This window comes from Mercenaria mercenaria, unplaced genomic scaffold, assembly GCF_021730395.1.
Source record: "Mercenaria mercenaria strain notata unplaced genomic scaffold, MADL_Memer_1 contig_4535, whole genome shotgun sequence".
Lineage (NCBI taxonomy): Eukaryota > Metazoa > Mollusca > Bivalvia > Venerida > Veneridae > Mercenaria > Mercenaria mercenaria.
Genome location: NW_026462771.1, coordinates 1 through 67,483, shown reverse-complemented (window position 1 = coordinate 67,483; position 67,483 = coordinate 1). Strand labels below are relative to the sequence as shown.

At 36.3% G+C, this 67,483-nt stretch overlaps 2 protein-coding genes across 2 annotated transcripts; both read left to right on the top strand.

Moving 5' to 3' along the window:
* Positions 1 to 835: 835 nt before the first annotated feature.
* Positions 836 to 3,879, top strand: LOC128553947 (gastrula zinc finger protein XlCGF44.2-like). The gene is made up of 2 exons (XM_053535147.1): positions 836 to 912; positions 1,795 to 3,879. Exons 1-2 carry the CDS (start codon positions 862 to 864, stop codon positions 2,527 to 2,529), a joined length of 786 nt encoding a protein of 261 aa, XP_053391122.1. The 5' UTR covers positions 836 to 861; the 3' UTR covers positions 2,530 to 3,879.
* Positions 3,880 to 21,261: 17,382 nt separating this feature from the next.
* LOC123533888 (nonsense-mediated mRNA decay factor SMG9-like) lies at positions 21,262 to 66,972 on the top strand (the record flags this gene model as incomplete). Its single annotated transcript, XM_053535148.1, is given in 11 exon segments — positions 21,262 to 21,417; positions 27,278 to 27,367; positions 32,214 to 32,418; positions 32,909 to 32,997; positions 34,995 to 35,107; positions 37,468 to 37,579; positions 58,070 to 58,165; positions 63,515 to 63,704; positions 65,297 to 65,404; positions 65,993 to 66,106; positions 66,840 to 66,972. Coding segments are annotated over 11 exon segments (1,334 nt in total), but the record flags the coding sequence as incomplete, so codon positions are not given.
* Positions 66,973 to 67,483: the final 511 nt, after the last annotated feature.

The window sequence follows — 67,483 nt, the reverse complement described above, 5'->3', positions numbered from 1 at the left end:
TCCACTGTTAATAACTTATTGCTGAAAAAGAAGGGCTTAGATCTTGGAATGAAAGCTATAGGCCAGTCTCAAATCTATCATTTCTATCTAAAATACTGGAGAAAGCACCATTGTATCAAATTATTGATCATTTGGAAAACAACATCCTTCTTCCACCATATCAAAGCGCTTATCGCAAAAAGCATGGAGTTGAAACAGCATAATAAAGATGCATGGAGACTTGTAAGATGCCATTGACAATAAACAAGTCACCCTTGTTGTCTTAATAGACCTAAGTGCAGCTTTTGACACAGTGGACATTCCAATTGTACTTAGAATTTTACAGAATGATTTTGGACTAAGGGACCTTTGAGTTCGATTGAATAATATAGTCAGAGAACAATGCAGGTTGTAGTGAATCATAAATTTTCCAGAGTAGGCAATCTTCAGTTTCGGGTTCCTCAGGGTCCTGCGCTGGTCCAGTTATTTTTACAATGTATATTGCTGCACTAAACAAGGTAGTGCGTAATTAAACCTGTTGAATTGTATGGATATGCAGATGATCACAAACTTGCTATAAGGTTCTGTGCTGGAGATGTTGACAGTGAGAGCTCCACATTAAATAATCTAAATGAGTTTCTTCAGGATGTTATAATCTGGATGAAAAATCATAAATTGAAAATGAACAGTTCTAAAACAGAAGTTAAAGTCTATGGAACCAAAAATCAACTTTGAAAGCTAAATATCTCATCTGTTGAGGTTGGTGGAGTTCTGGTAAAATGTGTTGATCATGTAAGAGATTTGGGTGTTCTGATTGAAAATGACTTAAACTTTGATCGTCACATTAGAAACACACCCTGGTACCGGCGCTCCCAAGTACAGATGGCACTCACACATACAGCGCTCGATAAGCGATTTTGGAGGAGCGGTGGTGTAAGTATTTCTTATTGTATCTCCGGTAATTCAAAACTTTTTTTAAAATGAAAGATATCTGCGCCCTGATGAATAATTGATAACTATGTTCTGTGAGTGTCACATCATTTCATCTTGAAATAAAGAAAATACGGCGAGTTAAACGTGAACGTTTGACTTAAAAATGTCAAATGTCCAAAAAACACGTAAAATACTCAGTAAATACTCCAAAAGTATTCATTTTTGATACAGTGTCGTTTAGTCATGTCTTCCTACAATAACCAGTTCAAATTCCAAGCCTTAATTTGTTATATTTAAAGAATGACTCGTTTTTAAAGATGGTAAGGGGTTTCAAAACGGCACTCACATAGCACAGGTGTGTATTTTTTTGACGCTCAACAAGTACAGCTAGAGAAAAGTCTTCAGAAATGCGGAGAAATCGTCAGTAATTTGGTTTTAGTATATTTAGGAGGCCAAATTACTCAAAGAAAATCTAAATAATTATTATGTGTCTCAATTGCCTATTATTTAAACAATTTTCTACCAAAACTGGAACGATACAGAGAAGATTAGCATGTAAAATTGCAACGATTTTGTTCAGTCGTCAATGTATAACTTTTTAAAACACAACAAGACTTGATGTGTCAACTAAAATATGTCAACCTGAGTAATTGCCCTTGGGTGTATCTGACTATAGAATATTTTTGTTTAAAGAAGAGTCTGTTACATGTAGCAGGATGTGATTAAAACTATTATATTTTTTTATAAAAATGAATACTACCGGTAACAGAAATGCGAAACTCTGAGTATGTTTGTACATGTAGAATATATTAAAGCGATTTTTGTTTTATTCCTATGTTTACAAGTGTTCCGATACAGTGATCATTTCTTTTATCATTTCAGACTACGGACATAATGAGCGAAACAGAGCCTCTTGATGAATCCTTTGTTGACTGTAGTTTACTCGACGGATCTCTCCTAGATGTGTCTACAGAAGAAACGGTAACTACAGTAACTGATGTAACAGAACAGCACTTAACCGTCAATCACCACCAGTGTCAAATATGTGAAAAGGTTTATAAACGTAAAGCCAGTCTTACCAGACATATGAAGATTCACAAAGAACATGTATTTTTTTGCTCTAAATGTACCGCGTTCTTTGACAATGAAACAGCCTTGGCTACACATAGAAGTCAAAAGCATGCTGGCAATTATTTATGTGTCCAGTGCGGTAAATGCTATTCGTCCAAACAGGTTATGGAACGCCACGCAGCAACACATGACGATTCGTCAAAGGCTAATCAATGCCCTATTTGTGACAAAACACTTTCCGACAAAATAAGACTTAAGGCACATATGAATATGCATGAAGGAATAAAGCCATTCTCTTGTCCGACCTGCAACCGGAAGTATAGGTGCAAGTACGAGAAAAATAGACACCAGCTCGTATGCAGTGGACAAAGAAAGTTAACATGTTCTATCTGCGATGCACACTTTTCAGTCTTGAGGGCATTAAATGACCACATGAAAGCACAACATGAACTTAGGCGATATACCTGTAAATTTGGCTGTGGAAGAAGTTATGCATACATGTCGTCACTCCGCAAACATGTCAATAAATGTAAGGGGAAAATGTAAACGTTTCTTTCTTTTTTAATTAGAACTGCACAGTAATTGTAACAGACAGGTTTAATATCTAATCATAAACTGTTCTGTTTCAAATGTTTCATGTTAAGCATATTGTTCCGCTGAAATTAAGATTTGGTTTGGTAATGATATTTGACATGTTAAATTAAAGGTCAAGTTTGAGACTTGGTGACTAGTTTGTGAATAGTAGGTCAATAGTGTAGAAAGAATTTTTTTTTTTTTGATATCCGACAAAAGTTTTGATATAAAAAATTCGATTTTTCTGATTATCAAAAACTGATTTACCAAGAAATCAATTTCTAACTTCAGAATATAAAAAGCCTAATTTAATATCAAGAAGTCATTTCCTGTTATTCTGGATATCAAGAATTCGATTTCTTGATATAAAAAATCTTGAGAAGCTTTTTATTTTCGGATGTCAGAAAATTATTTCTTGATATCTAATAATCTATATTTTGATATCAAGAATTCGGTTTCCTTATACCAGGAAATCTAGTTTTGATATCAGAAAATCTAATTCTAGATACTATCAAGATTGTTTTTATGATATCAATAAATATGTATTGATTTCAAGAAATATGAGGCGCCGTTTTACTATTAATACCCCATTTCTTTGAGATCAGAAAGTCATTTTTTGATATCGAAAATCGATTTCTTGATATCTTATAATATTTCTTGACATCATAAAATATTTTATTGACATCAATAGGCATAAGAAAATCGAACTCTTGATATCCAAAACTGAAATCTGATTATCAAGGAATCATTTTCTGATATCAGAAAAGAAAAAACATTTCTTGATATAAAAATAATCCATTTTCTGATATCAAGACTTCATTTTCTGATATCAAAACTTGCATTTTCTGGTATTAAGAAATTGATTTTTTCCGAATTTTTTTCTTTAGAAAATAGGCAATAAATAATAAAACTGCGTCCCATAAAGTTGTACTCCATGTGCGGCTGATTATGTTCGTAGATTTTTAAGAGAAAAACAGCAATTTTATTTATGTTCATTCCTTTTTATTTTCTATAGAAATAGGCGATGATTTATAATGTTTTATATTTAGTTCTCAAACATATTACTTCGTCGATTGTGTAAGAAACACAGAGTTAGAATTCGACTGTTAGCTTTTGTAAAATTATACAATAGTAAAATAATGTACATTGTATGTGCAACATTTCAAAAGCAATCATATTACCAGCAAACTTCAGCTTCATCTAGACTGTACAAGGAGTTCAAAGCCAGACTTAAACAATAAATTTCACAATACATATATAAACAATGAAAAGGAGCAGAAAGTGCAGACAATTCTTATATTCTAACATGGTTAAATTTTAGATAGGCACATTGAAAGTTTAAATGATTGTTTCAGATATATGTGGATACATATTTTACATATTTTTGTTATGTGATTTGTGCAATGATTGACTGTGATTTATGCATTTATGTTAATTAGTAGTTAATTTGGACAGTGAATAATTCTTTCAAGTTCTACGCATACTTGTATATTTTAACCGTCGCACTATCTATTCAACACATAAAACTACCGATAATTTGCAGGTTAGACTTTTTAATTTGGAATTCCTCACTGTCCAGTTTTCATGCGATACTCAGGTAATCATCAAATGATAAGAAAATAAATGTGATAATTGTATACAAATGAATAATAAACATTTACGTTTTACTGTACAGTTATGTCTTTTAATTATCTCAAAAGTTCAAAATGTATGTTATTTCTGATAACTTGTCATTTCCTATAAGGAACACATTATATGTCCGATAGGCCTTTTCGTACATGAGCCAATATCTTTGATTCATCTGATGCGTGATACTGCCTTACGCGCCTCTGTCGTTTAGACGGACACTCTGGACCGCTTATGGTCCCGCTTTTTCTCTTGCTTTTTACACGAACTCGGTCACAGGAGTCGAAAAAGTTATCCCTGTCAAATGTAAGAATATAACAATAAAATGTAAGACATGGGGAAAATATCGATTATGTAATTGACATGCAAAGATTTTTTTTTATAAACTTACATTCTTTATACAACAAGTATATCAAATATGCATGGCTATTCCAGTATCAAATTAGGAAATAGATTTTACTTTTGAGTGATATACCGGTTAATATATCACGCTCTGAAGTTCAGATGCGTAGTAATCTAATCACGAAGACCGAAGGCCCGAGTGATTAATTACAACGTATCTGAACGACAAAGAATGATATATTCACCTGTACATCTCGAAGAAATAAAATCTATTTCCATTCTAACACGATCATTTAAACTAAATTATAAAAGTGTGCAGACTTATTTGATACGCAATACTAATCGAACGCCATTAACTGCCGTTGACGCCATAACACGCGCAAATTACGTCATTTGTACGTCAGCGTGATCTAACGTAGGATTTAGCACCCGAAATATTTCTTTGTCTATATGGGCAATATACGGATCGTGTTAGAATGTGCATTGAGTCTCTAAGAAAATAAGTGAATATAATAAGATAGCGCAATGACCATTTATTATTATTTTTTATTTAATAATATATTTTTTGAGGCAACGTGATGTAGGGATATAGAGTCGAATTCGGAGGTCGCGGGTTCGAATCCCGTCCCCGGAATTTGACCATGATATTCACAATATCTTCTTTCGGTGCGATTACTGGTAGAATTCCAGGAAGCAGTTGTCGAGAGAATTTAATATAAGTTGTCAGACTTTTACTGTACAATGGATGTGAAATATATAAGCTTAAACTAAGTGACCATTTTTACAACCTCAGCAATTTTCTTCTTCAGTACCTGATAAATATGCAGTCTTCGGCAATACTTATATTGGACACGTCACCAAGGGTATTGTTGCTGCTGCTGCTGCTATAATCTGGTTCGGGGTACACAGTTGAAGTTGCAGTTGCCATATGGAATCCCCTGCAAATATTTCAAATTATTTTATATTAGCATCAGACCGTCTAAGAAAGTAAGAAATAAAGAATCGGAAACCATATTTTAATTTGCGTTAAATCACAGTAAAGACATGTTTAATGACATGTTGATACAGTTCCTATTAATGATTTCTATACTATTAAGATCCAATAAGTATTTCAACGATTTGTATTACTAGCACATATTTACTACGTGCAGGTTAACATATTGTTTCAGTCAAATTGACGTCAGCAGGCCTAAATGTATTCTATAAAATATCGTTCTTATTATCTGATTAACGCTTGTTTAAAACAAACAATGCATATGATATAATATCTATGATCTAATACTGGTTAATTGGCGGCAGGCCTATACAAGGGTTCATACCTTTTGAGACGTGGTGGAAGTAGAAAGTAACCGCAACACGTACGTATAGCTTAACAGCTCCACTGCACTATCTTTAACCAAACTTATGAAAAATAATTTACAACATATAACTAACCTTTCTGGATTTAGTCGAATATTATCTAAATATGCAGCCTTTGCAATCATCATCGGTATGTCATCTGGTTTCGGTGTTCCTAGACCTGAAGGATCCAAGTCACGCAGTGTACTAAAAAACTGTTCAACTTCCTGAGTGCCAAGAGCTCTTGCGTTGTATCCGTTTCCTGTAGGAAGATATCTATATATTTGTAGTTTCCGTTCTAAATGGACCAAGAGAGCTTCAAATGTTATGACGGGAATACCAGCAATGTATTGAGTTTTGTATGGAAAGGAACTGAAAGTGAGATTTGACTTGTCTAATAGATACTGTCTAAGCTCAAACCTCCTTTTGCAACGATCCACCGCGGATAATCCTGTATTATCTTCTGCTTCATACCACTGCCTAATGACGTGTACGAATTTTGCCTCGTTAACATAGTTGTTTTCAAGCATAAATGTTTCAACGTCCTCTCCAAAAACGCGTTTGGCGAAAGCAACACTTTGTTTATCAATACATTCGTCAACTATTCCAATATTTAGGTTTGTTTCCTTACTAGTAGCAGCATCAATCCATGCCTTTTTTCGAAAACCTGTTATCCCTGTCGTGCATATTTTTGTTCTTAAGCATGTCAGTATATGTGAACAGTCTGTATAATGGAACCGGACTTTTTCATTTCCGTCCTTATGAGGCTTTGAAAACCAGTTCACTTCCGTTGCCTCATCGAACTGGCTTGTTTTTATAAATTGTAATGGGGCATCAGTCCGCCATTGGGTTACCTCATTTTCCCATTTATCTTCGCACATAACAGATATTAAAGTATCTTTTGAAAATGTCTTAATTTTATCAAAAGCAATTTTTTTTTAAACTTTGGTGTGACCGAGGTTTCTTTTTAGGATATGAAGTAGTACTTTCAGTGCTGTCATTAAAGACATATTTTCTTATTGTATCAGAAAGCTTCTGTTTTGTCCATGACTTCTTAACATCAATTTCTACGTTACATTTGTCTTTGAGAGTATTGACAAATAATAACAACTCATTCTTTGTCATTTCCTTACACAGCTTATCCGAATTTCTTAATATTTCTGCTAATGTTCCTGAAGTCATGTCCTTCCATTTCTTTCTTGATGAATTTTCAGTCCGTAAATTACTTAACAACAAATCACTTATTTTGTCAACATCTGTTAATACATTGACTGTGTTTTGTTCTTCATGACGTATTTCTGAAAATGTGTCTTGTAACGGATCTGAAATTGTACTTTGTTCATTTTCGGGCTCGAGTGTATTTTCAGAGGCCATTTCCATTAACGATGCCTTTTCTGCAACGTATTGTTGATCTTCCGGTACAGTCAACAATTCGTTTCCATGGATATCGTCAGATATTATGCCATTGTTAGTGTATAAAATTGAATACGCATTCTCTATACCCCAATGAGTATATTCATGTTCACCAAATTCTTGTACTTGAACTTCATCATAATTGCCATCAAGCATAGCGGTAAATTGTTGATAGACTCCAACTGGTTCCGTGTTTTGGAAGTAGTCTGTATGTGTTTCATTGCTGTACTCAACACTGGTAACATTAGGTAGGCCTTCTCCTTCTAAGTGATTATCATGTATAGGTGAAAGTGTTAAATCTGTTTCATACTGAAGAGTTTGGTAATGTTCTTTGATCAAACATTCATTTTCAACAGACGATGCCGGTTCTATTACAGGTTCGTTTGTTTCACCAACATTGATATTATTCTTGTTCTTATCACTTTCATCGTCCTGTTGTCTGGGGCTTATAGATTCAGTACACAGCTCTTGTTCGGTTTTTGTCTCTTCTTCGGCTACAGAATATCTTCTTGGATTATTAAATATCCGTAAACTTCTGTCTCTAACATGACCGCAAACAACTACAGATGCACCTTTCTTTTCCATTCTGATTTCATTTAGATTTTTAACAACATACCTATGCTTCAGCTCGGAAAGTATTACATTCTTTGGCTTTGACTTCTCGCCTGCCCAGACGTCTTTCTGCAATTGGTAAATAGTCAGAGGCTTACTATTCTGGTCTCGTACACCAAATTTGTGCCACTGACCATCACTAGAGGTAGCCAAGATATTCAGTCCATTGTCTTCGCAAACGCGTACAACATGCCATACCATTTCACCAAAACTTTCATTTGCCATACTGGGCCCTTTCAGTGCATATGCTACTGGGTGAGCGTTTGTTATTTCTACGTGGTACTTCCTATCAAGATCATTTGCCATGAAAACTAAAATTTCAGACGCGGTAGTACGGAATAAATTGTATGTACTTTGTTGCCAGTTCTGTATTTGGTGATAACAGGATAGAACATCTTCTCTCTTCACATTTGACTCACCATGACAAACAGCAATTTCTTTATGGATTATATACGGGCTATTGTTTGCTGAAGTGTCCCCTTTTAAATCATCTTCAGGAACGTTAATCGCTTCACAGGACGGAACCTCTGCCAATAACTACACATGGCTTGACTGGAAATCTTCTATCACATTTCTGAGATCCTTGATTTCATCAGGAAAACGTGTTGGTCGTTTCATTGATTTTCCACCGTATGTTTTACAGAGAATACTCCAAATGGTTTCCCATATGTCATTACTAAATTCAACTTTGAAAACTGTGGTTGACTGTTGAGACCAGCATGTAAAGAGGAGTTCTGAGCATGAATATGCCTTCATCTCACAAAGAAGTTGTGGCATGTAATATGATGGTATTTTATAGAATACATCAGTAGTGAATTTATTATGTGTCTTACATTTATTTTCAAACATCAAAGTAGGTTCAGCATCTGTAGCCTCTCTTAAACTTCCATCTGGACTTACAACTAGGAAGTAAGGTTTATTTTCATATGCAACTGGTGAACACCCTTCTTCGAAGTAATTAGGTGTTGGGTAGTATGCTGGTAGAAATCTACCTACAAGAGTCGCAATACCATCGACTTCATGTTTTGTTCCATACTGCATATTTTTCATTTGTTGTTCAGATGGAATGTCGCGTTCTTTTCCATTAATTACACGATCATAATGCGACTGCTGATCTTTAAGTTTTCCTAACCCTGTAGCAGCATTACAAGTGCTCCCTGTTACTAAAGCTTTATTCCGTACTTCGTGCCATTGTTCTGTACGTTGTTTTATATATTTAGTATCACTGGTATCGTTGTTTGAATTAAGTTGGTGGTAATTATTTTGTCGACAAAGATCAACCGACCCCGAATCAGAAAATGTACTGCTCTTTCTGTTCATTGCAGCCATGAAATACAGTAATCTCGCAATCAGTCTGAGTGCATCATCTGTGGCTTTTTCAATATCATATTTGTTTACTTCATGCTGCTTATGACAGGTGCGTATTTGGAATTTCTCCAATTATTTTCTCCCTCTCGCCAAGTTGTATAAACTTTTCAATTCCTTGATTCAGTTTAACCATTTGCTCTCTTAGGTCCTTTATTCTTCCGCTTATCATGGAAACTGTTTTCTTCATTTCTACAATAACTAGTGTGTATTCCGTTTGAGGCATGTATTCATTATCCATGCTATCAATTTCACAGTATACATTGGCAGTGTGTTCATGCTCTTCGTTAAATCTTTTTTGTCGATCTTTTAAGGTCGGCGGTGACTCAAAGCCCCAGCAATCAATGTCTCCCATATCTTTACCTTTCCCTCTGGCAATTTTTTTCCCGTCTATTCCTAATTTCATTGGTATCGATCCTATATGTTTAGCCAAGCCCTTAATAGTGTCTAAAAGAACTCCTGGATATATTGGCTCAATGGAATCTTTTGATATGAGTTTCCTTGAAGGAACCGCAAAGTTTATCTCTGAATCTAGTGTAGAACAATAACCAGTATCATGCATTCCACTTATTACTTGACCAGAGTTCCGAGGGCCGCTCATAAATCTTAAAAATTTCCCATGAAACAATCTGTATCCAACTCTCCAGAAATCAATGGTTTTTTCGTGTACATACCTCATTTGCGAAGAACTAGAGCGGGAAAACCATTCAACAACGTCAAGAAATAACAAGTAGCAAATATTCTGCATAGGAAACTTCTCTTCGGCCACAAGGTTACACCATTTTTTATATAATTCTAGCTGGCCATGTTCTTTTAAACTTTCTATCACAGCAGGTATCGCATTGTTTATTTCATTTATATCATTACTGTCGTCAAAAACTTCAGTGTTTATCATTTCACAATCTGGAATATCGTTTGTGAGTGGTTGGGTGATTTCAGCGGCATTCGTTTTGTCTATATTTTTTTCTAAGTCTTGATTTTCACGACACATTTCATTCTCATGTTCAAATTCATTGTTTTCATCAACAGACCTGCATTTGGTTTCAATTTTGTTCTTACTCACGCGCAGTCGATTATCATCTGTTACCAATAAAGCATGAGTGGCTGGTCTGACATTCTCTAATGATTTTGTTCTGTATCCTGTCTTACCGGTACAGCAGTCCAGTTCTATTTGCTTATATTTCACAGTTTCATGTTCATGTTTGTCCGATAAGTGCTCAATAATACTATTATAAGTATCTACTTTTTCCTCGCAGTAATAGCACGAGTAGGGTAACATCTGTCTGCAAAGTAAAAAAGAACATTACCTAGCTGCTTCCGTAATTTCTAAAATTGGCCAAAGCCTATATTGTTTCACTTACATTGCGAAAATGTCACTCAGCTCTAAGGCAACTACAACGGAAAAAAGTTATGAATCGGACTGGTTAGTTATATGTGTGGTAGAGATAACACCATCAAAAATAGTCTGATGTTGGATTAAACAGTAGTTAACAGAACTAGTCATTACGTCTCATGTCTACTCTTAAATCGGAATGACTCACATCAATTCCTGAGAGAGCCAAGCAAGAACTCACTAATTGATAAATTCATTGAATTAATAAGATATTAAAATATGAGCGTCTTTTGAACCTAACAGACATTTTAACAAAATTCTATGGTGGCTGATATATGCCATTCCGTCTTTCCGCCAATTTTGGGCGCCGATTTATAACGTAAATATCGACTTTTCGCTCAGCGCCCCCGCTAATTATCATGTTTTCAATCTGCGCCCCTGCCCTTTCTTATTCCTAGTATTTTCTCTATGGAGAATCGCAGACCAAAGTTTAGATTTAATAAGTAAATCGTCGGTGGAAAACTGGCTGATCAGCGGGCGCCGAGCAAGAAGTTGAAGTTTGAAAGGCATAATGGTGGGATCGCCGAACGAAACGACGATGATTAGCCTTCTTAATTATTGGCACAGCCCTTTTACATATTGAATCTTGCTCAACGCCCCCCCCCCCCCCCCCCCCCCGCTAATAATCGTGTTTTCGCTCCGCGTCGGCACATGTTAGCGCATTTTTGCTCGCTAACCACTCAGCGTTTAATTTTTTTAATTCTCCGTGTTTTCGCTCGACGGGGTCGAATTGACGAAATGGTATAAATCAGCCACCGTAAAAATCTTCTATTTGTCTGTTATAAGTGTTTACTGAATCTGAATCTTATATCTAATAAAACAAGTAAAATATTATTCGTAAGAAGTTCAACATTTATTATACATTCAGTGTAGACGTATGGTAAGTTAAAATTAAAATTAAAAAAAGAACAGAAAACTTGTCAGTCCGTTATAAATGAGTAATCAAACACTTATTCCACACCCCCACTAAAAAAAATAGCGCACGCAAAAACTTGCTAAAGTGAAAACATTTTATGCTAAATCAAGGAATTTTAACTGCTTATACTGTTCAGGTATTTATCAGATATTTAAATCCAGCTACAGAAAGTTAGATGTTGCTTAATTTTACAAAATGATTGGCATTTATGCAGTGTGGTGAACTTTAATCTGTTTCTTGCCAGACCGCCCCGTAGTCTTGTTGTTAAGATTTCAGTATCGACCTGGCTCTATATACTAGTATATATTTCGTACGGATGTTCATAGCATTATACTGGTACTCAAAAACGTTGAGATTGAACTGAAATATTGTTTATTAACGGCGTTTAACCAAACGCACAAACGCATACGCACGCACAAACGCAAGCAAGCACACACATATCTTCTTGCAAACCTTACCGTCCACTGATCTTTCTGAGTCCTATGAATGTTTTGAAGCACGTTTTTCATTTTTCAACGAAATCCCAGGACATATTAAATTTTAGCATTGATCAGTTTTCAAGAACCTTTTTAATAAAAAATAATGTTAAAATATAGTCGCCGTAAGTTTTAACATAAAAAGATCGACTTCTGGGAGTCATTTTTTAACGGTATGAAGATTTATAATCATACAGGCACCACACTGAGAGTAAACAACCACAAGGTCTACATTTCTGAAGACTTTTCTCTAGCTGTACTTGTTGAGCGTCAAAAAAATACACACCTGTGCTATGTGAGTGCCGTTTTGAAACCCCTTACCATCTTTAAAAACGAGTCATTCTTTAAATAAAACAAATTAAGGCTTGGAATTTGAACTGGTTATTGTAGGAAGACATGACTAAACGACACTGTATCAAAAATGAATACTTTTGGAGTATTTACTGAGTATTTTACGTGTTTTTTGGACATTTGACATTTTTTAAGTCAAACGTTCACGTTTAACTCGCCGTATTTTCTTTATTTCAAGATGAAATGATGTGACACTCACAGAACATAGTTATCAATTATTCATCAGGGCGCAGATACCTTTCATTTTAAAAAAAGTTTTGAATTACCGGAGATACAATAAGAAATACTTACACCACCGCTCCTCCAAAATCGCTTATCGAGCGCTGTATGTGTGAGTGCCATCTGTACTTGGGAGCGCCGGTACCAGGGTGTGAGAAATAAATGCCAAATTGCCCGTTACCAACTGAAACAACTGAATGGTATTAGAGGCTATTTAACAAAGAAAAATACAGAAACTTTGGTACATGGATTAATACATTCATATCTAGATTTTTGTAATGGCCTGTTCACGGTGATTCCAGAATATCAGTTAGACAGATTGCAGAAGGTACAAAAACATGCGGCAAGACTAGTAATGCAAACTCCGTATTATGAGCATATTACACCGGTTCTCAAAGCTTTACACTGGTTTCTTCTGCGAGCAAGAATTATGTTAAAAGTTATTGCGCTTGTTTTTAGATGTGTTGTTAGAACTGCCCCAATTTATGTGCAGAACATGATTAAAACTGTTCAATGTGGATATGGTTTAAGATCTAAAAATAAATCATCACTTCTGTCAGTGCCAAGAACAAGAACTTGTTTAGCAAATAGGTCATTTGCGGTGAAAGGACCAAAACGGTGGAATAGGGTACCTGACAAACTTAATTAAAGAGGAAGATGAATTTAGACGTTGTTTTAAGACACATTTATTCTCAAAGTTTTATTATACTTAAATTATCCTTAGATTGATGTACATATGATCAGACTTCGTAAAGCGCATTAGAAGCTTATTCTAGGCATATTTTGCGCTATATAAGTGTTATTTGTATTGTATTGTAATAAATTTATGAATAGCTATGTATTTAGAACCTAATATTATATTACACCACTTTTGAAAAAGATAATGCTTTCCACATGTATTTTCCTCGAGCCTCGGGTGTTTTAACTGTAAGCCTCAGGAACTCAAACCGCAAGACTCGGGAGGATAAACCGCCAGCCTCGGGAAGTTAAACCTCGGCAACTTCAAAGCAAATACTCATTTTAAACTCCATTTAGTTACAACTGAACATCAAATGTCAATATTTTTCCGATTTGAAGTTCGTTGTTTTCATGGATGCCGCTGTGTTAAAATGTACGTTCAAGAGAACAAACTAATAATTATATAGTACAGATGCGCATGTGATAAGAAATTGTTTAATTTTCATCGTTTTTTTTTTCGCGCAATACCGGTATTTCCGCTGCAGAACTCGTGATACATAGCTAACCTATAAAATTTATTTCTGTATCTATATGAAGGTAAGTGAGTACGTTTTTCATATCCTTGAAAGCATAATAAAACTTTAGCGCAAAACGCACACATATATCTTATTTCAAATTGATGTGCACAAGCAAACCCGCAGACTATAAACTATCTGTACTGTCATATACTAGTAAACGCATGCGGTATACGAGTGAAAATAGAACAAAAATAGCATTCTTAAATTTTCATCGGCAACTGATACACAACCGGCAAAATTTATTTTATATTAAATTGTTGCACATAGGAACTTTTATGAAAGGCCGACTGCCAATAGGCTTTGCTGTTCTCTTGTATACAAGTACATACATGTATTATCAATCTGCAATTCGTTTCAGTCGTGTAACATTTGTCTAAAATAATTTAAAAAAATAACAAAATCATTTGGAAGCAAATAATATCACCAAGCAAAGTAAAAGCATACTCGGTTTCATGAGAGCTCCCCGGCAACAACATTAGTACAATTCCTTTAAGGAAAGTTGAATATTCTTATTTGTAGCATGACTGTACATGCAAATTATGTCTGTTCTGCACATGAGACTACCGATATCTCCACATGAATCAGAGGCGGAGGACGAAATGACTTTTTTTATCAAATCGTCACGGAGAATATACTCCGCGCACGGTCGTGTGTCGTAGATCAACGCACTCCCTTTGAGGCGCAACGCAGGTCCAACAGTATTTATAGATATGTAAACAAATCTTATTACTCATGTGTTCATACTCACATTTTAGCTGTCAGTTTGGAAGATATTCCATAGTGTTAACCAGTCAGACAAACAATCTCTTTTAGAAGATACATGACCCCTACTTTTCTTGATGTTTTTGGTGGTTTATAGGTCATTTAAGAACTTAAGGCTAGTAATTCATTTTTAAAATGGGCCTGGCTATGTGTTACAGCTCTGAGAAGATTGTTAATTTTGTATAGAACAAATAGCAAACTTATTTACTACTGTATAGCCTACATAAAATCAACTTTAGCAAAAATTGAGTTTTGTCCAGATAAGGGTATAAGTCGGCTATTTTGGTCAGATTTTGATAGAAAATAAACATTTCATTGTAATTTGCTGCAAAAATTGTGATTATTTTTAAATCACATTTTCACTGTTTTGTGTGTATGTCTTTTAAAACAAAAGTGCATATTCAGAGCCTACATATTACTCGTTCATAGCTACCAGAGCAGAGAGTATGTATTATTTAACAGTGTTATATGTTATTTGCTTGCAAATTGTTATATGTTATTTGCTTGCAAATTTGAGTACAAAACAAAAGAACAGGGCAAACATAAGCTCCAACTAGGAGAAATGGTTCAAAGTTATGTCGTGACACGTATTTTTGAGGAAAATTGCCTCAGTGTCACGCATTACTGAAAATGCCATTAAACCTTAAAAAATGATTTTATCAAGCTGAAACTTCGTATTTTTCATGTAAATAAGCTACTGTTACTATATAAATGAAACTGGCACTATTGCAGAAAGCCACTTTTTCTTAAAGGTCCAGTAGTACTAAATACGTAAATAAGCAGCACTTCCGGGCTAGTCGGATAATGGCGGAATGAAAAACTCCTCCTTTTTCCCAGTTAAAGTGGTTTTTTTCATGTTTTATATGTCAGTTCCTATTTTTATTTCATTGTGGACCTATACTTGACATTTAAGTAGCATTTTCAAGGAGATTTTTTGCATTTATAGAATTGTAAACAAACCTTATTACTCATGTGTTCATACTCACATTTTAGCTGTCAGTTTGGAAGATATTCCATACTAAGTGTTGACCTGCTGTCAGACAAAAAAAAAATCTCTCTTAGGAGATACATGACCCCTACTTTTCTTGGTGTTTTTATAGTGGTTTATAGGTCATTTAAAAACACAAAACTAGTAATTTTTATCTAAAATGGGACTGGCTATGTGTTTTAGCGATGTTGAAGAATCATGCAAAAATGACCAAAACGAAATTTTCCTAATTATTGGATAACCTTTTATGCTTCTTACATCAGAGTTAGTTGCAAGGAAAATACATATGTTGATTACTTGCTTGATCACAACTTTAAAACGTTGAAAAAATGTTCGGACTTTGGTTAGAAAACAGTTTGGTTTACGTTAGAAAATGACCATCTATCCAACGTCTAAACGGTTCGCAAATCAAATCTTCACTGAGATAAGAGTCTCGTGTATGGGTTCTTTACATCTTGCATGCAAAAGAACTATGGAAGCTTCTGGGGAGCACCTTCTATATCTTACAATATCCTCCAACTAAATTTGAACAAAACAGTAAGAAAGTATTTGAAAACATTTGAAAAATATGTAAAAACAGCAATCTTTTGAATTTTTTGGCATTGGAATCAACAAAGGAGATTAATCTGACTCAGGACTATTGCATACAAATAATTTGTTTTGAAAGAGGTGATAGACTTGTTTGGCACCATTAAATCTATACGAACTAATACATTAAGTCAAGTTATAGAACAATGGCATCTGATCTATCAACATATTCGACGGATTAAGTGATAGCGAAATCTGTATTATGATTACACATATTATATAGGCAGCAATAAAGAACCACTTTATGAAACTAAAGAATCAGAGCGTTGTAACTGCATAACAGTCACATTTAAGAAATAATTTATAGCACGATGGTGGTTATACGTCAGGCGTAATAATTTGTACGACGTATTACCGCCCGAGTGTATAAATAGTGTTAAAACACGGTTTTGCTATAAATTATTCCGATTCTAATATGCCCTTAATCTAAAACAGTAGATAAAATATAGTAGCGCTCTTTCTTGGTCGCAATAAAAACATTGACGTCAGCGCACGTTAACGTGACGTCATTCTAACGTAAGAGTGTTTTAACAGAGAGAAGCATATTAGAATCTTAAATAAACAAGCAAAGAAAGTGTTGCCGTGAAATAGAAAGTCCCCTGTTGTAAGACAACTATTTTTCTCTATCTGCCAATGTATATGTTATAACACAACGTTTTGATTAAATTTGCATATATAAAAAATCTCCAACTGGTGATTACTTATAACATCTAAAAATATAAAAAAACGTATTTGATTTCAAATTTGATAACGTTTCATTTTGGAATTGGTGGGAAAATATAATAAAAAATGTAAGAAATCATCATACTGAAGGGAAGCAATTATGAAGAAAATACACCAGCAAAATTTAATTAGGTTCATATGAAACGAGCTTATATTAAAATATTTTACAGACTGTACAGGAAAAGATCAATGTTGACTTTAGACATTCAACTGTGACTATGATCTTTGAACTAGGGTTTCGGGTATTGCGCATGACACATTGTCTCATTATGGGGAACATTTCTGTCAAGTGATATTAAAATCCCTTCATAGATGACAGAGTTATTGACCGGACATGAAAATACCTTCTTGACCTTTGACCTCTAAGTGTGACATTGACCTTTGAGATAGGATAGGAGTCTGGGTGTTGCGCATAACACATCATCTTTTATGGGGAACATTTGTGCCAAGTGATATTAAAATCTGTGTTTGGATTGTTGAGTTACAGACCGGGCAGGAAAACCCCTTCTTGACCTTTGACCTCACAGTGAGACCTTGACCTTTGAGCTACGGGTCTGGGTTTTGCGCATGACACGTCGTCTCATTCAGGGTATATATGTGCCAACTAATATTTAAATCCTGTTTCGCATGACAAAGTTATAGACCGGACGGGTAAAAAACCTATTGACCTTTGATCTCCATGTGTGACCTTGCCCTTTGAGGTAGGGTTCTGCGTGTCTTTTGGGCATGACATGTCATCTCATCATAGGGAACATTTGCGCCAAGTAATATTAAAATCCCTTGATGAATGGCCGAGTTATGGACCGGAAATTGCGAAATTGCGGACGTAAGGTCGGACTGACAGAATGACGAAGGGACAGACGGAAAGATGGAAAAGCGCAATCCTATAATCCCCGAAACCGGTTTTCAACCAGTACGGGACTGACAAGCTTATGTGGAATTTATGGAACTTTTACAAAAAGGTAAAGGACTCCACCCAAACAAAGAATAACAGGCGTTGTAACCTCTGAAATTATTGGTGATAAAAAGGTTACAAACTTACAATTACTGATACAAGACACAAACAATTGTTGTACAAAGAAGCACTACAAAACCTGAATGAACACAGTCTTCAGGCCTTTGTCAAAAAAACTCACAGGATAAACTGATCAAACTACAACATCAAAACAACAAACAAAGCGATGAAACTGCCTTAAAGATCCCAAAATAAAACAAAGTCAAATTCAAATATAATTTTAAGCTCCAATACAGTTAAATTTAAAGGAGAATAAAAAAAATACGTCTCACTTTCAGAACTTACACAATTTTGAAAGTAAAGAAAGCACAAAAATTATGAAAGAAAGGAAATCATCATATTTCAAAAGAAAGAAACACTGCCACATCACAGATTTAAGACATAATTAATTATTTTGACCATTTCCACGGGATCAATGGACATAGCTAGACTTAAATAGAGAAGACACAACCCTAGCATTTTATTGACTGAATTTTTGTTCCTTCTCGTGAGGAATAAATTATCAATCCCATAACCAAAGAGAGTCAACGGGAGCCAAAAGAACAAATTCATAAATTAACATTTAGGCTTTGCTATCCGCATTGCCATAGTATAACATTCAACATCAGTCATATAAACTATCAGTCCATTAATTTCTACGTTATGAATATACTTTCCGGGTCATTATGCTGTGAGGCACCTACTCAACCCTACTTCACTCCGTCGTAGGAAGGGGGAGTATAGAGAAACCAAGTTTCAACACCAGTCACCTTCTTCTTATGCCCTGACACCCATTTCCCAAAATTTATTGCCGAAAAAATAAATCAATCAAAATTATTTAACGCATGAAATAATTATACATTCTACACCTCAGTACCTTTGAAATACGGTAATACCTCGATTTCTTTAAACCTAGGGTACACATAATATATCGAGGGTTCAACGCAATAAGGGCGTATCTACTTATAGTTATTATATGCAGATACGCCTTATTGCGTTGAACCCTCGATATGTAATATTAAAATGCTCATAACCAGCATTTACGGTAAATTCTCTTTTAAATATTGCAGTTAAAGAAAAATGTTGTAAGCATTATATTGATTTATAGACCAAGGTTATTTTAGCCATCTGTTGCATGTTTACAAGTTGCATGTTGCATGTTGCATGTTGCATGTTGCACTTCAATATAACAATTGTCCTTGCAATGAACATTGATTTTCGAAACGTACAATTTCCGTGGAATGTATCTCTACATTCTTGGAAATCAAGTAAATAAAGATACAGAGAAAAAAGTCTTGTGACAGATTGCAGATGTTTAGGCTGAAATATAAAATCTAAGTTCACGAAACGATAATAAAAGAAATGTGTGAATATTGTGTTCAAAACTGAGGAAGCATAATTTTGGTGAGAATAGTCACCAGAAGCCAACCTTTCTCTTGGTTTGCTCTAAAATTTCCACGGGGGAGGCTCCCCCGGACCCCGCCGGAGGAGGGGATTCCTCTCCCCCACACTCTTCCCATGAGTAACATCTAAACTGATCACGCTACGCCCCTGTCTTTGGTTTATATAATTACAAAAAGTGAAGAAGTTTATGAAATAAAATGGAGGGAAATTTATAAAAACTTGACAGCCTTGACAAATAAGCATGGACAACAAGATCTTTAGTTTCAACAGGGACACAAAGAACAATATGTTCTATGAATTGCAGCATGGTTTCCGAGAAAAGAGGTCTTGTCAAACTCAGTTACTAATGTTAGTAGATGATATCCTTCAATTCTTGAACCTGAAAAGTCAAGTTGACCTCATACTCCTTGACTTTTCAAAGGCGTTTGATATGGTCAACCATGAAAAATTATACTCTGCAAGCTGCATTTCTATGGTGTAAGGGGCCAAACTCTTAAATGGATTAAAGCTTTCCTTGATAACAGGTCACAGTCAGTTGTAGTTAATGGGTCCACATCAGGCACCATACCAGTCTCCTCAGGTGTTCCCCAGGGTTCGGTCCTCGGGCCCCTCTTATTTCTTATCTATATCATTGATCTACCTGACTTTGTTAAACACTCTAAAGTTCGACTCTTTGACGATGACACGGCTATCTATCTTTCTGTCTCTTCTCATTCAAGCCTACTACAACAAGACTTACAACAACTGAAAATCAGGGAAACAAAATGGGACATGAAATTCAATCCATCCAAATGCTATTACAGATCACTAAGCGCAAAACACCAATACCAACACAGAACCTTTTACACAATACCATCTTACAAACAGTACCATCTGCAAAATACCTTGGCATAACAATATCACACAACCTTACATGGAATGACCACATTGACAACATCACCAAAAAAAAAACAAATCAAACATTGGTTTTCTAAGACGTAACATCAAAGTGCACTCAGAAGGGTTAAAATCACAAGCATACAAAACACTTGTACGGCCCCAGCTGGAGTACAGTTCCACACTGTGTGGTCCCCCCTCCCCCCCCCCCCCCCCCCCCGACACACACTGATACTCTCATTGATCACCTTGAATCTGTGCAGCGCATGCAGGGCAAGCGTGATTACGGCCGTACTTCCAGTGTAGTCAACATGTTGACCTCCCTAAATTGGCGACGCCTTGCACTCCGTCGCATTGACCAGCGCCTGGTTATGTTCTATAACATCTTGCATAACCAGGTCGCCATCCCACTATCGGACTTCCTAACACTCAATACTAGATCTTCCAGATCCAGAACCACTCATTCCCAGGCATTCGTTCAAGTACCACCCTCATCTAACTATCACAAATTTTCATTCTTCCCTCGTACAGTACATCATTGGAACGCCTTGCCTTCAGATGTTGTCAACTCGTCTGGGCCAGTGTTCAGTCAGGCTGTAAGCCAGATTGAGCACATCTCACCTTAAATACACCTGTCCTGTTTTTAACCCTTCTTTTTCTTGCTTTTTACCTTTACCTTTACTCTTTTAACATTCTCGCTAGTTGACGCGCAAAGTCTAGGTCCCCAGCAGGGGCTTGACTAAATAGCAGATGGATAGAGAGATAGATAGGGACATACATAGATATCTACTTACGTCCCTGGTTTCAATACGTTCACCTGAAAAACAGCAAAAGCAAGCACTTGTCTATATGGGTGTGGAATCGGATAACAATGAAAACGTTCCAACAGGGGCAGCCAAGTTTGAAAAAAACGCAGCTTCTCTAAACGCAACCCTGCAGTAACCCGTTAAATATATGTAGATAAACGATTGAATGTATGGACGTAGTAGACAACAATAAAGGAACACATTTTCTTTGTGGCGAACCTGTTCCGGTATTATACCGTGTACAGTACGTACTTTATCCTTGTTTTTTTTTTTAATGAGAAAAAGCGAGCGAAACCAACCACATGCAACCTCTTTTAATAATTTAAATAATGACAGATTCCAGTGAGCGAGATAGGGGAAGAGGAGGTCCACGCCGGCGCCGTCCACGAGGAGGCGGACCACCTGTGCGAAAGGTAAATTCTACTGAGTCAAAATGATTACATTCGTACCATAGCCAGTTCGTACCCAAATTTTATGATTAATGTGTGTTTGTATGGAATATAAACTGAAAGTTTGGAGCAGATTAAATGCTTCATATGAAGTACCTGAATCTTGAAAAATTATAAGCGAAAGTAGACTTAAAATATAGTCCAACTATAGGTATTTCAGTGACTTTTTAAGATAAAGACTTTTCATTTCAAAAAGGCAGTGGCTACGATTACGGTACCGTAATCCTAGCCTCCGATTCTAGGATTACGGAAGTTCCGTATTCCTTGACAACCCTATGAGGATAGGCTAGGATTACGGAAGTATTTAAGAGGCATCAAATGTCTGTTATGACATGCATAACTCTTATTGTAAACTTACTTATTTCACATAAAATAGCGTTTTTTTTCATGCCTGCCCTATTATCTCGTGTTATCGATCAGCCATTTTACTAAATATTTTGTTTTGAAAATTGGCAGACAAATGAAGAATTATATTCTTAATAATGGCTCAAAAGGATTATAAAAAGTTTCTATATTTTAAATGATTTGTTTTTGCCTGTCACTTAAATTTAGATTTCCGCGCATATAGAATCGGGCGAAATCAACACCCGAATACGTTTTTGTTTAAGTGAAATAAGTAAGTATACAATAAGAGTTATGCATGTCATAACAGACATTTGATGCCTCTTAAATACTTCCGTAATCCAAGCCTATCCTCATAGGGTTGTCTAGGAATACGGAACTTCCGTAATCCTAGAATCGGAGGCTAGGATTACGGTACCGTAATCGTAGCCACTGCCTTTCAAAAATGATGCAGATGTGTTCATTAACATCATATCTTTCATAATAATACAGTATTTTACCATATAAGTTGTTTTACAAAAAATTACAGCACTTTTAACTTTCGCCTCCTATATTTTGTAGGTCACTATTTTTCATAAAAAATCGTGTAACTGTTACGCGCATATAGCCAATCTGCGCATTTGGTAAATCGCGCAGCGCAAATAACCAATTAGTTATTTGCGCAACAATTTGTAAATCGGGCAACCTTATTTACATTTGTTATATGCGCAGGGTAACTGTCTTGGACGTTTGGTAAATGAGTCTGCGCTTTTAACATACGGATGATATCTCCCGATAAAATTGAATAGTAAGAGGGCTAGACTTGTTGGCCTACATAAAATTGTTTAATTTTAAAACTGACGGCGATCAGGCACGCGTAAAGGTGTGAATTGACTTGGTCCCTGGGCTTAATTTGTAAAGAACAAGAAATACATAGATCTACTTTTTTTAAATAAATCAGCTTATTTATGCGGTTATTTCAATATTTCAATGAGATGTTTCATGTCCCTGGTAGCTTTCAGACTATAAATTTCTGTTGAAGACGGTATTAACAGTCATTTGTCATAGGTGCTAGAAAACTTTAAAATAACACCAAATATCCAAAGTATATTTTATAACAAAAGTTTTTTGTTTTTTTAATTAACGCCGTAGCCTGTGCGGAATGTCGATCCAGCGCTTATAGCAAATCCTGAAATGACACCGATATTTCAAATATATATCATTTCTTACAGATCGGATCGTATTGATTTTTTTTAATGTTTTATAGTTCAAAAGAGTAATTTTCGCCAGAACGTGAACACATTTTTGTTGCTGCGCAAGATGTGCGTGCTGCGCTAATAGAAAAGCTGGAAATTACTCTGATAGCTTGTATATCTGCCATAAACCATGTTAACTTTCACATTGTTTAACAATTACAGACTAAAATTGTAATTCTTGGTTTTAAAAATATGTGTCATAAATTTGTTTCAACATCAGTAAATTCATAGCAGTCGGTCACCAGGTTTCAATATCTACAATATGATACAACATGCAATAAAACATGCGTGAAGGTGTGATTTCCTTCGGATGGCACACATTGTCCTCTTTCTTTTTTATATCTAAAGTATTTTTACTTCATTCGATCACACACAGTCATTTTATACTGGATATTTAACATAAAGAAGACGTACTTAAAAGATTGAATTGCAACACACTTAGCACATTTCACCATATCGCTATTATTACATTGAAAAAGCACAATTCTTTTACCAACGTGAGCATATCTCTTGACATGGCTAAGATTAAAAATAAAATAAAAAATAAGCAGAATTTAAAAAACGATTCTTACAGATCTTTCATACTTATATCCTCTTTTAATGTTTTATAGTGAGATAGATAGAATAACTAGTAATTTTTGTCAAAATGTGAACGAAATTTTACATTTTGTAGCTGCGCAAGATATGTGTCCTGCGCTAATAGAAAATCTGAAAATTACTCCAATAACTTGAATATCTTTTATAAATCATGTTACCTTTTACTGTGTTTTTCCAATTACAATCTAAAATTTAGGCTTTGCAAATCTGAATATAATGTTTAATTGTTACATCTGTAGCCTGCGCGGGATGTTGTTCCTGCGCTAATAGCAAATCCTGAACTGACGCCGATATTTCAAACATATTTCAATTGCAAAAGATACTTTTATGTAACTTCTTAAAAAATGTTTTCAGAGTAGAAAATAATTAGAAAGAAAAGTGATTTTCGTCATAACGAGAACGAAATATTACATTTGTTATCTGCGCAAGATGTGTGTCCTGCGCTACCGTACATAACCGCTTATAAGACACATTTTAGTAGTCATACTTCCAGTCCAAAGAGTGGGACGCGTCTTATAATCGCGTTCTACAAGAAAATAAAAAGAAAATCTTCAAATTACAGCTCAGTACATCTCTATTTCTGTCACTGCAAACCGCTACTTTCGTTTCTCGGCAGGCATTTGTATAGCGGTGATATTGGCTTATCTGGAGAAAAAAAAGTGAGGAACGTAAGGTATTTCCATATAAATTTTTTGCATAGATTTTATTTTTAGTTTTTAGGTAATAAATTGCCAAAACTACGCAGCACAGTGTAACAAAATAAAAACAAATAAAAAAAAAAAGATAATAAATTCAAGGTCAGCCTAGGACAAATTAAAGACGGAAATTATGTTCGGAGGATTTTGATGTTCAAGAATGTTCTGTTATGTAAATAAAATATCTGATTTAAAACAAAATTGACTTCCCACCACATAACTTTCAGAAAACTTTTGCAACAATAATGACGGTTTTTAATGAAAACTAAAAATATATCATGATAACAGATAAATTTTCCATGAATGCAAGATAAATATAAAAATATCATAAAAATATTCTTAGTTAGTGCTTTAAACTGCCACAGCAAAACGTATATTTGCTTAATATCAACTAACTTTTTATGAAATTATAAAAAAAAATGATCATGATCAATGATCTTTTTTTTTTGCGTCATTATTTACTTTACCTCATTATGAAACTTTCATAATTGATTGTACCTGTTCAATTTAAAATGATTTCACATGAATGTTATTTCTATACTGTAATCTTAATGAATGAAAGCTGATAGAAATTGTATATCCATCACGCATTTATATCCGTTCGATTGGCCCCCAATTAAGGAGTGTTAAAACAACACAAACATATACAACACTGATAAGGCTATAAATGCGGTTTTGTTTAGAATGTAATTATAATGCCATTTTTAGCTCAACTATTCGAAGAATAGGGGAGCTATCCTACTCGCGTCGGCGTGAGCGTCACACAAACTACTACCCCAAATATTTTCAAAGTCCATTGAGATATTGCTTTGATATGTTGCATACTTGTTTACCATCATGACCCCAGTCTGTAGAAAGGAGGAGGCAACTCTATCAAGCATTTTGACTGAATTATGGCCCCTTTTTGACTTAAAATAAATGTTAAAGTTTGCGTACCACCCCAAATATTTTCAAAGGCCATTGAGATATTGCTTTGATATTTTGCATACTTGTTTACCATCATGACCCCAGTCTGTAAAAAGGAGGAGGCAACTCTTTCAAGCATTTTGACTGAATTATGGCTCCTTTTTGACTTAGAATAAATGTTAAAGTTTGCGTACCACCCAAAATATTTTCAAAGTCCATTGAGATATTGCTTTGATATTTTGCATACTGTCTTGTTTACCATCATGACCCCAGTCTGTAAAAAGGAGGAGGCAACTCTATCAAGCATTTTGACTGAATTATGGCCCCTTTTCGACTTAGAATATGCTTATTGTAATGTTAAAGTTTTACTCATTGCTTATATTATATGTGCCCCCCCATGAGTGGTGCGGGCATATAGATTTGCTCTGTGCATCCGTCCGTCCATCCGAAGTTCGTGATGCACCTAGCTCAAAAAGTATTTTATATAAATTGATGAAACCTTGCATGAGTCTTTATCATGATATGAACTTGCGCACCTTCTATTTTTCGTCTGGCTCCGCCCCCTATTTTTAGAGTTATGGCCCCTGAAATAGTCAAAAATGCACATTTTCACCTTGTGACACGCCTAGCTCATAAAGTATTTGATATAAATTGATGAAACCTTGCATGAGTCTTTATCATGATATGAACTTATGCACCTTCTATTTTTCACCTGGCTCCGCCCCCTATTTTTAGAGTTACGGCCCCTGAAATAGTCAAAAATGCACATTTCACCTTATGACACGCCTAGCTCAAAAAGTATTGATGGGGGGTCCATTTTAAGTGACAGAAAACAGAAATTTTATATAAAAAAGAAGTTTATATCCTTTAATCCTGAGAAAAACTTCATCGCGAATTTCAGTGTTTTATATTTATTGGTCCTTTGGGATCATTCATGAGTCTATTCAATAGATGTGTAATAGAGTTCCACTTAAGCCGGTGCTAGGGGGCGTGAAAGGTGTTGCACATTTTATTACTTCTCATGAACAGACTCAATCAAACCAAGTCTTGTATTATTCTTTTTTGGTTGCATATTATGCTTCCAAGGGATCTGTTTACAGATTTTCAGCTCGACTTTTCAAAGAAAATGCTATTGCGCTCTCATCTCACCCCAGGGTCGCTGTCGGTTAAAGTTTTTGATAAAGTCAAATATCTCTGTTACTATCAAAGCTGTTGACTTGAAACTTGAAATAGTTATTTACTGTCATAGTCTACACCAGGAGAAACAATCCCCATAACTCTGTTTGAATTTTGACAGAGTTATGCCCTATTTTTAACTTAGAATATTTTGGTTAAAGTTTTATATAACGTACAATATCTCTGTTACTATCAACTTAAGATAACTTGAACTTAAAATTATTATTTACTATCAAAGACTACCCCATAAGTAACAATCCCCATAAATCTGATTAGAATTTTGAAATACTTATGCTCCTTTTACTTGCAAAGCTCTAATTCAGAGCAGGCACTGAGAAAAGTCAAGCGTGCTGTCTTACGGACAGTTCTTGTATTGATGAATTATTAATTGTAATCAGCACTTCGTTTGCCATAATGGAAGTTTTAATCAAATTTATGTTTTTCTCATGATTGAAAGATTAAAATAGTAAACTAGACAACTTAACTTCTCAATATGTTAAGTATTTTAAAGGTCTAATGTTATTTGCTGTGACAGGCATATATTATGACAGTTTACCTTGACATTGACAATGGGTTTTGAATTACAGAACAATGCTTGGTCTTACAGTCTTCAAACTTCAAACAAGATTTTCACCTGTAATTAGTAGATGAACCATGTTGTTTTTTAGGTCAAAGGTCAAGGTTACAATACTTAGTTGCCCCTGGCAGTGCACCTTAAGGGGCATATGTGTTTTACAAACAGCTCGTGTGTTGTCAGCCAACAGCCATTCAGGCCAGCCATCTGTTAGACACAAATGGTGTATCCTGCAATGACTTTAAAAATACTGGTGAGAGATGATAATATACTTTTATCAACTTACTTGTTCATTTCAGGAGAGAGATTACGATGGTGATACTAGTAGTAGTCAGCCAACATCTAGACCCATTATACTGGCAAAACACCCGGAAAATGAGTCTTCACAGGTACTGCTTCAATCATAGAAATCTTAAGTAAATATACTGCAATATATTGTTTGCTGCAAAGTTCTGAAGCTGTCCCCACTTGAAACAGTGTTCAACATGTAGCTCCAAGTTCTCAAACTGTCCCAACAAGTGTCCCCCAAAACAGCAATTCGCAGCTTCCTGTCCCCCAAAACAATAGCATACTCCTCCCAGTCCTCAAGCTTTTCCAGGGATGATGTTTAGTGTGCATCTCCAAGCCCTGTCCTAGCAACAGTATGCAGCTTCCAGTTCACAGAAAGCTGCTGAAAACAAAAGCATGCAGAGCTCTCCAAGTCTTGAAACTGTCACTAAAAACAATGGAATACAGCTCCTAATATACACACTTTCCTACAGAAACATACAGTATGGAGCTCCCAGTCTTCAAGCTGTACCAACTACCAAGTAGTTAAGTATGCCGCTCCTCATTCTTAGTCTGTCCCCGCAGAAAGAACAGCGTGCAGATCCCAGTCCACAAGATGTCTACAAAAACAACATGCAGTTCTGAGTCCTTGAGCTCTTTCCCATAAACAATGTTGAGTTTGCATCACCCAATCCTTAGTCTGTCCTGGAACAACCATACGTAGCTCCCAGTCCTTACGTTGTCTCCAGAAAAAAACAGAATATTGCTCCCAGTCCTCAAGCTGTCTGGCAAAAATATGTATGCGAATTCCAGGCCTCACACTGTCACCACAAAACAGCAGCATACCTTTAAACTGTATCATGCAGCTCAAAGTCCTCACATACCTTCAAAACAGCATACAAGTCCATAGTCCTCAAGCTGTTTATCAAAACAACAGAATGCAGCTCCCAGTTCTTAAACTGTCACCCTAAAACAATAGAATGTAGCTTCCAATTTACAGGCCATACTAAAAGTTCATGGTCCTCAAGCTGACCCCAAAAGAACATCAGGCAACTCCAAATACTTAGCTGTCACCCTTAAACAACATAATCTTTCAGTCTAAAAGCTGTCTCTAAGAAGCAATAATTCTGCCATAACTTTGCTCTTAAAGAAATGTTCAAATTAATGTATGATTATAGGGGTGTCATGATACGCCTGAAGCATACCACGATATAATATATCAATGCATTATCATCTCATTGCAGTACGTACCGCAGTATACTGCTTCATCAACTAGTTTTGTGACTTTAGATTCTTTTACTATTGTAAAACCTTTATACGCCTCCATACTCTTCAAATAGGTTGTAGAAAGAAAACAGAAGCTAAAACAAATATCACTCCAAGGTTTTGAATAGAAATATTAGTGTTTCATGACTAGAAATAGAAATTAGAATTATTTAGAAAATAATTAACATAAGGAATGTAGATGTCTGTAAGTCAATTACATTCTGGAAGTTATTGCATGTACTATACTGCACTGTTTCAACATGATTAGTTCTTCTTAAAAAGCTTATAATTACTTTCTACAACTTATTTTTAGAGCATGGACATGTGTCAAACTTCCAGTTTCACTCTCGGATGATGCCGGTCAATATGCGTTAAGTTAAATGTCCCGCCACTGTATTTTACGATACCATTGCTGAACTGACAGATTGCAATACCATTGACAATTTTCTTTGTCTGCGGGTCGTATTTCAACCCAAAATGAGATCTGAGATTTTCTCTCTTTGCCTTTTTAGCTCGACTATTCGAAGAATAGTCTAGCTATTCTACTCACCCTGGCGTCGGCGTCGGCGTCGGCGTCACACCTTGGTTAAGTTTTTGCATGCAAGTACATACAATCATTTAAAGGCATATAGCTTTGAAACTTATTTATTCTTTTTCTAGGTCAATTACCAACCTCACTGGGTCAAGTTCCATAACTCTAACATGTATTTTGAGCAAATTATGCCCCCTTTTGGACTTAGAAAATTCTGGTTAAAGTTTTACATGCAAGTTACTATCTCCAAAACTAATGCAGATATTGAATTGAAACTTCACATGTGTCTTCAGGGTTATAAAACTAGTTGATAGCACCAAGTCCCATAACTCTGACCTTCATTTTGGCAAATTTATGCCCCCTTTTGTACTTAGAAAATTTTGGTTAAAGTTTTGCGTGCAAGTACATACAGCTATTACTAAAAGGCATATAGATTTGAAACTTATTTTTTCTTTTTCTAGATCAATTACCTACCTCACTGGGTCAAGTCCCATAACTCTGACATGTATTTTGGCCAAATTATGCCCCCTTTTGGACTTAGAAAATTCTGGTTAAAGTTTTGCATGCAAGTACATACAGCTATTACTAAAAGGCATATTGATTTGAAACTTATTTTTTCTTTTTCTAGATCAATTACCTACCTCACTGGGTCAAGTCCCATAACTCTGACATGTATTTTGAGCAAATTATGCCCCCTTTTGGACTTGGAAAATCCTGGTTAAAGTTTTGCGTGCAAGTACATACAGCTATTTCTAAAAGGCATATTGATTTGAAACTTATTTTTTCTTTTTCTAGATCAATTACCTACCTCACTGGGTCAAGTCCCATAACTCTGACATGTATTTTGAGCAAATAATGCCCCCTTTTGGACTCAGAAAATCCTGGTTACAGTTTTACATGCAAGTTACTATCTCCAAAACTAATGCAGATACTAAATTGAAACTTCACATGTGTCTTCGGGGTTATAAAACTAGTTGATAGAATCAAGTCCCATAACTCTGACATGTATTTTGGGCAAATTATGCCCCTTTTTGGACTTAGAAAATCCTGGTTAAAGTTTTGCGTGCAAGTACATACAGCTATTACCAAAAGGCATATAGCTTTGAAACTTATTTATTCTTTTTCTAGGTCAGTTACCAACCTCACTGGGTCAAGTTCCATAACTCTTAACAGATATGGAATTGAAACTTAACATGTTTCTTTGGGGTTATTAAACTAGTTGATAGCATCAAGTCCCATAACTCTGATATGCATTTTGGTCAAATTATGTCCCGTTTCAAACTTAAAACTCTTTTGATATTTAACATTTTGGGTAATAATTTCCTGCTTCTGTGACAATATTTCGAATAGTCGAGCTTGGCTGTCTTACGGACAGCTGTTGTTGTTCACAACAGTTTTAAAGCTTCCATGTTGTTAATATTTAATCATTGTCATAGAAAGATGGATTCATGCGGTAATCAAATGCTGTAAGCACCTGCATGACCTGGAACACTTAATTATGTCTCCCCCAGGAGACATATTGTTTTTGCCCTGTCCGTCCGTCCGTACGTCACACTTCATTTCCGAGCAATACCTGGAGAACCATTTGACCTAGAACCTTCAAACTTCATAGGGTTGTAGGGCTGCTGGAGTAGACGACCCCTATGTGTTTTTGGGGTCACTCGTCAAAGGTCAAGGTCACAGGGCCTGAACATTGAAAACCATTTCCGATCAATAACTAGAGAACCACTTGACCCAGAATGTTGAAACTTCATAGGATGATTGCCATGAAGAGTAGATGACCCCTATTGATTTTGGGGTCACTCCGTCAAAGGTCAAGGTCACAGGGGCCTGAACATTGAAAACCATTTCCGATCAATAACTAGAGAACCACTTGACCCAGAATGTTGAAACTTCATAGGATGATTGGTCATGAAGAGTAGATGACCCCTATTGATTTTGGGGTCACTCCATAAAAGGTCAAGGTCACAGCGGCCTGAACATGGAAAACCATTTCCGATCAATAACTAGAGAACCACTTGGCCCAGAATGTTGAAACTTCATAGGATGATTGTACATGCAAAGTAGATGACCCCTATCGATTTTGGGGTCACTCCATTTAAGGTCAAGGTCACAGGGGCCTGAACATTGAAAACCATTCCGGTCAGTAACTTGAGAACCACTTGACCCAGAATGTTGAAACTTAATAGGATAATTGGTAATGCAGAGTAGATGACCCCTATTGATTTTGGGGTCACTCTGTGAAAGATCAAGGTCACAGGGGCCTGAACATTGAAAACCATTTCCGGTCAGTAACTTGAGAACCACTTGACCCAGAATGATGAAACTTCATAGGATGATTGGTCATGCAGAGTAGATGACCCCTAACGATTTTAGGGTCACTCTGTTAAAGGTCAAGGCCACAGGGGCCTGAACATGGAAAACCATTTCCAATCAATAACTTGAGAACCTCTCGACCCAGAATGTTGAAATTTCATAGGATGATTGTTCATGCAGAGTAAATGACCCCTATTGTTTTTGGGGTCACTCCGTTAAAGGTCAAGGTCACAGAGGCCTGAACATTGATAACCAGTTCCGATCAATAACTTGAGAACCACTTGACCCAGAATGTTGAAACTTCATAGGATGATTGAACATGCAGAGTAGATGACCCCTATCTATTTTGAGGTCACTTGATCAAAGGTCAAGGTCAAAGGAGCCTGAAAAGTGACTTGAGAACCACTAGGCCAAGAGTGTTGAAATTTAGCGGGATGACTGGACATGCCAAGTAGATGATCCCTATTGCAGCCAACCATCAGTGTCTCTTTGACTTTCGCTCCTGACCCCTATTGACTTCTTGCCTATAGGACTTTGCATTGCGGGAGACATGCGCTTTTTTACAAAAGCATTTTCTAGTTAATCCATTAAATTTATGGAACTAATATTCCGAATAAACCATGAAAAAATTGCAGTTCGCGAAACACATTTGATAAAGAAAAAATGCGAGGAAATAACGTAGAAAACCGGTATGTTGGTTGCGTATCGTGGTGCAAAACAGTTTTGGCAACATATTGCAATATGCCAGTTTATCGTGACACCCCTATATGATTATATCAAAAGCTTTTTACTTAACAAATTATTTGTACTTCAAGTAAGTTTCTGTTGACCAATTTTAGTTTTGCTTTATTTAGGTATCCTCGTCAGGCCGTGGTTCAACATCAACTTCTCCCACACCATCAAATCGCCAGTCAGAAAAGCCAGTGACGGTACTGAAACCACGAGGCGAAGATTCACGTAGAACCCTGTCATCCTCTTTGTCATTACCTAGTATACCTGTAAGTACTGTACAGGGAGAAACTCCACTGCAGCAGACATTCTTACAGAGAACTATTGAAGGTAAATAAATACCAAGTACAAGATCATAGCATCTTACTTTGGTGGTTTAGCCTTCCAATTTTGTGTTCAAATAAGAATCTTAAAGTTGATCTTTCAGTAGGTTCTTTATCTAGTCTTGCAGTCTGAAGAACTGACAGATTTTAAGTACAAGATCGTAGCTTCTTATTTTGGTGGTTTAGCTTTTCAGATTTATGTTTAAATAAGGATACGAAAGTTAATCTTTCAGTACGTTGTTTATTTATTTATACGATCTGAAGGACAGACAGATTTCTTGCAAAAGTGACCAAAATTTTGCAGGCAGGTCAGGTTAAAAGTCAGATTAAAACTTGGCAAACTATTAGAAATATACTTCCCTTTTGTTAGATGTTTATTTCATTGTTTGTATTGTTAAGAGGTAAGCTTGAAGCTTGAATATCCAGTCAGAAAATTGCCATTGTGACCCTGATGTGACATCCGATGTGACCTCTCATTAATGTTGTTCATGTTTTAGGAACAAGCAGATTATCTGGCCCTACAGAAATGTCCCACTGCACAAAGTTGATAGATGAACACCACCAGTGGTGTGAAACTGCCTGTGAAGTAAGTGAATATCATATCTTTACAATTTATTTTGCAATAAACAATCACTCTTCAATTTGAATGCCTTGTGTGGCAATACATTTGGATGATAAATGTATGAAAAATTATTTCCTTTTGTCACAGAAATTATTAAAGAGCTGTCATGTGCTACATCTTTAAAATTCTAATTATGAACTAAGTAAAAACAAGAGCAGAACTTAACATTTATTTTTTTACCATATCTGTTTTTTTTAGCTCACCTGTCACAAAGTGACAAGGTGAGCTTTTGTGATCGCGCAGTGTCCGTCGTGCGTGCGTGCGTCCGTCCGTAAACTTTTTGCTTGTGACCACTCTAGAGGTCACATTTTTCATGGGATCTTTATGAAAATTGGTCAGAATGTTCATCTTGATGATATCTAGGTCAAGTTCAAAACTGGGTCACGTGCGGTCAAAAACTAGGTCAGTAGGTCTAAAAATAGAAAAACCTTGTGACCACTCTAGAGGTCACATTTTTCATGGGATCTTCATGAAAGTTGGTCAGAATGTTCATCTTGATGATATCTAGGCCAAGTTCGAAACTGGGTCACGTGCGGTCAAAAACTAGGTCAGTAGGTCTAAAAATAGAAAAACCTTGTGACCACTCTAGAGGTCACATTTTTCATGGGATCTTTATGAAAGTTGGTCAGAATGTTCATCTTGATGATATCTAGGTCAGGTTCGAAAGTGGGTCACGTGCCTTCAAAAACTAGGTCAGTAGGTCTAAAAATAGAAAAACCTTGTGACCTCTCTAGAGGCCATATATTTCAAAAGATCTTCATGAAAATTGGTCAGAACGTTCACCTTGATGATATCTAGGTCAAGTTCGAAACTTGGTCACGTGCCGTCAAAAACTAGGCCATATTTTTCATGGGATCTGTATGAAAATTAATCTGAATGTTCATCTTGATGATATCTAGATCAAGTTCGAAAGTGGGTCACGTGCCATCAAAAACTAGGTCAGTAGGTCAGATAATAGAAAAACCTTGTGACCTCTGTAAAGGCCATATTTTTCATTGGATCTGTATGAAAATTGGTCTGAATGTTCATCTTAATAATATCTAGGTCAAGTTCAAACAGGGTCATGTGCGGTCAAAAACTAGGTCAGTAGGTCTAAAAATAGAAAAACCTTGTGACCTCTCTAGAGGCCATACTTATGAATGGATCTCCATAAAAATTGGTCAGAATGTTCACCTTGATGTTATCTAGTTCAAGTTTGAAACTGGGTCACGTGCTATAAAAAACTAGGTCAGTAGGTCAAATAATAAAAAACCTTGTGACCTCTCTAGAGGCCATACTTTTCATGGGATCTGTATGAAAGTTGGTCTGAATGTTCATCTTGATGATATCTAGCAAGTCAAGTTTGAAACTGAATCAACTGCAGTCAAAAACCAGGTCAGTAGGTCTAAAATTATTAAAATCTTTTGACCTCTCTAGAGGCCATATTTTTCAATGGATCTTCATGAAAATTGATCTGAATGTTCACCTTGATGATATCTAGATCAGTTTCGAAACTGGGTCATGTGCGGTCAAAAACTAGGCCAGTAGGTATAAAAATAGAAAAACCTTGTGACCTCTCTAGAGGCCATATTTTTCATGAGATCTTCATGAAAATTAGTGAGAATGTTCACCTTGATGATATCTAGGTAAAGTTCAAAACAGGGTCACGTACCTTCGAAAACTAGGTCAATAGGTGAAATAATAGAAAAACCTAGAGACCATATTTTTCAGTGGATCTTCATGAAAATTGGTCAGAATTTTTATCTTGATAATATCTAGGTCAAGTTCAAAACTGGGTCACATGAGCTCAAAAACTAGGTCACTATGTCAAATAATAGAAAAAACGATGTCATACTCAAAACTGGGTCATGTGGGAAGAGGTGAGCGATTCAGGACCATCATGGTCCTCTTGTTTATACATATGCTATAGTTTAAGAATGTTGGACATTAAACACAAGCTTATTTGAATGCATTATTTTCAGTCATTATTGGAGCAAACAGATTTCTTGGTAGTGGGTGTGATAGGGTTACAAGGTACAGGCAAGTCAACCATTCTGTCACTTCTAGCTGGCAATACAGAAATAGATGCTCACAGGTAAACACTGTTCTTCATCTTAGTGTATAATAAGGTAACAAGGTACATACAAATCTGCAGGCTTTCCAGCCTGCATACTCCTTAGATGAACCTTTCAAAGTTGTCTAAATGGTTGCAGAGAGTCTGCCGGAGCCAAAAATTGTAATATCTGTAAAGAGCATAGATTAAACAGCAGGTCTAATTTTAAAGTAATTTTGTACAAATGTTCCTTGGATTACTGTCTTCCGAGATAGTAAAACTTATTCTGAGGTGTCAAAAAAAACACCCCTGAATGCCAGAGGACATAGTCACTTCATTATATGTACATGGTGGAAACTTCAAAAAATCTTCTTGTCAAAAACTGATGGCTCAAATTTGAAATAATCTCACAAAAATGATCCTTTGTTGAAAAAATGTGGCAGCTAGAGCTGGGTAAATTTTTTCTTTATGAATTTAGTGGGAATTTTAAAAATCTAATAAGAAACTGCTGGCCATACACTGAAATAAGTTCACAGGAATATTTTGAGTGACTCTTAACCCAGGTTGTTGAGAATACTTCCATTTATCAGAAAGCATGGCTGCCAGTTTTCCTGTATGAATACAGTGGAAACTTTAAAAATCATTTTGTCAGAAACTGTTGACCCAATTTTAGAGTTATTTCACATAAATGTTTTAGTTGTCCCTGTACAAAGACTTACAAGTCAATTTGACTTGTCAAAAAATGTGTCTGCCAGAGGGCATGGTCACATTTTTCCTTTTCTGAATATAGAATATAGTGGAAGCGTTTTTTAGCTCACCTGAGGTCACTTGATTTTACATAGGAAAATCTTAAAAAAATCTTCTTCTCAAAATCCAGAAGCCCTAGAGCTTAGATATTTGACATGTAGCATTGCCTAGAGGACCTCTACTAAAATTGTTCAAATCATGACCCCAGGGTCAAAATTGACCTCGCCCCAGGGGTCACTTGATTTTACATATAGAAAAATCTTCAAAAATTTTCTAAAAATAAACCAGAAGGCCTAGAGCTTAGATATTTGACATGTAGCATTGCCTAGTGGACCTCTACAAAATTTGTTCAAATCATGAACCCCAAGGTCAAAATTGACCCCGCCCCATGGGGTCACTTGATTTTACATAGGAAAATCTTCAAAAAATTTCTAAAAATAAACCAGAAGTCCTAGAGCATAGATATTTGACATGTAGCATTGCCTAGAGGACCTCTACAAAAAATTTTCAAATCATAATCCCCGGGGTCAAAATTGACCCCACCCCAGGGGTCACTTGATTTTACATAGGAAAGTCTTCAAAAATTTTCTAAAAATAAACCAGAAGGCCTAGATCTTAGATATTTGATATATAGCATTGCCTAGTAGACTTCTACAAAATTTGTTCAAATCATGACCCCCGGGGTCAAATTGACCCCGCCCCATGGGGTTACTTGATTGTACATAAAAAAACATTTTCAAAATAAACCAGAAGGCCTAGAGCTTAGATATTTCATATGTAGCATTGCCTAGTGGACCTCTACAAAATTTGTTCAAATCATGAACCCCGGGGTTAAAATTGACCTCACCCCAGGGGTCACTTGATTTTACATAGGAAAATCTTCAAAAAATTTCTTAAAAGAAACCAGAAGGCTTAGATCTTAGATATTTGACATGTAGCATTGCCTAGTAGACTTCTACAAAATTTGTTCAAATCATGACCTCCGGGGTCAAATTGACCCCACCCCAGGGGGTTACTTGTTTAGCTTTAGCAAAGAATTTTTTTCAAGAAAGCAATTAAACTCAGGTGAGCGATATAGGGCCATCATGGCCCTCTTGTTTGTTAGAACGTGCCTGCCTGATTTCAAAATCATTTTACTTGACCCTTTACTAAAGGTTGTTCATATTATTCTGATTTGTAAAAAATGATAACTTTGGACGAAACTGGCATCTAGTTTAAAAATATACTTTAGCTTTTGTGATCGCCCTTTGGCAGTTGTACATCGTTGGTCCACAATTGCTTATCAAACTTGCACAAAACTTGTATTGTCATAATATTTTAATTCCTTTTGATAACTGGCCAGATCCCGTTACGGGTTCCAGATTTATGGCCCCTTACAGGGCCAAAACTTGCTATTTTTGGCTTGTGAACATGATAGAGACCACATTTTGCAATCAACTTTACCAAACTTGCACACAACTTGTATGGGCATAATATCTTGGTTCCTTTCGAAAACTGGCCGGATCCCATCATTGGTTCCAGAGTTATGGCCTTTAACAGGGAAAAAATATGCTATTGTTTTAGCAGGTGTGCAAAATAGGGTCATTATAACCCTCATGTTGTATATCCAATTTGGTGGAGCTACAAGTTCACTGAATATTCTTGTTTTTTTGCAGGAATTATGTGTTCCCTCCACAGTCTAGAGCTATTAGAGAAGAGTGCGGTCACATGACTAATGGTATAGACATCTTTGTTACATCACAGAGGGTTATCTTCCTTGATTGTCAGGTAAAATAACTCACAATTTTTTTGGTCAAGATTTTGTAATATGAAGGATATTGCAAAAAAATTCATGTGAGCGTAAGAAGTTTTTTTACGGTACATATATATTAATTAAGTGTATAAACTAAGGATGGCAACGAATAGCATTTTTGGTATAAGAATATTCGGTCAACCTTTCGAATGTATATTCGAATATTCGGCCATTTACTGATCAACAAATCAACTCAAAATCCTACATGTTTATCATACTCCAATCAGCGACATGCATTAAATCTACTTTCATTTACACTGGAAATAATTCAGACATTGACAGATTAAAACTGACAAATCGTTCTCTCGCTTGTTCATCATTTGGGTTTTTTGCCTTCATGTACATACGATTTATATAGGATTTATTACTTACAGGGATGTAGCCTTCACGTAAGTGAGGTCTCTCCACACATATGACACGTAACCGACTTCTCAGTGGATGATTGCGTGAACAATCTCGATACGCTAATATACAAAATGACACGTCTGACAAAGACAGAAGCCATTTCCGCGAGAATTTATAACAAAAGCAGGGTTCAAATTTAGACATGCATACTTGCTAAAAGCCAGTGGAAATTTAGAATAGCTAGTGGCCTGAAAAAGCACTCGCTTTTTTTAGCGAGTCAATGAAATATCAGGCAAATGTAATATTCCTAAAGAAAAATATGACTGTACAATAATTAAAGTTCCAAATATAGTTCCATTTGAATCTGATCCAATCACAGTCATAAAAAAAGTTCAAATAGGTGTATGACATAACTGCTTCCGGTGTAAATCATTTCGGAATACGCGGACAGATACGTTGAGTGGTAAATGACGTTTTTCAGGTATCGAGTACTCTGATTGGTTCTTAAAATTTAGTAACTATAATTAGCCTATTGGAATCTCAAAATGTGAAAAAAAGAAATGTCGGTGAAAATTACCAACTTTTTGAAACGGACGATATTGGCAGCTGACAAAACCGACGAGGCCAGTGTGCCAAAACACATGATGATTCGGAGATAAAGCCAGTAACCACCAGTGTCAAAACAGTAAAAAAATGGCAGAGAGAAATTAATGTCTACTTTGAAATGGTTCTCAGCAATCAAACAACAGCACTTGACAGTTCATCTAAGGTTATTATAGACTGTTTACAACTAGCGTATCAAAACGTCTAATATTTATTGAACGTCGAAGGATTTGTTTGCATTATGATTTAAAAATAATTCAGTAACCCAAATAAATTTCCTAGAAAAGAATATTGAAATGATACGGATGGTCAGCTCCCTAAATTTTGTAACTAAAAATAGATCGCTATTTTGGAATTCCAACAGTAGTATTTAAGAAATACTTTGAATTGTGTCAGCTGCCATTTCTATAAAATACCCGTGTTTAATTTTAGCTAGTATCTTTTGTTTTTAGCTAGTGAACAAAAAAGGCACTAGCTGATTCTAGCTAGTAGAAAATATTGTTAAATTTGACCCCTGGAAAGGGGGGTTTTGGCAAAAACAGTGGTGTGGGAGACATATTGATTTACTCCAGTCTGTGCATGTCTGTCAAAAAGCTTGTCCGCACTCTTAAGTTGACATTTCTCATCCGATCTTCACCAAACTTCAACAAAGTATGTCTGCCAATAAGTGCTCGGCCAAGTTTGATAACTAGCCAAATCGGCCAAGACACTTCAGAATTATGGCCTTTGAATTACGAAAACAACACTCAGATTACTTGCGCATTTTTGACCCCAAACTGGCGAGTTTACTGCTTTTAAAAGTAGTATAGGGGCCCTTTTTTTGTGTCAAGAAAGCGCATGCACATGTGGATCTAGTAAACAGTATATAAAGACAAACTTACTATTTAGATGATTAGGCAGTTGTGGGAGACATGTGCTTTTCTCAAAAGCATCTCTAGTTTTTCATGATGTTATATTTTTTCCAAAAATTCAAATAATGAAACAGTATTTGAATATTTGTGTAATAAACGAATATTCGTTGCTATCCCTAGTATAAACAGATTAAATACAAAGGGCCTCCGTGGCTGAGTGGTTACGGTCGCTGACTTCAAATCACTTGCCTTTCATTGTTGTGGGTTTGAGCCTCACTCGGGGGTGTTGAATACTTCATGTGAGGAAACCATCCAGCTGGCTTAAGGGATGTTGGTTGTTCTACCCAGATGCCAATAATGCAAGAGAGGCAACTGAAGTCTTCCTCCACCATCAAAGCTGGAGTGTAGCCGTATGGCCTAATTAAAGATAAATAGTTAACATTCATGTTGAGATTTCTCATAAATATTGCTTATAGATGATTTATGTACTGTAAAACACTTGAAATTCGCGAGATCTTTATTTCGCGAATTTGTCCCGATTTTTGGCATTTTATTATTTCGCGAAATCTTAAATTCGCGATGTTAAAATTGTAATTTTAAATTTGCGAATGTGAATTCGGAAGAAAACAGGAAGTACGACTGCATTCGGTTACTTTCTGCAATTATGGTACCTGTATGACGTCACTGTTAAAAGTTTATTCTCCGGTCCGCTAGTGCGTGTTACGCTTTTTATTGATAGCAGATTAATGCCTTTAATATCACTGTTGTATAGTCGTCAATAAATTGTTCCTTTCTTTTGTTATTACGTAGCTTTAATATCCGTAACATTTACAAATGTTAGAAGTATCAGATTGGGTTTGAAACCGGCTATAATCACAATGTAATTACGTGCTGGTGAGCTCATGGACGATGGAAGAAAAAGGTTCAAAACAGGTAAAATAAATAAGTTTAAACTAAAAAATATCATGGCTCGACTGGGACTCCATATTTACAATGAACGCTTGATCTTTGAACATTTATTATGCACCCAATCATTGCAAACTTTTCACAGTTTCTTTCAGTTTCGTTAGGCGTGAAAAATAACTGCGTGTATGTATGCCAATTTCAAGTTGTACATGAAAGCTTGTTTTGAGGAGTTTTATGCTAAGGAAATCGCCGTCCAATTAAAGGATAGTAACATTGACTCTGTAAATTTTGATTTGCACTTGTCCACTGTGAAACCACTGCACGCTAAATGGCTTGTTAAAACCATGCAGAAAATTGAGAACGACACTGATATGGTACAAAGTGGCTGGATTCAGGCTGGAATTCACGTCACAGCTTAATTTAGAATTACTAGTACTTAGTACATGTACTATAGTATTGTAATGGAAGACTTTGTTTGAGCGGTCATGTACAGTAACACCGTTAGTTTCTTCCTTTGTGCTGATCGATACGTCATGAATTGGATAAATGTTTACTATTAAATAATAAAGATTATACTTTGCTGTATACATGTATATTTTGTATATAATATAGTCATTTAACCGTACTTGTTGAACTATGGTGGAATCACGCAAAATCACAATAACTGAATTTCGTAAGTGCGAACATTTATCGTTCAGACACTATTTCGGACATCAGCGAATTTCGGATAAACATGAACAGGTAAAGCTTTTTTTCGCGGTCACTTCGAATTCGCGAGTACTTAACCTCGCGAATATTAGCGAAAATTAAATTCTCGCGAATAAAAGGTGTTTTACAGTATGTACATAAGCAACCTAAAAGGCATTCTGACTTGTCCTGCAAATTAGGCCTAAAAAAGATTCTTGTTTCTGGTCACGGGCTAAAAATATTTCATTATTTTTTGATGCCCACAAAGGTGGGCATATTAAATCGCACTGTCCATCCGTCCGCCCATGCGTGTGTGAGTCTGTGTGTCCGGTTAATTCTTTCATCCATCAAGGGATTTTGAAATAACTTGGAATAAATGTTCACCATAATGAGACAACATGTGTTGCGCAAGACCCAGACCCCTAGCTCCAAGGTCAAGGTCACACTGAGAAGTCTAAGGCTTTTCTTGTCTGGTTCATAACTCATATCAGCCATTTATCAGGGGATTTGAAAATAATTTGAAACAGATGTTATCCATATTGAGAATGTGTGTCACGCTTGTAACCACAGCCTCTTTGGTCAAGGTCAAGGTCATGAAATGATTTATGATTTTTTTACGCATACAGCTGTAGCATTCTTGGGCCTCTTCGGGGCATTTGTCACCAATAGAGACAGCTCTTGTTTTTTAGCTCACCTGTCACGTAGTGACAGGGTGAGCTTTTGTGATCGCCCTTCGTCCGTCGTCCGTCCACAATTTCTTGTCTGCAGGACAGTGGTTTCATTTTTGATTTTATTTTAACCAAACTTGCACACAAGTTGTATCACCATAAGATCTCAGTTGCTTTCTTGAACTGGCCAGATCCCTTTATGAGTTCCAGAGTTATGGCCCTTGAAAGGGCCAAAATTAGCTATTTTGACCTTGTCTGCACAATAGCAGCTTCATTTATGATTTGATTTTTACCAAACTTGCACACAACTTGTATCACCATAAGATCTTGGTTCCTTTCTTGAACTGAAAAGATCCCGTTATGGGTTCCAGAGTTATGGCCACTGAAAGGGCCAAAATTAGCTATTTTGACCTTGTCTGCACAAAAGCAGCTTTATTTATGATTTGATTTTTACCAAACTTGCACACAACTTGTATCACCATAAGATCTTGGTTCCTTTCTTGAACTGACAAGATCCCGTTATGGGTTCCAGAGTTATGGCCCCTGAAAGGGCCAAAATTAGCTATTTTGACCTTGTCTGCACAATAGCAGCTTTATTTATGATTTGATTTTTACCAAACTTGCACAAAACTTGTACCGACATAAGATCTTGGTTCCTTCCTTGAACTGGCCAGATCCCTTTATGGGTTCCAGAGTTATGGCCCCTGAAAGGGCCAAAATTAACTATTTTGACCTTGTCTGCACAATAGCAGCTTTATTTATGATTTGATTTTTACCAAACTTGCACACAACTTGTATGGACATAAGATCTTGGTTCCTTTCTTGAACTGGCCAGATCCCTTTATGGTTCCAGAGTTATGGCCCCTGAAAGGGCCAAAATTAGCCATTTTGACCTTGTCTGCACAATAGCAGCTTTATATATGAATGGATTTTTACTAAACTTACACACAACTTGTATCCCCATAAGATCTTGGTTCCTTTCTTGAACTGGCCAGATCCAATTTTGGGTTCCAAAGTTACGGCCCCTGAAAGGGCCAGAATTAGCTATTTTGACCTTGTTTGCACAATAGTAGCTTTATTTATGACTTGATTTTTACCAAACTTGCACACAACTTGTATCACCATAAGATCTTGGCTCCTTTTTTGAACTGGCTAGATTGCTATATGGGTTCCAGAGTTATGGCCCCTGAAAGGCCAGAATTAGCTATTTTGACCTTGTCTGCACAATAGCAGCTTCATTTATTATTTGAATTTAATCACACTTGCACAAAACTTGTGTCACCATAAGATCTTGGTTCCTTTCTTGAACCGGCCATATCCCATAATAGGTTCCAGAGTTATGGCCCCTGAAAGGGCCAAAATTAGCTATTTTGACCTTGTCTGCACAATAGCAGCTTCATTTATGATTTGATTTTAACCAGACTTGCACACAACTTGTATCACCATAAGATCTCGATTCCTTTTTATACGCCCTAAGGGATGTATTATGTTATCGCCTGGGTGTCCGTCTGTCTGTTGGTTAGCAATTTCCCTTCAGCTCTGTAACTCTTGAACCCCTTGAAGGATTTCAAAGGAACCTGACACAAATGTTCACCTCATCAAAAGGATGTGCAGAGCGCATGTTTCGGATGGGTCACTTTAAGGTCAAGATCACGCTAAGGGGTCAAAGGTCATATGACTTTTTTTGTGTGTATATTGCTCTGCATTTGCATTGCATTGCAGTGCTCTTGTTTTTATTTGGGAGATCCTTCTTTTGTTCACTTACAATTATTATGTCTCCCCCCCCCCCCCCCCCCCCCCCCAAAGCAGGCCCGTGTCCAGGATTTTTTTTGCTGGGGGGGGGGGGGCCAACCTGTGGTGGGTTCTGGAGGGTGTCGAAAAATTTTTAATATGGCACATGAAAAGATGCATTTACCTGCTATCTGAAACACTTTTAAGGATGCATGAATGTATCATATATTTAATGAAAAGTCTATTTTTTAATCATTTCATCAAGCCTTTTCAATGTACCGTAATAATTCTATTTATAGCCCGGGCGTTTATTAGAAACACGGTCGGCTCAAAAGTTAGGGATGGGCGAATATTAGAGACAAATCACCAGCAAACATTCAAAATCTTGATGTAATATTTATTTTTGAACATACCGGTGACTATAAGAAAGTAATGATGTGATAGTCGTACAAAAATAGGTAACGGCCGTACTAGATCGGTACTATAACCGGCCAAGCTAAACTCAGAAAATACATGATTTAAATTTAATTTATTCTGTCATGAATATAGTATCAAGTATTTTTGTTCGTGATTCTGTCATTTTCAAGCAAATTTAAACAACACCCTATTGTTTTAAATCAAAGCGCCTTGAATCTAATAATGATTAAATTTCCCTTGAGGGACCCCTGTCTCGAAATGTCAGACTAGTGACGTGACGTAATTACGAAAAGCGCGCGCCTTTGCATTAGCACATGTTTACCTGGGTCAATACACATTACAATGTATATATGATATGTCGGCATGTGTGTTAGTTTCAGTTAAAGCAGCCATGAAAGGTTATGTTCATAAAAATAATCATCCTTTCGGAACTATACTGACATGCATATTTGAACTCGAAAACGAATACAGTGATAGTGCTATTGTTCGTGCAAGGAGTGGGCATTGAAATACCGTGTTCATATAAAATATATGGAATTATAGACAAGAAAAGTGATATACGATCTTACATCAGAAGGGAAATAAGAAAACTCGCTGTTTAACCAGTAAAAGGTAGGATTATTTTCTAAGATTCATGGGATGGGCGCTTATTAGATAACATCCTATTTTTGATTTTTTTCGAAAAAAAGGCCGTTTTTTGTACAAAAAGTCGGGACTGGGCGTTTATTAGAGCATGGGCTATAAATAGAATTATTACGGTATGTATGATTGTACAGTCACAGTGTATGGACTTCATTTTTCTGTGTGATACCCAGGTCTCAGTGTATTGGCTCTGATATCTACCAATCCAATGTATAACCAGCTACCAGTAATAAAGAAGCTAGTGGTTTGAAAATCAACTTTATTTATCATAATAAAACCAACTATATGATTGTCAGCAATAATTATACTACATTTAAATCAAATGAATAAAATTTCATTCATTCTACCCTTTTCTTTCAATCATGATATAAAAAAACTTTTTTCTAATTAAAATGAAATAATGTGTGTAATTTCACTAAAAAGAAAGTTATCAAAACTGCTCAAAATTGATATAAAAAATGACATGAATTGTAGAAAAATGATTTACTAAGAAAAACACAAAAATATTTTTTGAACTTTTTCTACATTTCTTGTGTTCTAAGCAAATATAATGGAAAAAAATCGTTGAAGTTTTAAGATGATTTATATAGATTTACTGAGAAACTACTTTTAAAACTATGAGAGTTTTTAAGTAAGGTTATTGGACCCAGAGGAGTAAAATTGATACAGTAGTTTCAAATTCATAATTGTTTGTAAAATGAAAAGTAAGGATAAATATCTATCAATCTAATAAATTTGGGGAATGTGCCTTAATGTAAAAACAAAATACAACCATCATAATGTTTCAATTTTCAGATTCATTTTAAGATTTACTTAACCAACAATGTTATGATCATTTTATAACACTTCCAAAGAGTAAAAAAACAATAGTTTCTCCACTACCTAATCAAGTACCAGGTTTATAAAGCTTGTGATCAAAGAAGCATGTACAGATAAACTTTTACCTGTAACATGCCTGGGGCTAATTTCCACTACCAGACAGGTTTTATGGCTCTTTAGCCTGTGTATTGCTGTCAAATCAAGCCAATTACGCTGGTGTATAAATTTGTTAATTGAGGGGCCCATAGTAATAAAAATCGTAACTAGCCAGCCAGCTGGGGGGGCCTGGGCCCGCTGGCCCCCGACCTGGACACGTGCATGTAAAGTCCGGGTAAAATGTAATCATTACCCAAGTGAAATTAGTATCATTCCACAATGTTTTGGACATGTTAAAATTATGAATATCACATAAGCATAATAATTATTTTGCACAACAGTATATATTGTATCACATCTACATGTTTTAAGGTATATAGCTAATCTATAAATCAGGGTTTCACTTGGACCAGTCTATGTTTTAGGAATTGGCCAGATATATTGTATTGTATGGCATAAAGAAGACTTATATTGGGTCTTAATTAACATTCATTCATTCATACATACTTAAATGTGGATAGTTTTAGTTTCATTATATTCTTGTTACTTTGTTTTTCATTATTCTAAGCTGCTTTTGTTTTATCATGCAGCTATGACATGTTTTTCTATTTTTAGAATTTAAACAAAGAGATTATTTTTATCACCAAGGTCAAGGTTTAATGCAATCTGTTAGATAATATCTGATAGGTCAGTGTGATGAGCAAAGATGCTGACCAATCAGATTAAGTGTTACATTTTTGTCAAGACTGCAGTGACACCTGCAGGATATTGTTATCTCAGTAGATTTTTGGCAGAATGTGGTCATGCTTTCCTTCAGACCAAAACATCTAAAAAGGTATGATTTAATTAATTAATAATATTTGATAATAATTTTAGGAACTTTGGCATTTTTCTTACCTTGGAGATACTAGAAATTACTGGAATTATTTTCATTAATTTACAACAAAATTTGATTAAGTAATTAATTAAGTGATTAAATTGCTTTGTTTTAAGTGGCAGCCATCTTGGATTCTTTATTTAAAAATATGTTTTATAATTAAGGTAACTTTTGTGAGGGCTTGCTGCTACACAACAACTATGTAATAGCACAGAATCACTAAGACTATTTTCACACTCATTCAAACAGCATGTAGCACTTCTTTTTAACAAGAATAAATGTTTGGTTAACTTGTTCATTTTGACAGCAATTTATGTAATTATTTTAGAGCAATAATTATTTTAGTGTGTACTGTTTTGCCACAGTTTCCATACAACATCACATTTTAAAGACTTGGTTATGCCCTCTACAGACGGTAGGTTTTTGTTGTACAACACCAATTAAATTCCAAGATGTACAGCCAAATATTATCGTGTGTATGATGCTATTCCTTAATTTCGTAAATCTTAAGTCTTGACTTATAGATTAGGACATGTTCAATTTCGTAAGTTTTGCCTTACATACCACCCACGTTGACAAGCAACAAATTGGTAAATAATTAGTTGATAAGAGGCAAGTGAATGAAATTCCAGAAACAACTGCCCCAAAAATAAACACAAATTTAAATATAAAATGGCTTCTAATGCATAATGGAAAAAGATGACACTGAAAAGTTAAATGATTTGAGCTGCGCCATGTGAAAACCAATATAGTGTGTTTCCAACCAGCTTCCGCGCAGTCTGCTCCATGCTGTTCGCTAACGGTTTCTCTAATTGCAATAGACTTTGAAATCAAACATCATTGAACCTGACAAGACTGCGCGGATGCACAGGCTGGTCTGCATCCATGCTGGTCGCAAAGCCACTATGTTGGTTTTCTCATGGTGTGGCTTATTTGTGTCATGCGTAATCAAATTCATGGGACATAAAAAAGTGAATATCATTTTTTATTATTAATGGTTACATTCTTTTCAGTACCTGATGCACTATGTTTACTAGGTAAATCTCTGTGATTTATATTGGAATGGAATACTGTCTGTATGTGAAAAATGTACAATTTCAAAATTGTACATCTTTGAGATAATTAGTGTTGTACAACAAAAACCTACCGTCTGTAGAGGGCTTTAGCTATCATTAACAGTGATTTTGCCTTGTTTCATACTGTCACTCTTAGATCATGTGTTTAGATTATTATTTTGTCAATAATTAATATTAAGAAAGAAAAGTAAAAATTTGGTTGGTTTGAAATTTATTCAGCATAATTTTTGTTTTTATTTTCCCTTCTAAAGTAAAGGATTCAAGATTCAAGATTCAAAGTTTATTTCTTGTAACGTATACATAAAGTATCTTGTTACAAACAGATGTATTAACAAATACAACGTGACAGCTTCAAATAACACGCACACGTACGCACGCACGCGCGCGCGCGCACACACACACATATATATATATATATACACAAGCGTACACATAGTTACACTCGTACACAAAAACATAAAAATACATATAAATGTTATTGATTATTGCATAGAGAAACTAAGTATGTTCGTTAATATCTTAAATAGAGAGGATGAACTAAAGAACTGCATTGTAATCTTACATTTGCTCTGGCTCTAAACTGGCATTACTGTACTATAAAGCGTTGTCATTAATCATATAATCTCCTATGATTTGAAACGGCACGAACTGATTTTAATGAAATACAATTAAGAGTTACATTACAGTATTTAACACGCACGTATAATATCTTTAAGATGATAAATAATCGTAGCCTGCAGATACGGGCAAAAGGATGTAGTAAATCTGCATTGAAATACAAAGTATATACTATAGTGTCAATAGAGTAAACTAAACATATGATAATTTGAACTTGCAATACTACATGGAGCATATAGATATAACTTGTGATATGTAGGTATAATTCTACAGACAAATAATCTACCATAGATACAAACAATTAAGCTGCTCATTTCTTTATACATAACATTATGCATACAGAACTGAACCCATAACGATTACAATCGCTATGATATGCATTAAAGCGTATAACAACACACTGGCCACATCATAAGCCTTACCGTACGTTAGCAAGGCTTAAGGTACAAACATAGACTACTAACTTTACTGTAGGCCTCTGTGACAGCAAACCTTGCCGAAACGAAATACAAGGTTTGCTGTATAGGCCTAATAATAAACGAAATGAAGTACAAGACACAAATAGTTAGTTCCATATAAATGCTGAGGTAATGTCTTGCATAAAGAAATCAGCGCGTACAAAATTCTAATTTATGTCAAACAGTATGAACATACATTACACAACCGCAGTAGAAAACATACATCTGATTCAATAGCATACAACGAGTAATAACGGTTCGACAGACATAGCTTTCAATACAAAATAGTGCAATGGCTCTGGGAATAACTGGTACACTGCACTTAAATACTGAAATTGGCGCAATTATAGCGCTAGTTAATATGATTACTAAGTAATAGGTTATGAATGCATGGGGTGATTTGAAAATACCGTATGACCCGTTGTAAGTTCTTACAAAATATTATAATATAGTCACATTATGTTCAATCATGTCTATGTATTTACAACAATCATATTCTGCCGTAAAGCAAAAGCATGATATACAAATTTGGCAAGATTCAATATAACTGATTTCTTATTGGATTGCATTAGCTGAGTAAACTTAAATACACTTGGCCTAACACAATAATACGGCTTAATGTACCGTGTACGAATTTCTCTATAGGCGTTACATTTCTTCACAAAATGAAATTCGTCCTCAATGTCGTTAGTATTACATATTCTACAAGTAAAGGGTGGTGTCATCCTGACATGTCAGTATTTCTGATGTAATAGTTTATTGAATAACTACTTCCAAGCTAACTATTAAAAGAACTATTACAGTCAAATACCGTTACCTTGATATTCAAAAACTTGCATTGACGTATCGGAAGTTCGGCGTAATGACATCGTCTTAGGACTACATTTTGAATCTGTGTATCACTTACCATGTTTTTATTTACCATGCTTCTTTTAGAGGGTTTGAAAGGGGAAAGAAATACTATTTAACGTAAATAAATCATAATTTTATTGACGAAACAAAAAATCGTAATTTCAGTAGTGCATACATTCAACTTTGTGAAGTGTTGCTGGATACTGTAAAATCATTTAATTTCGTGGGCATCAAATTTCGTGGTTTTGGTTAAAACGGCAATTTCGTGGGGAAATAAATTCGTGGATTTCAAATTATGAATATAAAATGAATGGAAATTTTACTTTTTCGTTGGGATTAAATTTCGTGGATTGACTCAACCACGAAATCCACGAAAATTAGTCCCCCACGAATATTAATGATTTCACAGTATTTCCCAATGAACTGTGTGCTCAGTAGAGTTGACAGGTATCCGCCTGGTTGGGTACCAGGTCCTTCCCTAAACAAGTCTGAATGCAGTGGTAATAATCTTGGTTGAGTAGTCATTTTGAACGTGTTTCAATAGCAAAACTTTGCTAGTTAAATACGCATATTGTCACTCAACCAAAAGTGGCAGAATTGTTTCGTCAAAATTAATTGTGATAGTGGAAAACAGCGCTGTTTTAGACTAATTATTTAAAATTAAATGCAAGGTTGCTAACATTAAAATTGGAGTATAGACTAATTAACAAACGAAACAAACCTGATTATCGCCGGACAACAATAGGTTGATTTTTACACCTTACAAATAATATTGATATTTTTGACGAGCTGTGATATCGAAGAACCAGGTGTAAAGACTGTACAGCAGGGTTCGAATTTAGCCAGATTTTCTACTTGCATTTTTTCGCAAGTGGTATTTTTTTTAACTTGCTAAATGAAAAAACAACTTGCATTTTCCGCGACTTGTCACTTTATTACAACATTAACACAAACATCCACGTGACGAGTCAAGCCAATCAGATCTGCGCTATGTAAATAGTAACTTATTATAGATTACCAAAAAACCCACCGGATGCGGTAAACGTCATCAAAATTAGCGCAGGTACTTGTCAAGTTGTCAGCAGTTGAAAAGACATGCGCACGGGACAGGTATCGAGTGTAAACTTCCGTTTACGACGAAAGATGAAAGAGTGCTTTGAAATTCGTTCTGCAAATGACAATGCGCTGCAATGACCGCGAGTTGTTAAAGAAAGAACAGTGAAAGATCGAGACAACCGTTAGAAATGCACATTATTCAGCCAAAATTTTTCACTCGCAAAAAAATGCTGGTGTCTGAAATCTCACCTCGCAGTTTGAAATTTGCACTCGCATTTCGCGAGTATGCGAGCTTAAATTCGAACCCTGTACAGGTAAATAGATGGGACTGAAATATTCCATCGAGCTAAATGAAATATTGTGCTAATCATATGGATGTAATGATAAAAAATACCATTAAAATATATAGACGAAAGTCGGGACCGACCAAAATACATCGTGCTAATCGGAGTATCGAGCGAACCAATATTGAGGTAACGATTTTCAACTGTATATAAAACAGGAGAAGATAATCCAAAGAAATGACAGACCCCACATCAATAGGAAGATCCCAAATATTATAAACTTCATTATGATACACTTTTTAGTATCAGATTATATGTACGTTACTTGTAGTAATAAAAAAAGGGCCAGAGTCATTAACCCAGTAAAATCTGAAATCTAGGCCATTACAGTTACAAAAAACTTGACATTGAATTTAAGGGGTTTCTAGACTGAGTTTAGAATTGGAATTTTACTCATTAAAGAGAGAATTTTAAGTGGATTACATAGGTTAACTTTAATATATGATTTACATTTTTCTGGTACTAGCAGCTTCCTTGCTTGGCACTCAGCATTAAGAGGGTAAGGCTAGGACTGGTAAGCCAGGTGTCAGTATAATGTGACTAGGTGGGGTATCATGTCATGTGTCTATGGCTTGATATTCATGTGAGGCAGCATTATAAAGTTGGGCAATGTGCTCACTACTATAAGTAGACACTGTCGTTTATATGACTGAGAAATTGTTGAAAAAGACTAAACCCAAATACACACACACACATTTTAATTTTCTTGCATTTGGAGAAATACCAGAAAGAGGAGGAGTTAAACAAGATACAAGTGTCAATCAAATCACCTCAGGGTGTTAATTAACCAATCAGATTAGTGGTAATCAGGGATTAGCAGGCCTTCCTGATCTGATCAGATAAAAAGGGGTGATTTTGGCAAACCACATTCTGCTCTCTACTAGTTTTTGGACTAATATCTTTTGTATCTTACTACCAGTAATCTGGTAATTAATTGGTTTCTTTAAAATAACTTGTGATATTTGGATTTTACTTACATAGTGGATAGAAAATAGATTTTAATATAAAGTTTTCTAATGGTGAAATTAAAAGATGCTCAGTCATAGCTGTGGCTCTTTTCCTTAATTTTACTTTAAATATTACAGTGTTTTTGCCATTTTCTTATTCTTTGGAACTTAACAGTTATCAAGACATTTAGCTGGCAACAAACATCAGAATCATATACAGGTTGTAACTCCCTTACCGGTCGCTAAGGGTGACATACCCTGTATATTATTATTATCCCCCGCCGATGAAATCGGGAGGGGGATATTGAAATGGCGTTGTCAGTCAGTCCGTCCGTCCGTCCGTCCGCAGCCATTTCTCAGTAACTACTTGGTAGAATTTCATGAAACTTGAAATAAACATGAACCAACATACTGCGATGATGCCCGTCAAGTTTTTTTTTTTATTGGTCAATTTCCCTCAGAGTTATTGCCCTTGATTTAATAAAAAATGTCTGTCTGCAGCCATTTCTCAGTAACTAACAGGTAGAATTTCATCAAATTTGAAATAGACATGAACCAAGATACTGCGCTGATGCCCATCAAGTTTTTTTTTGATAGGTCAATTTCCCTCAGAGTTATTGCCCTTGATTTAATGAAAAATGTCCGTCTGCAGCCATTTCTCAGTAACTAGCAGGTAGAATTTCATCAAATTTGAAATAGAAATGAACCAAGATACTGTGCTGATGCCCGTCAAGTTTTTTTTTTTGATAGGTCAATTTCCCGCAGAGTTATTGCCCTTGATTTAATGAAAAATGTCCGTCTGCAGCCATTTCTCAGTAACTAGCAGGTAGAATTTCATCAAACTTGAAATAGACATGAACCAAGATACTGCGACGATGCCCTTCAAGTTTTTTTTCGATTGGTCAATTTTCCATTTAGTTATTGCCCTTTAATTGTTTAAAAATCCACAGATCTGTACATAACAAACCAACCAATTGGAAGAATTTCATTAAACTTCTTCCATTCTTTTCCATGCACATTTATTATAAACATGTGATGTTGTGTACCTACACCTGGTCACCACCTTACATTGGTCACCCCCCCTCCCCCCCCCCCCCCCCCCCCCCCCCCCCCCCCACCCCACCACCATTTTTAGCCCACCATCATGATGATGGTGGGCTATTAAAATCACTCTGCGTCCGTGGTCCGTCATTCCGTCCGTCCGTCCCAATTTCTTGTTATCGCATCTCCTCAGAAACTGCTGGAGGGATTTTGACCAAACTTTGTCAGAATGATGTATTGGTACCCTAGTTGTGTCCCCCTGAAAATCAGACTGGTTCAACAATTTATGAGTGAGTTATGGCCCTTTGTTTATTTCTATAATTTATATAGATTTATATAGGGAAAAAACTTTGAAAACCTTCTTGTCCAAAACCACAGAGCCTAGGGCTTTGATATTTGGTATGAAGCATCATCTAGTGGTCCTCTACCAAGATGATTCAAATGATTTCTCTGGGGTCAAATATGGCCCCGCCCTGGGGGTCACATGGTTTATATAGACTTATATAGGGAAAAACTTTGAATAACCTCTTGTCCAAACCCACAGGGCCTAGGGCTTTGATATTTTGTATGTGACATCATCTAGTGGTCTTCAACTACGATTGTTCAAATTATACCCCTAGGGTCAAATATGGCCCCGCCCTGGGGGTCATATGGTTTACATAGACTTATATAGGAAAAAATGTTGAAAATCTTCTTGTCCAAACCACAAAGCCTAGGGCTTTGATACTTGTAATGTAGCATCATCTAGTGGTTCTCTACCAAGTTTGTTCAAATTATCCTCCTAGGGTTAAATATGGCCCCGCCCCGGGGGTCACATGGTTCATATAGACTTATATAGGGAAAAGCTTTGAAAATGATCTTGTCAGTAACTACAACATTCAAACTTGGACCACATGTATATTTTTGAGTGCAAGATGAACCTTGACAAGAGTTGACCTTGATTTTGACCTAGTGACCTACTTTCACATTTCTGTAGCTACAGCCTTCAAATTTGGACCACATGCATAATTTTTGTGCACTGGAAAAAACTTTGACCTTTATTTTGACCTAGTGACCTACTTTCACATTTTTGAAGGTACAGGCATCAAATTTGGACCATATGCATAGTTTCGTGTTTCAAAATGAAATTTGACATTGATTTTGACCTAGTGACCTACTTTCACATTTCTCAAGCTACAGTCTTCAAATTTGGACTACATGCATAGTTTTGTTTACCGAAAAAAACTTTGACCTTGACATTGACCTAGTGACCTACTTTCACATTTTTGAAGGTACAGGCTTCAAATTGGACCACATGCATAGTTTTGTATTCTGAAATAAAATTTGACCTTGATTTTTGACCTAGTGACCTACTTTTACATTTTCTCAAGCTACGCCTTCAATTTGGACCACTTGCATAGTTTTGTGTACTGAAATGACCTTTGACCTTTACATTGACCTAGTGACCTACTTTCACATTTTTGAAGGTACAGGCTTCAAATTTGGACCACATGCATAGTTTTGTATTCCGAAATAAAATTTGACCTTGATTTGACCTAGTGACCTACTTTACACTTCTCAAGCTACAGCCTTCAGATTTGGACCACATGCATAGTTTTGTGTACTGAACAAACTTTGACCTTTACATTGACCTAGTGACCTACTTTCACATTTTTGAAGGTACAGGCTTCAAATTTGGACCACATGCATAGTTTTGTATTCCGAAGTAAAATTTGACCTGGATTTTGACCTAGTGACCTACTTTTACATTTCTCAAGCTACGCCTTCAAATTTGGACCACTTGCATAGATTTGTGTTGTGTACGGAAATGAAATTTGACATTGAGCTAGTCAGTAAGTCTTGAAATTTGGAACACTCAAAAATGGCACATTGGTGGGCGCCAAGATCACTCTGTGATCTCTTGTTTTCTTTTTTTTTTTTTTTTTTTTTTTTTTCATTTTCGTTTTCTACCAATATTTATTAATCACATGTAAACTGTTGTATCGTCACTCCCCCCCCCCCCCCCCCCCCCCCCACCCACCCAAACAAACCATTCATTTTCTTTTAATTTGTTTTGACTAATGAAATTATTTGCTTCTTGGTAACATTCTTATCTTTTTGCAGGATATATTTTTTTGCCGTTCCTCAACTCTGACCCTTTCGGCAGGGGATTCCAATTCATCGAATTTGCTTGTTCATTTTCTTTTGTTGAATTGTGCTTCACAGGTATTTTCCACTAGTTTCTGTGTTTACTTTATGGACTTGGTGTTTTTTCCATTTAAAGTGACTTAGTTATTTTGTGAAGTGGTCAAGTTGTGTTGGGATTTGGATATTGGCAGAAATATTAGTCTGAATACTTGGAACTATTTTACATTGATCTTGTGTATATATTTACTGTAAATAAAAGACTTAGATTTCATACTGACTTGATTGCTAATCTCTGAGTGAATAATTATTGACTCAGCTGGAGTGTACCTGTGTGCAAGCTTCTAACAGACATTCGCGACTCCTGCTAACCATAGACACAAAGATTCCCCACAGGGTGTCTGACTAGCCCTAAATAGTCAATGGTGTCGGTCTCCTGATATTTATTGGTGATTCTGTCCCCATTCTGGATGACTCACCCCCCTCAATAAGCCCATTGAAAGCAAGGTCCTTAACGCAGATACAAGTCTTTCTCAGTTTTCGCGGGTCAAACTCTGCAGTGCCATTTTTAGCTCGACTATTCGAAGAATAGTCTAGCTATTCTACTCACCCTGGCGTCGGCGTCACACCTTGGTTAAGTTTTTGCATGCAAGTACATACAGCCATCAATTAAAGGCATATAGCTTTGAAACTTATTTTTTTCATTTTCTAGGTCAGTTACCAACCTCTCTGGGTCAAGTCCCATAACTCTGACATGTATTTTGAGCAAATTATGCCCCCTTTTGGACTTAGAAAATTTTGGTTAAAGTTTTACATGCAAGTTACTATCTCCAAAACTAATGCAGATATTGATTTGAAACTTCACATGTGTTATCGGGGTTATAAAACTAGTTGATAGCAGCAAGTCCCATAACTCTGACTTTGATTTTGGCCAAATTATGCCCCCTTTTGGACTTAGAAAATTCTGGTTAAAGTTTTGCGTGCAAGTACATACAGCTATTTCTAAAAGGCATATAGATTTGAAACTTATTTTTTCTTTTTCTAGATCAATTACCAACCTCACTGGGTCAAGTTCCATAACTCTGACATGTTTTTAGCTCACCTGAGCAATGCTCAGGTGAGTTTTTCTGATCACTCAATGTCCGGCGTCCGTCGTCTGTCTGTCTGTCGTCTGTCGTCTGTCGTCTGTCGTCTGTCAACACTTAGCTTGCGTATGCGATAGAGGCTGTATTTTTCAATTAATCTTCATGAATTTTGGTCAGAATGATAACCTTGATGAAATCTAGGCCGAGTTCGAAAATGGGTCATCTCGGGTCAAAAACTAGGTCACTAGGTCAAATCAAAGAAATACCTTGTGTATGCGATAGAGGCTGTATTTTTCAATTGATCTTCATGAATATTGGTCAGAATGATAACCTTGATGAAATCTAGGCCGAGTTCGAAAATGGGTCATCCCGGGTCAGAAACTAGGTCACTAGTCAAATCAAAGAAAAACCTTGTGTATGCATAGAGGCTGTATTTTTCAATTGATCTTCATGAATATTGGTCAGAATGATAATCTTGATGAAATCTAGGCCGAGTTCGAAAATGGGTCATCTCGGTTCAAAAACTAGGTCACTAGGTCAAATCAAAGAAAAACCTTGTGTATGCGATAGAGGGTATTTTCAATTGATCTTCATGAATTTTGGTCAGAATGATTACCTTGATGAAATCTAGGCCGAGTTCGAAAATGGTCATCTCGGTTCAAAAACTAGGTCACTTGGTCAAATCAAAGAAAAACCTTGTGTTATGCGATAGAGGCGGTATTTTCAATGATCTTCATGAATTTGGTCAGAATGATATCCTTGATAAAATCTAGGCCGAGTTCGAAATGGGTCATCTGGATCAAAAACTAGGTCACTAGGTCAAATCGAAGAAAAACATTGTGTATGCAATAGAGGATGTATTTTTTCAATTGATCTTCATGAAATTTGGTCAGAGTGATTGCCTTGATGAAATCTAGGACGAGTTTGAATATGGGTTATCTGAGGTCAAAAACTAGGTCACTAGATCAAATTAAAGAAAAATCTTGTGTATGCGATAGAGACTGTTTTTTTCAATTGATTTTTATGAAATTTGGTCAGGATGATTGCCTTAATGAAATCTAGCTCGAATTTGAATATGGGTCATCTGAGGTCAAAAACTAGGTCACTTGGTCAAATCAAAGAAAAAACTTGTGTATGTGATAGAGGCTGTATTTTTCAATTGATCTTCATGAATTTGGTCAGAATGATTCCCCTTGATAAAATCTAGGTCGAGTTTGAACATTTGGTCATCTAGGGTCAAAAACTAGGTCATATCTAAGAAAATGCTTGTTTTATCGCAAGAGACCAATTTTTTGGTCCAATCTTAATGAAAATTGGTCAGAATATTAATTTTTGTTTCCATGAAATCACTAGGTCAGACATGTTTTACACTGTTATGGTGTGTTTCTTAGGTGAGCGACCTAGGGCCATCTTGGCCCTCTTGTTTGAGCAAATTATGCCCCCTTTTAGACTTAGAAAATTTTGGTTAAAGTTTTACATGCAAGTTATTATCTCCAAAACTAATGCAGATATTGATTTGAAACTTCACATGTGTCTTCGGGGTTATAAAACTAGTTGATAGCAGCAAGTCCCATAACTCTGACCTTCATTTTGGCCAAATTATGCCCCCTTCTGGACTTAGCAAATTCTGGTTAAAGTTTTGCGTGCAAGTACATACAGCTGTTACTAAAAGGCATATAGATTTGAAACTTATTTTTTCTTTTTCTAGACCAATTACTAACCTCACTGGATCAAGTTCCATAACTCTGGCATGTATTTTGGGCAAATTATGCCCACTTTTGGACTTTGAAAATTCTGGTTAAAGTTTTACATGCGAGTTTCTTTCTCCAAAACTAATGCAGATATTGAATTGAAACTTCACATGTGCCTTAGGGGTTATAAAACTAGTTGATAGCAGCAAGACCCATAACTGATATGCATTTTGGTCAAATTATTCCCCCTTTTGAACTTAAAACTCTTTTGATATTTAACCTTTTTAGGTAATATTTTCCTGCCTCTGGGACAGTATTTCGAATAGTCGAGCTTGGCTGTCTTATGGACAGCTCTTGTATTTTCGTAGACTGATCTTTTTTCACCAAAAAAAAGTTACGGTCAGGGGTAAAAAATAACGGTCGGTCAGGTGACCAGAAACAAGACTGTTTTTTGTTAGGCCTTATTGATTTACAGTTACAAGCGGGCGTGTCCTCATTTTTAACAGTGTGAATTCCTTTTCTTGATGGCAGCCTTTGCTGAGTGCCTCAGTTTTGGACCAGTTGATACACAATGAGAAGAAAATACCTCCAGAATACACAACAGCAGAGAACTTTGCGGAAATTCAGGTGACTCTTTGCTTTCTCTTGTACCTATGATTTAGTTGTTTCATTATACATGCAAATACAAATTACATGCCTTTTTTCATCAATTTGGGAATGCCACCAACACTGGTGGAATTGGGAAAATGCTCTCGGAAATGGTCTTAATTGGGACAATTTGCAAATTACCAAAATCTACATAAACGTGTTTTTGTGTGAAATATTATTGAATTGCATTTCAGTCATTGTTCAACAGTATTATAATTTACCTAAATGTACAAACAAATTAGGAAAACTGTCTTAAAACAGCAAAAACCCTAAAGGGTATAATCATTTGGGAATATTAAATTTAACTTTGGGGAAAAAAATCATACTTTTTATGCCCCTGGCATCCACTGATGCGGGAGGCATATATAGTGATTATCCTGTCCGTTCGTTCGTCCGTCCATACGAGGTTAACCAAATGGGACCGTTTTGTCTAGCATCAATACCTCTTACTAGAATGACTTGATACTGATGCAGATGTAACCTGTGAACATTCCTATTCTTCAGACATCACCTAACCTCAGTTTGACCTTGACCTCATTTTGGACTTTGGTTGCTTTATATGGCAGGGTTCTCACTAGCAATTTCAAGTTGCAGTCCTGGGACTCCCAAAGCTGAAAAAGTTGCAGTCCCAACTACTGACTAGACTGATGGACAGACTTAAACGTTTCGTCAAAACACAGGCCTCTATTGAACTGTCAAATTAAGTGTAGACCGACAGACATTTTGTAATCACAATTCTTCACCCAAATATTGTTAAGGTGAGATAAAAAGGTAAAGGTAAAATGTAGTAAAAAATTAATGTAGGACAAAATTACCCCAGGACCCCCCACCCCCTCCTGACCCCTGCTGTTTCAGATCTTCCTGGACAAAATCCCCCTGTGAAATTATCAAGACGGACAAAATCCCCCTTTTGAAAATATCAAGACGGACAAAATCCCTCATGATAATTTTTTCTTTACTTTTTTATTTCATAATGGAAACGTATATAAACATGCAGTGAAAAGAAAATATATGAACAGTTACTTCTTTTATTTTAGAGCATAACGTTAAAACATTCGGTCTAAAATACATTAAGAATGCACAGTATGTCTATGGTCAACATATTAATAAATGCTTCTTCAGTAACTTCAGTGATTTTGCAGAAAGATAATCTCGTTACTAAGACCGACATCGACAGCATCTTAAAATTACTTGGACATTCATAATTAAGCCTAATTATCACTTTTTCTAAAAAGTTCTTAAAAACTGCCTGGTAATTAGTACGTGAGAAAACAATCGGAGTTACTTCAAACTCTACATAATCCGTCGTTATCAATTAGAAATTGTCACCTATGCAATCACGCCGACAATCAAATGTATTCGAGTTGATCATACATATGCCGCCTGTCTCGCGGTGTAGTGGAAACGGGCAACGCTGAATGGCTATACGCCGATATCGGTGACAAGCGAGTAACTCCGCCCACATATTTTGCTCTCGAGTCAAACCTTGTGTATTCGCAGGTTTATGTAATCAATTAATTTTCATTGCATCTCACTGCAGAAATGTGCGTCCGGGGACTCCCAAGCTGCAATAAACATGCGTATACCGGGACCAATTATGCGTACAGGGACGCCGATTTTGGTGTTTCCGAGAACCCTGATAAGGGCCATCTCTTGGTTAACCAAATGGGACCGTTTCGTCTAGCATCAATACCGCTTACAAGAATGAATTGATACTAATACAGATGTAATACAGATGTAACCTGTGATTATTCCTCATCTTCAAACATAACCTGACCTCAGTTTGACCTTGACCTCATTTTGGACTTAGGTTGCTTTATATGGGCCATCTCTTGGTTAACCAAATGGGACCGTTTCGTCTAGCATTAATACCGCTTACAAGAATGAATTGATACTAAAACAGATGAAACCTGTGACCATTCCTCATCTTCAAACATCACCAGACCTCAGTTTGACATTGACCTCGTTTTGGACTTAGGTTGCTTTGTATCGACAAGGATGCCACGGGGGCATCAAGCGTTTATTGAACGCAGCTCCTTGTTTTGCATTGGGATTACCTCCTTTTACCGGAGGTAGATTTATAGGGGGAAAAAGCCCTGAATTATATAGGGGTTGAGGGCTAAATTGGAGTCACCTGTGTTTGTAAGTTGGTCAGACTGCTCCTATCTTAGGGCCTCCATGACAGAGTGGTTAAGGTCACTTGCCCCTCACTTATTATGCCCCCCTTTGAAAAAGGAGGGGTATATTGTTTTGCAGATGTCGGTCGGTAGGTTGGTCGGTCGGTCGGTCGGAATGTAGACCTATCCGTTTCCAGATGATAACTCAAGAACGCTTAGGCCTAGGATCATGAAAGTTGATAGGGAGGTTGGTCATCACCAGCAGATGACCCCTATTGATTTTGAGGTCTGTATGTCAAAGGTCAAGGTCACAGTGACCCTGAATAGTAAAGCGGTTTCCAGATGATAACTCAAGAACACTTTGGCCTAGGATCATGAAAGTTGATAGGGAGGTTGGTAATGACCATCGGATGACCCCTATTGATTTTGAGATCAGTATGTTAAAGGTCAAGGTCACAGTGACCCTGAATAGTAAAACGGTTTCCGGATGATAACTCAAGAACGCTTGGGCCTAGGGTCACGAAAGTTGATAGGGAGGTTGGTCATCACCAGCAGATGACCCCTATTAATTTAGAGGTCTGTATGTCAACGGTCAAGGTCACAGTGACCCTGAATAGTAAAACGGTTTCCGGATGATAACTCAAGAACACTTGGGCCTAGGATCATGAAAGTTGATAGGGAGGTTGGTAATGACCAGCGGATGACCCCAATTGATTTTGAGGTCAGTATGTTAAAGGTCAAGGTCACAGTGACCCTGAACAGTAAAACGGTTTCCGGATGATAACTCAAGAACGCTTAGGCCTAGGGTCACGAAAGCTGATAGGGAGGTTGGTCATAAGCAGCAGGTGACCCCTATTGATTTTGAGGTCAGTATGTCGAAGGTCAAGGTCACAGTGACCAGGAACAGTAAAATGGTTTCCAGGCAATAACTCAAGAACGCTTGGGCCTAGTGTCAAGAAAATTGATTGTTAGGTTGGCCATGACCAGCAGATGACCCCTATTGATTTTGAGGTCATTAGGACAGAGGTCAAGGTCACATTGGCTAGGAACAGTTAAATGGTTTCTGATCTTCTTGTCCAAAACCATAGGGCCTAGGGCTTTGATATTTGGTATGTAACAAAATCTAGTGGTCCTCTACCAAGATTGTTCAGATTATTTCCCTGGGGTCAAATAGGGTCACATGGTTTATATAGACTTATATAGGAAAAAAATTTGAAAATCTTCTTGTCCAAACCACAAAGTCTGTGGCTTTGGTGGTTCTCTACCAAGTTTGTTCAAGTTATCCCTCTTGGGTCAAATATGGCCCTGCCTCAGAGGTCAAATGGTTCATATAGACTTATATAGGGAAAAACTTAGAATCTTGATGTCCATAACTTACATCATTCAAATTTGGACCACATGTATAGTTTTGAGTGGCAAGATGAACCTTGACATGAGTTGACCTTGATCTTGACCTAGTGACCTACTTTCACATTTCTGTACCTACAGCCTTCAAATTTGGACCACATGCATAGTTTTTTGTTCCAAAATAAAAGTTGACCTTGATTTTGACCTAGTGACCTACTTTCACATTTCTCAAGCTACAGCCTTCAAATTTGAATCACATGCATAGTTTTGTGTACCGAAATTAACTTTGATCATGAGATTGACCTAGTGACCTATTTTCACATATTTGAAGGTACATGCTTCAAATTTGGACTGCATGCATATTTTTGTGTTCTGAATTGAAATTTTACATTGATTTTTATCTATTACCTACTTTCACATTTCTCAAGCTACAGCCTCCAGATTTGAAGCACATGCATAGTTCTGCTTACCAAAATGAACTTTACCTTGAAATTGATCTAGTGGCCTGCTTTCACATTTCTCAAGCCACCGCTTTCAAATTTGGACCACATACACATTGTTTTGTACCTAAATGAAATTTGACCTTGATTTTGACCTTGAGCTAGTCTTGAAATTTGGAACATTTAAAAATGGCTCAGTGGATGGCGCCAAGATCAATCTGTAATCTCTTGTTAGGTTAATAGGTTAAAGGTCAAGGTCAGATTAAACCAGAATGGTAGAATTTTTGTTTACAGTGAGCCTATAATTTCTGTTCCTTGTGCAATTACTGAATGCATCGAGGGGGGCATTTCGTGTTCGACGAGCTCTTGTTTGGGTTAGAGCTTCACTCAGGGCGTTGAATTCTTCATGTGAGGAAGCTATCCAGCTGGCTTGCAAAAGGTCAGTGGTTCTACCCAGGTACAAACTGGTAATGAAATGATGCAAGGAGGGGCACCTGGGGTCTTCCTCCATCATCAAAGCTGGAAAGTTACCATATGACATATAATTGTGACGATGCGATGTTAAACCCAACAAAACAAAAATAAATGCTCCATATCTTCTTGACTTCGTGAAGCGAGAAGAATTTTCATTAAACAACATCAGTTGTTAACCTCCTCAAGACAACTTACTTCTAGTAAAAAACCTTGTCACTAGGTCCAAGGTCAAGGTCACTCTACAAGGTCAAAAGCTATGAACATAACATTTTACTCCTACTGTATGAAAGTGGCATCTTAGGGTTTTAATCTCTTTTAGTGATGGCTCAAGGTGGACTTCAATATCTTGAGTTTAAATAGATATATATGAAAATATACATGGAAGATATAAAGATTCTGTGAAAAAGTTCCATTTTAGTAGGTTAGATTTTTGATCTATATAAATTTGCTGCAAGTAAGACTGGACTTTGGCACAAATGGATTTCAGCATTTACGGTAGCAGAATTCTCTCAAGTGTTTGCAGCAAGTGAGGTGGTCTAGTGGTAACACGCTTGACTGCCAGTCCGTGAACTAGAAAATTTCTGAGATGCTTTTGAGTGTCTTTCACCTGACTAAGAGGCCTGTACTAGTTCTTCCCAGGAAAGACGGCTTCGCGTGAATTGGTGCTATACATCAGGCACGTTAAAGAACCAGACTGTCTTTTGGCAAAGAGCTAGGCTAAGTTAGCCGGACAGGCCTGTATTTCTCTCTGTTCTCTCTGTCTGTTCTAGGGACTTTATCTCACTCTGTCCCTCTGGTCAGATCACTCTGTGTCTGTACTAGTAGAGGATGAATTTTGCATCCTGATGGGCTGCGTTTGCTATATGTAAAGCGCTTTTGAACGTATTATGATGAAAAGGGTGCTATATAAATCTAGTATAATAATAATATTCTTTCATGGTTGTTTTCAGAGTTTGCAGCAAGTAACACTCCTGCTGACTGTATGTAATGTTGTAATGGTAGTTCAGGACTGGTTTACAGATCTGTCAGTCCTACATTTTCTCCAGACGGCAGAAATGTTGAAACCGTCTACACCGTCATCATCTGGACACGACAGCAACTCGGCCCCAGAGGATCATCCTGATTACTATCCACATATAGGTAGTGAAATTTTATTATCATTGCCATTCTATTGAGCATATAGGAGATAATTGTAAGGGATATTCTGGCTAAATGTTGTAGAACTTTTTTCATGAAATTGAGATTTCTACTTGCCTGAAGTGATGATACAGGTTGTCTGTCTGTCTGTCTGTCTGTCTGTCAACAATTTTGTTTCCACCCAGTAACGTACGAATGTTTCTTAAACTTGATAAACTTGTAAACTTGATATGCACATTGCTTACAGGCTCACAGGCAGTGGATGACTATATTGATTTTGACATAAAATGGTTTCAAGGAAATGTACAAAAAGCCATTATTGCTCAATATCTTCAGAATATTTTGCCATACAGTCATTAAATTTAGTAAGCACATTGCTCAGGGGTAGTGGATGGCTTCTTTAGATTTTGTGTCCATTGGGCCAAAGGTCAAGATCACAGCCACTGTTACCATAGTAGAAAAACCATTGCCACTCATGTCTTTAGAATGAGTTGACTTACAATCCCTTAAAATGACAAGCACATTGCCCAGTGATTTTTAGGTCAGTGATTCACAGGTCAAGGTCATACTGAAGGTGCAGAAAATACTTTAAGAATGATATAGTGTAGACCCTTAAACTTAGCAGTCACATTGTTAGTTGGCAAGAGAGTTAACTTACAGTACACAATAACCAAACTTAATCTTTAGCATGCAAGATAAATTGTCGTCTGCTGGAAATGTCGTCTGCTAAAATTGTAAAGTTCATTCAATTTGCTCCAAAATTGGAAGAAATATTGTCAGAGTCTGATCTGGTTCCAAGCTGTGTGCAAAGGCTGTTAAATTCGCCTGCAGCAGGCTTAGGGTTAACAAGTGCATTGCTTGTGGACATTGCATGACCCATATTGATTTTAAGTCAGTTGGCTGGAGGTCAAGGTAAAAGTGACTGTTAGTACTGGAACATTTTCTGTTCATTATTTTGAAAACCTACAACTGACAAACGTAAAAGGCACATTGCTCATAGGCAGTGAATGACCTCTAATGATACTGAGGTCAGTGGAACTAAGTTCAAGGTCACATTGACTTGTTAGACAGTTAGACATCTGTGGATAGAAATGGTTTGAAAAGTAAGGGTAAGAAAACAGACTGCAGGATTGTTATGATACTAATAGTAATAAATAAATAGCCATGATAATTTCTTGTAAATTAAAAAAAAAACTGTTTCTATAGAGAGAAGGTAAACATATTGATGCAAAGTTAAATTTCATGTGACCTTGGATGAAAACTGTACTGCATGATGGATGGTGGTTTTTATGCCCCCGAAGGGAGGCATATTGCTTTCAATTGTCCATCTGTTCGTTTGTCACAACGTTACTTTTGCATGAAGTCACTTTACTCACAAACCACTGCACCCAGGACCTTCAAACGTCATATGCTGATGGTACTTCTTGAGTACACCAACCCTACTGACTATGGGGTCAAAAGTCAAGGTCAAAGGTCAAGGCGCTGCGGGGGCATTTGTCACCATTAGTGACAGCTCTTGTTATGACTTCTAATATTTATGGAACAGGAATGTATTCATATATACTGACTACTTCAGAATTTACTTTCCATTTTAGTATTTGTGCAGAATAAGTCAGGAAGAGAAGATTTCAGTGTTGAGAACTTCACAGCTATGCAGAAATCTTTGTCCACAATATTTCAGACTTCCAAACTGAAGATGAAAGGTATGGTTTACCTGATTACTGGTTTTCAGCAGGCATGTGTTTTCCATTTTTGACAAGTAGACAGTATGAAGTACAGTTGAAGCTTTCAATCTTTGTATCTCAAATTCCAAGGAATTGAGTGTTTTGCACCGAGATAACTGAAATTTAGCTTAAAATGATAATTCTGTGCATGTCTTATTGGGACAGGGCTTACAAATGTCTTTGCAATAGCCAAAATTTTGAGTTAGGAGAGATTGAGATATTTAGTTTCAACTGGATATGGAAAGCTATTCTGCTGGTCTTTGCATTGGCAGTCAGGCCCAGGACTGGATTGTGTTAAAGTTTTAAATGTTTTTGATACAGTAATTCAAGAAATCTCAAGCCAAGGATCACGAAACTTGATAGGGAGATTGATTATGATCAACAGATGGCCCCTATTGATTTTGAGGCCAATAGGTCAAAGGTCAAGGTCACATTGACCCAGAACGGTAAAACTTTTGTGTACAGTGACCTAATGATTTCTGTTCCTTGTGCAATAACTGAATGCATCATGATGGGGAGGGTGGGGGGTGCATTTTGTGTTCTATGAGCTCTTGTTTTATATTTTAGGTGATGTTAATATGACAACTGGTAGACAGACGTTTGGATTGAATCCTGCATTTGTCAAGTCGGATCTTAACTTATTTGTTTTACCATGTATGGATGGAAGGAAAGATGCTGAAGGTTGGGTTTTAATTATAGATATCTTCATTTTACGTTTCATTAGTTTAGTTTATACTAATTTATTTTAGCCAGATTGTGATGAAAGCATCAAGCTTATTCAAACCACTTTGGAGTCTGCTTCCTGGAAAAAAAACCAATACTGGTGTCATATGAGGTGTGGTCGTGACCCCAGTGGGGCTGAACCATGACATCTGGATGTTCCATTGGTAAAGAAGTAAATGATTTAGGAAATGATGTCTCATTTACTGGTATATATATACATGTTGTTTGGTTATGATTGTTCTTAATTTGAGTATATTACTGAAGTGTCTTTTGCAGGCTGTCTACAAATTTCTTTTTCTACATATTTTTGACATTTCCTGTTTGTCTGGAAATTTGAATATATTACTTTTGAGCAAATGTCTATTTATACCTGCGAGTTTGTGGGGACATAGGAGTTTTCTGACGGTTGGTTGGTCAGTTGGTTTATTGAAAAAAAAATGTGAGGCAAAGTTCTTCCAGAGTTTTTGCAATTGATTAGTCAGTTGTGTTGAATCATTTGATTTGTCAGTAACTTCCTGTTTTCTGCAAGAAATTTTTATCATTTTTTACCAATATCTAGTTTTGTTTTAGAAATTCCATATTTAAATTTGTCCCATCTTTTTTAGGACGTGCATGGATAGCCTGATTAATATTTGCATGTGCTTGTGAATGAAACGTCTAACACTTTGTAATGTATTGTCATTTCTTTTAGATACTGTACTGACAATGTTACCAGAGTATAGAGGATACCCAAGTTTCCAGACACTGATAAACTCACTGAGGGGACAAATTCTTGCCATGCCAAGGGAGGCAATAACACACACTACTCTCACAGAGAAAAACTGGTAATTAAGCCCCCTTATTGAATAATTTCTCTGCAGTCTATTATTTTCTTGTTTTATCTTTCCTCTTTTCACACAAAAGTCTGTTTGCCTGTCTGTAAAAAAGCTAGTCTAGAACTACCAAGTTGTTCAAAGATTTCCATTCAATATAGAAATCTTGTTCCCATAGTTATAGAAAGGAAAAACTGGAAAAAAATTCCAAATTGCAAAGACAGGGTTTAGATATTTATTTCCTAGCATTGTATAGTTGTCCTCTACCAAGTTATTTATTTATTTGGGTTTTACGGTGCACCAACACAGTATAGGTTATATGGCGCCAAACAGGACTACAAATTTTGGTTCCACATCTCTACCAAGTTATTCAGATCATGCTCCTTGGTTTGACATTGGTCCCACCCAAGGGTTCACTTGTTTTACCTAGGCTTTTATACTAAAAACTAAAATTCTTCTTGTCAAAAACGCAAGATATAGCATTGTGTTGTGGTACTCTACCAAGAAATCATGTATGCATCTG

Excerpts from the sequence above, each read along its gene's own strand:
- LOC128553947 (XM_053535147.1), top strand. The coding sequence starts at position 862 with ATGGCACTCACACATACAGCGCTCGATAAGCGATTTTGGAGGAGCGGT. Across the intron at positions 913-1,794 it reads GATTTTGGAGGAGCGGTGGT|ACTACGGACATAATGAGCGA; the intron begins GTAAGTATTTCT and ends TTATCATTTCAG.